Source organism: Ceratosolen solmsi, unplaced genomic scaffold (assembly GCF_000503995.2).
Source record: "Ceratosolen solmsi marchali unplaced genomic scaffold, CerSol_1.0 scaffold10, whole genome shotgun sequence".
NCBI lineage: Eukaryota > Metazoa > Arthropoda > Insecta > Hymenoptera > Agaonidae > Ceratosolen > Ceratosolen solmsi.
The window spans coordinates 24,978,598-25,050,686 of record NW_011948412.1 but is presented as its reverse complement, the minus strand read 5'-3'; the positions used below and the strand labels follow the sequence as shown (position 1 = coordinate 25,050,686).

Sequence of the window (72,089 nt, the reverse complement as noted above, 5' to 3'; positions counted from 1 at the left end):
CTCTCATCCACCCCACTCTCTCTCTCTCTCTCTCTCTTTCACTTAAAATCTCAATTATCGATTGGAACAAGTGACACTAGACTCCTATCATCCTGGTCCGGGGTTAGTGGCACTTACGGACGCAATGTTCATCTATATCATACACCGATACAATTTCTCACATGCACAAAATTAGTTCAGTCGAATTTTGTACAAATATCACGACGCCCGAGCAATTCCATTGCCGATGACACTTACGAGGCTCAAAATTCCCGGCTTGGTCTAAAGTCTTGTTCAGGGTCTCAGTCCAACATTACATAGTTCCGCACTGGCCTCTTTTGAAATATAAAAATAATAAAAATAGAATAGTCCAAAAATATTATATATTTATCATTTTTATATACATATAACAGATACTTATATAAATGTGGGTAATACTTATAGATCTAACCAAATCAATTAAAATTTTTTAAATTGCGAAATTATAATAAATTAATAAATAACTAATAAATAATGATTATAGACATTATAAATATAAATATACACATAAATAATTCTTATCAACATTGTAACTAATATTTATTATGTTCAAATATGCGCTGCCTTTTATTCTAAGTACAATCACTATTAACTGAAAGTAAGATGATAAATTTATAGATATTGTTTTATGAAAATAAAAAATGAAATTTTAATTTCTATTGTTAGAATAAGCATTCCATGTTATATTGTATAAAGAGAAAAATGATATATCGCTTTTATCTCCAACATAGTTGCAAATTCTGAGATAAAAATATTAAATTAACTTGTATTATAATTTCTTAAATTGTATCGTAATTTTTATACTGCAATTATGTACTATAGTTCTCACTATCAGTCTGTACCACTTATTCTCTGATACATGAAAGAACTCTATTCTGCTTTTCTGATGCAAATTTGAGTATTTGTCGATTGCTTTGTTTTCATTTTATTATTATTCTTATCGTATTATCATTTTAGCATATCATCATTTTGTATTTGTTTGAGATTCTTCATGGAATATACAAATTTATTATTTATTCGGATTTTAGATTTTTTGATAGTGTTATGTACTATAACAATTATTACATTATTATATAATATTGAACGTTATTTTGAATATTTTATAGAAATTTTTTCATGATTATACTCTTTTAAATAATGATAGAAGAAAATGAAATGCGTATATTTTGTTTATAGTAGGATACTAATAACAGTTTACAATCCAAAAATAATTAAAATAATTATCATAAATGATTAAATATTTGAGTATTTTCTTTATTACGACGTTCTTCTCTAGACTTCTGAGGAATTTCTATAATGATTATAAGAAAAGGTCAACCTAGGATACGAAAAAAAATTCAAAATATTGTAAATGTATAATATTATTTATTAAATGATAAATATATATTTATTGCTAATCAATGTATAAGAAAATTGTGCGATTAAAGAATAAAAAATAAGTAATATAACTTTTATAATTATAATGTTCTAAGTAAAATTAAATAAGAAATCTTGTTCAACAATTAATAAATAAAAGCTATTGAAATACCATTCTTATTTCTAATATAAAACTAAGTATTAGAAATGAATAGAATGTTTTTATATAATGAAATACAACAATGAAAAAATTTTAAAACTTGTGAACGAATACTTTATAAGACATAAGATTTCATTATACTTTATTTTATATTGACAACAGTCGGTTGACACGATATAAACTAATTAGGAACACTTTGAAAAAGATAAGTAATAGGTTACCTATTAATATGATCAATTCCAAGAATGTGTGACGTCAAAAACTTAACCAAATCAATCGACAGCGTTAATTTTCACTTTGAAGTACATAAATTTTGTATTTGCCTTTCCCCTCTCCTTTTAACCCCTTCTCCAGATCCCTACCTCTTTCTCACTTTATGCTCTTTTTCAATCCTTCCGTTTCAGTTGGCAAAAACTATACTGTTCGCAAATCGTTAGTTCACGTTAGTAATACCGGCAAGTCAGTTTGTACTACAGAAAAAACAAAATCATTAGTTTTATTCAATCGTATCTATCGTTCAAGTATCTATCGTTCTTGTAGTTTTAAAGAAAGTTTAAAAAGTTAGTGACACGTTTTTTACTATTAAAGAATAGAATTATTAAAATATTGTTTTGAATTTAATATTACCTTTTTAAATAAAAATTATTTATATATTATTTTTAAATAGCTGATAGCAAGAATATAATGTTATTTCACTGAAAAGTATATAATATAAAGCTTAAAAGAAATAATTTATATATGTTTGAAAATAAATTCATTAATATTTTTTAACTTAATAAGATAAATTAATATTAATAATAAATTATACTAGTTAAAATTAAAGTTTCTAAAAAAAATTGTATATATTTTAAATAAAAATGTAATGTTACAAAAATCTTTAAATTACTTATAATATTTTTAACGTATATTTATCTTAAAAATATATATCGATTCTGTTTATATTTGTAAATATAGTATACAACTTTTATAAAATTAATGTTTATAATATAGCATCAGTATAGCTATAAAATATATAATGGATGTATATGAATAGAGTAGGCTTGTTCTGAAGTTTTATTATAAGTGTGATAATAATTATTACTATTTATTACTATTTATTAATACAATTTATAATAAACTATACGTGAAATAATAGATATTAAAATTATTCAGAATTTTTTTAAATAACACGGTGCTCTTATTTTAAAACAAATAAATGCAATATTACTAATTAAAAATTATATATTAGCTGTTGTTAATTTTAAATGTTATTCATAATCATTGTACATATTTCATACGTAATTTGCTATTCAAAATATTGTTCAAAGTACTTTACTAATAATTATTGTTTCAATAAAATAATAGGAATAATCAATGTACTTATATGATATTACATATAAATTTTGTTTATTAAATCCCGAATTTTTTTCTAATAACGTGCTTCAGTTATGAATTTTTTAAAAATATCAATTATTAATTTTAAAGTTACACAACTAACATTGGGTCTATTAAAAATAGAAATTTAATTAAAAATTAAAAATAAAATATTCTATTTAAATAAAATTAATTTATGATGCTATTCAATTGCATTGCCATTTGCAATAAAATATAAGAGAACAAAAAAGAATTTTTTAGCAAGCGTATTAAGAAAGCATAGAAAAAGAGATTTCAGGTAAAATTCAAAATCACTACAGTACATATAAAATTTTGTCTAATTTTTCTCAAAAATTTATCATCGAATTTTTGTAGCTAACAGAGGATGCGAACGTGTTAAAGTTGAAGAATTTCAAGTGCTTGAAAAAAGTGAAAATAAACAAAAACGATCACTACCCGCTAGTAAAGTTTTAAAAATTGCACGAACTTTGCAACTGACTTCTCGATTTTCCAGTCATTTGAAATGCTAAACACACCTATTGCGTCGTAAGCCTACTAAATGTATAAATTTTCTACACTCATTACTAAAGTAATTGATAAAATAATTTAGTATTCTTTTAAATTGAATTTGTATTTATACACTGAATTTAGACTATATAAAAGAAAAAACATAGCCGTTAAAAACCAACGAGTGGATATACAATATTAACCATTAATTGGCATATAATACAAATTTAATACTGAGGTTTTTAAGTCTATTATACTTTCTTTAATCGATGTGTTCACTTAATGTATGAGTGGAATTATTTATTAGAAACTGATACAGAACTTGTTCTATAATAATATTTTATTAGATTAATTCAATCTATAAAATTATTTAAATGAAGAAGTTTTTGCATTGTATGTATCAATTTAAGACTCTTATAATATACATGAATTATTTTTATATCATTTTTATTCTTAATATATTATTATAATTCTAATTTTATGTCAGTTATAAATTATATAAATTGTTATAACTAAAATAATTTTTTTAATCTTTTTAATGCAACTTTTAAAAATTATTACCCTTGAATTATTGATAATCATTTAAATTATTTACTATTAAATTTTCTTATCTTTATTTTTAATATATTTTAAATTACTTGCTCAAATTAATTTACAAAATTTAATGAATTTTCTTTTTATTAATTATTTTTATCATCTAATATTTAATCTGACTTTTCAACATTACGAAAATTACAAAACTATACGAAATAACTAAAAACCGTCAACAGTTTACTATTAGTGTTGATATCGATTAATATATAATTCTTTTTGAATCCTGTAAAAAGAAAATATTGTTTTTAAATAAAATATATTTCGCTCTATTTTGTTACCATTATAGAACTCTATCGATAAAAGTAAAAGACACTCATATTAATACACAGAGTATTTAATAATGTTCAATAAAAAAATTTTTTAAAATATTATAATAAGAGATTCTTATATTACTCAAACGCTTTCTGCAATATTCATTATTTCATTATTTATTAAAAAAAAAAAAGAATCATGTTAATATCATTCAAATATTAACAAAAGGTTTTATTTTTTATAAAGAAATGGTGCATCTGCGAGAATGCAGCAAACAACATCTGGAAATACACATCTGAGTGTCCAAGCGACGCAAGTCGTACCAGTTGATTCAGAAATGAACGAGGGTGTTTCTTTTCAACGTGGCCGGTCACAAAGTTTCCGACGACAAAGTATCTCTTTGAATACTGTCATTAATCATAGAAGAGCGCTTTTTGGGTAAATATCGTCACTATTCTTACAATCAAACATAAATTTTATATATCTAAAGAGCTTAACATTAATACAAAAAATAAATAATTTATTAATAGACTTTAATACTGTTAAAACGTCAATTGAATGAATCATATTATGAATAAATAACAAAGTAACTATGTTTATTCAAAGCTTTATTTGTTGTCTATTTCTATAGTATGATCTTATACTATATTTGAAATCTAATTGATGAATAAAATTAACTATATGGTTGCCCAACTATTAATTGACACTGGTTTTGGGGTATTGCTAATTAAATCACACTATGCACTTTTTATCCTCGTTTCAAAGGATATAAGTTGACACTTGTTTGCAAAATTAAGGGGACAACTTTTTAATTACAAACTGCCTCTATTTTGTTAAATTAATACCCTCAGATAATGTTTTAAAAACTATCAAATAACAAGTCCTTTCGTAATTCTAGTCAATTATATAGTCTATCCTCATCATAGATCTGAAATTCATTTTATTTACCATCATTCGTCCATAAACAAAGTAATTACGAATTTTCGTAAATAATTAATGAAATGCAATTATTAATTAATATTTTATAGGGCTCTCCTTACGGGCCTCGGCAGTAATATGTCACTACCATCTTGTGTGACACACGACCAAGAGCACCCAGGTCAAGCCAGAGAATCTGAGATAACAACTACAACACCGATTTCATCGACATTTTGTCCTACAAACCACCAGAAAACTAAGCATGACGGTGAATCCACCCATTGTAAACCTATGCTTCTACAACTAACACCAATTGATACCACTACCACTCCATTAAGCAGCCTAGATATTCAAAAAGGTATTTTCTTATACTTTTCTTTTTAGTTGTTTAATATTCAGATATCAATTTTCATTATTTTAATTTATAAAAATACATTAAATGTATGAATATTAATTATCTGGGTAAGATTGACTTTCATGTAATAACAATAATAATTGGTATTTACGTTTATATCTAAAATAAATAATTTTGTATAAAAATATAATTAGACTTAATGTTACGATTCTCGATATATGAAATTTATTATTATTATGAATTTATTATTATTATTATTATTATTATTATTAATTTATTATTATTATTATTATGAAATTTATTTAGTTATTAGTACTAAACTTATTATCTCTTATAAATACACTCATTGTCACATATATACTTATACGATATATACAATCAATTATGCACTCAAGCTTGGCATTGTTCTGTCCTCATTAAAAATTGCTGCTTTCACTAGGTTCCTTTAGAGGAATTTTTATCGAAGCGTTTCAAAATTACAATCTTAATATACCTTTAAACTTTACTTAATCTATATACTACGTATATCTTTCTATATCGTTTATTTCGGTTTATAGCAAGGACAATATTAAAATACAGACACTTCTATATAAAAGTACAATAAATTTGGATTATGAAAAAATTTTTGACAATAATATAGATATATAATTTTCTGTTTAACAATTTTTTCTCTTAATCATCTTCTTAATAATAAAAAATCTCTTTGATACCTATAATTATAACCAAATATACTTATAATTAAAAAATATAGATTTAAAAATTTTTTTTTCTCATTATAAAATGATTCCTTGTCGTATGAAGTTCATCGATGGATCGTAAGAACTACATATTATTTATGATATATTTAAATATTTGTTTTAATTAGTAAAAGATGAATTGCGTTAAATAGAAAAATTATAAAAGAAAAGAACATTCAGTTTTCTTCAATATATTCATTATCTCTCTATATCAAATATCTCCCTTTAGTCTTTTGAAACAGAGGGAAAAGAGCGTTAAGTTTAATGATTCAGTCCATGTAGTAACACAAAAAACTCCGTAGATAATGCTGTCTAGAAAGGAAACTTTTCTACCCAGAAAGAATCTACCGCTAAATTAAATCTTTATTAATTTTGGAATTTATATTTATATTTAAAGTAAATTTTTTTAGTTCCCTAAGTTATTAGTGAATAGAATATAAAAATCGGCTGAATAAAAAATAAATTTATTTAAGATAATATGCAGATTTCATTTTTTATTTCTCTTTTATACTTTGCACTGGATAAAAGATTTTACACTTTCTTTCATGTTTAATAGCCTCATCATTGTATACTTGCAATATACTTTTTAACTTCTTCCAGCGCTTTATTGTAGGATTCTTAACCCCTCGATTAAAGGTGTTGATCACAAGAAAATACTTTGCAACCAACCTCAAGCATCACTAGGGTTCGACTGCGATGTCGACATGCAAAGTCAAAATTTGAATGAAATCACGTAACGTTGTATAAGAGAGGCAAATTTCAGCACGATTCTGTAAAAGAAATAATATCAAAGTTCCATAAAAATTAATATGAATCTAAATTTATTTTAAAGTACATAATTTGTATATTAAAATACTATATATTAAAATACTATACTATGGAGCTGCACTTGCTAATTTGAAGCTTACTTAAATTTACTTAATGTAAACATTTTTCATGCTCATTTTAATCAGATAATATATTTGAATTTAGTTCAATACTTCAACTATTATATAAACTTATTTTTCATTTTCAATTATTAATTAAAAAAAGTTCTATTTAGGTAGAAATTAAATTAAATTCGTGTATTAATGGAAAAATATTCAACTTATTTTTAACTAATATAAATATTACGAATTGTGGATAAAGTCCAAATTTCAATTATATATATCAATGTAGATATCTTATTGTTATTTACTATTCTTATTTTTAAAATACAAATCATATTTTTTTTTCATACGTTGTACATATTACATAGTATAAGCATTTTTTAAAAGAAATTATTTAATAAATACTTCTGTTGTATTTTTATAATTAGTTATTGTTTTCACTTTAAAAATTGTTCATAAACTTTTATCAAGGGCTTAATTCAACATTAAGTACTAAATTTATATTATATATATTACAAAAACCAACAACATAATTGTAAATGGTAAGCATTTTTAATGTTATGGTATCATATTGTTTCGCTCATATTTCTTAATTTACTAAATATGCAATAACATGTCTCACATTATTACGATTATTAGATCATCGATAATATTTACTGCAGTTAAATCGGTTCATCTTCTCACTCTTCAATAGTAATAGTAAGCTTGAATCATTCCCAACTCAATAATATTGATAACAATGTATAATTTACACATACTGGTTCTCGACACATTGCTAGAAATGGAAAAGTGAAAGACAGTTGATCAATAAACCTAAAATTTCGACTTGACCAGGTGAGATGGCATAACCCTTGGTAAAATTCACGTTTCAGAGAAACTGCCAGTTGAGCCAATAACCAGGCTAACGTCCCGACACCAGCGGCAGCAGCATGCGGAACTAATGTCAAGTATTAGTACTCTGTACGCGAAACTTCTCGTCGTCGTAGGCGTGGCCGTCCCGGTCACCGCTAGTGTAAGTCAGCAGGTGCCTGCAGCCTTGAATCAGGTAAGCACCTGATGCCAGTCTGCAATTAATGCTGTACTCGACTTAAAGCGGCTATGATTACCTTAAGGAAATCTAGACAAAATTATCTTATGACAGTATTTAACGTAAAATTAATATTTTATCTTCAATTAACTAAAAAGTTAAATATTTCTGTCATTTTTATATATTTTACTTATGTATATTTTTATATTTTTTATATAGAAATATATTACAAATATTATAGTAGCAATATTTAAAACTGAAACAATTTTAAAATAAATACTATTCACAATAAAAATTCTATTAAACTTAATTTAACTTAATTTAATATATTTGGAAAGAGATCCATTAAAATATAAAAGAAATTCAAAAAATAGTATTTAAAATTACTTTATATGCAATATACATAGATGAAATATTACTTGTGTTATTATTTTCTTTAGAAAAGAGTAAAAAAAGTGTAAAAGTATTTATTTTTTATGAATTTAAAGGTAATAGTCGTTTTTGTGTAATTTAATATCAATAATCATGTTACATTCCAAAAAGCTGTAAACTGACTATAGTTATTACTGCTAATAAAATAAAGTATTTTTCAAACACATTAAATTATAAAATATGACAATATTTTTATCGATATTATTACTATGTTTATAATATTATCCAGTTGGAATATATGCATTATTAATAATTGGCTAAATTACTTTTCGTTTTTATTTTCATGAACTATATATTATTTTTGAAAAATATTTTCTTGCTCTAAAAAACTTTTTTTCTTAATTTTGTATGAAAATTGACATAAATAATTAATTAAAAATCCAATGAAATTGTAATTTACATGTAAGTTTCTTTTCATGCTCAAAATGTTAAAAAACTTTGATTTATGATAAAATCAATTTGTATTTTTCTAATTCATATTTTGTTCTAATCAAATTATATTTTTGATTTGAAATAATTATTCATTATTATTTAGTTTTTAATCATGATTTCGTCTTCTTTTGTTTATCGAATAAGACGACTTGTAAATAGCTGTAAATTCAGATTGTATAGTACACTACTTTGTTATGTATATAGAAAAATCTCATAAATTTCTTCCATAACGTTTATCATATTTTGTTTAAATAATATTATCACATCAAAGGAAAATCATATAATTAAACGCGATAAATTACATTCTTCTATAACCACAATTACACTTTAATCACTTTATTTAATTAATTGTTTGTAAATAATTATAATACGATTTTAAATAATGATACGAAATTATAATGTCGTGAACTATCATAAAATGATTTTGAATTCTATGGTATGGAAAATAAATAATGAACTTGTACACCAAAACTAAAAAGTATTAACTTCCTATTGGTAATATAATATTCAAAGTATATAATTGTTCGAGCTGTAAACTTAGGAATCATATCATTTATAATGACATTGAAATAAAATTAATAATTGTAATGAAAATGTCATTAATTGTACAAAATGTGAATTAATGAAGAAGGATGAAATATTTGTTCATCAATTTTCTAAAATTATGAAGATTTTTTTTGTGTATACATACAATTGTATAATAAAATCTTTTGTTTTTAAACGACAATAATTGAAAAGAAAATTAGTTTAGGATATAATTGAACAACTTGTGCCTTCTAAATCCTTCAATTACTTATTGAATACTTATTAAGAATATTACTAATTATGCAAAAGTTATTTATTTATTTGTTAATATATTGCTTAATTATAAATAATATTATGGGTTCAATAATAAAACTTCTTTATATGTTTAGATAGAGAGCATATGACTAATATTATTATTTATTATACTTTATACAATTTTAACATTAACTTTAAGTTTAGAATGTGCATAATTAAGACAACAGCTGTTAAGGTATTAAATTTTATATCGTATATTATATAATTATGAAGTATTAAAATTTAGAATCATAATTCGGCACTGAAAAATAGATAATCGGTAAATTACACATATCAATTTTAAAATATTAGAATATTAAAGATGTATTTATAAATACTACCAATTTTAATAGTACTCCAAAATAATATATAATTATTACACTTAGGCTACTACTAACAGACAGAATTTCTACTAACCATTATAATATTCCATATTATATAACTTTAAAAAACACATGTTAGTAAGTGTTGATATTTTGAAAATGTTAGATTGAATACAGAAGGATTGTAAATGCATAAAATAATAAAATAATTTGAAATAAATTTGAATAAACATTTCTATAAGCCTTCGTATACATATTGATTATATTTATTAGAAAAATAAGTGAAATTAAAACAATCTAATATTTTGTCGAACGATATTATCATGGCGCATCAATTGGATATCGTTATCAAATTTGATTATTTATCTATGTAGAATTATTCCTGAAAATAAAAAAGTGGAATTACAATAACAAATAATTAATTTTGATATAATTAGTTTAGAATATTGAATATTCAACAAAATAGTTGAATATTTCAGTAAATATTTTTAAAACATAAGTTAGAGATAAATCTATATAAGCTCTGTATATAAGATAAAAGCCAATGAACCTCAGTGATAAAAACTGTGTACGAGAGCTATAGGCAATGCGCCTATAATATTTTCCTATCAAATTTAATTATTGAAAATATCTAGTACCATCGCAGAAGTAAGATCGTATGTCGCAAATTTAAATAAACTTAAAATTCAATTACTATTTTTTTACAGTATTTATTTCGTAGCTTTAAATTTGCTATTAAAAAATATTAAATAAAACATTGTTAAAGAAAGTTTTGTTATAGAAGGCTTTGAAAAATTTAATTTAATTTGATAAAATATTTTAAACTAAAACTCCTCAATCTTTATAATCATTTATATAAAGCCAATTTAATAAGAAAGATTATAAACAACTCCATTATAAGTAATGAAACTCAAAATATTAAAAATTTGATGCAATAATAATTTGTTGAAAAAAAAGAATGATCGCATCTACAAATACACAAATTTTTCTTATAGAAAACAGTTTCCACATACATGTGTGTATGTTTTTGTATACATAATTTTATACTTCTTTAGTTTTATATTGCAAATTATATTATACTATTTATATTACATTAAATATTAGATTTTTTCAAATCATTAAATGTTTGAATATTAAGCTTAGATATTTATGCATATAGAATGATTGAATATTCTCCTTTTTTATTATGCCTAAAACGCATAGAATTGTTTATCACATATTAACATTAATATTAATATAATTAACATTAATACCTAAGTGTGAAGTAAATTTAGAAATTGTATGAAATTTAAAAAATTGTAATTTCTATAAATTTTTAAGTATTTATAACCGGACTCAACTACAAAGGTTGTTATGATTTAGCTTTATAAAGCGTTTGACATAATTAATTTTTTACAGAATTTTATTCATGTTGTGATAAATGAATACAAATGGTTTTGACGAAGATTTCTTTTTAGGGATTTTATCTCTATCTATATTTGGCGAGTGTCTCGTTTGTCGTAACCATGTATACTACACTAATACGTGACAAAGCACTAAAAAAAATGATTGTAAAACACGTCAAACAGCAGAATACATATACTTTCGGAGAAAATGGGACAAGTATACATACATTCCAGGTAAGATATTCAAATAAATTTTTAAATAAATTGAAAACCACAAAGATTATTTTATTTATTTTGAATTATTTTTAAGATCGCTTAAATAGAAGATATCATAAAGATGTCATAAATAAATTCAATGTTCTTACAATAAATGTTAAAATGATTCTTTATTGATAAAACATGTTTAGAATATAGAAATAAATAAATACTCAACAATATTTTGTATTTATTGTACTTAATAATTGAATTTAATTAATTACATTGATTATTTAATTAGATTAATAAATACATTTGAAAAAACTATTACAAATTTAAACCAAACCTTTAGCAGTATATTATGTAAATGAAGCCTCAAAATAGCGTATAATTGTAGAAATACATAATTAAAGTAAATTAAAACTTTAAAATACTACAGTGCAATATACTATCACAATAATTAAAAAAAGAAAATGAAAATATAAAATTTTAATTAATAGAAGAAAGAAAAAATATACAAGTACCCTTACTTAATTATTACATATATATGAATTGAAGCACGCAAAAGTAAAAACTTTTATATACCAATGAAAATGAAAATTAGTTGGTATATTATTATTTGCTATAAGATGTACTATAATGAGTATTTTTCAACAAGTTTCTTTTTTTAATAATGATTCGTTTACAGATTTTTTAAAAAATTTGATCTGATCTGAAAAACAATGTTTTTTTATAAAATTAAATCTATAATCTTGTATCATAATATATGTATTTATAATATTAAAAGAAATATTAAAAATTATTTAATTAATTTATTATTTATTTATGACATTCTTGATACCTAATAAGCAATATAAAAGAAATATAGATCAACGTATAATTAAAAAGTCTTACGGCTTTCTATTGTGATAAGTTTTAAATGTGTTATTAAGAAACTTCTCCGTTCTTTGCAAATCTATGTTTTCTATTTTACTCTCCATTACTTTAGAAAAAAAAATAATAATAATACTGAGCTATATTACAGATATTTTATTCTATTATTTATTATATTAAATTATTTTATATCTGTATAAATATGTTAAAAAATTTTTTGTAAATAATTTTTCAAAAGTTTAATTTCCAATTTTAATATTTTACTATTTATGTACTCTAAAGATAGTTTTTTAAAAATATTATTTTGCAAAAATATTTACAATAGAAATTATGATATATTAGTAAATATATACACTTTATAAGTAATGGTAAATACTTTTCTTCAAGCAATTTATTATTGGTAAAATATAAAAAAATTAGTTTTATTAATGTTTAGTCATCTTCTTTTTCTAAGGTTCAAATGTACTACCTTTTAACATCATCTCACCATCTCAAAATTATTGGTTTAAAAATATAAACAAAAACATATTATTTATACTCTAAACTATATTATTATATATTTTAATTATAATTTTCATTATACTATTAATTTATTATTCATAATATTTATATTAAATCCTTATAAAATATACCGCGAATACTTTTTTTATTCTTCTGTACCAATTCACTTCAATTCAATTCTTTTACCCCATTGAAAACTAGATTTTTCATTTTTTAATAGATTTTAAAAATATTATCATTTATATAAATTGTGCTGTATTATTAAGATCGGCGAAATTTTAATTATTGCTACATAACAAGATTAATATCCAGTTCTCGACTACACTTGTGAAGCTGAACGCTGATTAATGATATCATACATAATAGTATAAGCGGTTGGCTTTGATTTCTAAAACTTCTCGATCAACAATTACGAAAATTATTCTTTTCATTATCATTAATAATTAAGATCGGAGTCAAGAAAGCGGGTAAAGAAAACAAAAAGAAAATACCAGTCAATACAAACCTTCCAACTTATCTCAGTAGCAACAACACATTAACGCAGGCCCGTGCAAATGTTCTAAGCTCCAAAAGCATCAAAAACAGCCACTGAGATCCCGTCACACCCAACAATACGGAAGCTTCTGCTTGCGCCTCGGCACCGTCGGCTTCGGTGCCGGCGGCCTCGTATTCACAGGCCTCCAGATCGGTGCTGAAATCGCCTCGGGACCGATAAGGGCTATCATACCAGCTGCACGCTTCCTCCTCGTCACGGCCCAGATGCATTTCATATTTCTCAACAGTAAAGACCTCGTGTTGACGCGTCATGAGGCGCTCGCTAAGCTCGGTCTCATGCATCTCATCGCCACCAACATTTGCGAGTGGTTACAGGTATTTCGTTGGTTCTTTAAGTGGTTTTCCCGGAGCCACGTATAGGGGCATGTTAAGTTGTTTTACTCCCCGAACATATTTCTTTTATATTTTTAATAATTAGTAGAGTAGAATATTTTTTTCTAAATCCGCAAAGTAAATTGGTGAGAGGGAGGAATAATAAAAATTGGAGAATATGCTATACTTGGATGCAATTATTGAAACAACTTGTATAATATAAATTCTATTCAGTCATTAATTTACTTAAAAAAAAATATTAATTTTAAACTTAATTTTTATTGTTTCATATGTCATATATGTAGGAAAGGAATAAAGATAGTATGATCAACACATGAAAGTAAACTTTTATGCAGTAAAATTTATCTAAGATTATAATAAATAATACAATTTATATTACCCACTATTAGAAATACATGACATTTAAGATCAAGAGTTGCTTATAAGAAAAAAAATCTGCAATTAAATTATCTTTATAAAACGTTAGCTCTCATTATGACTTCCTTCAATAGTAAAAATTGATGCCGCAACTGCCGTTCGAAAATATTAAGTCGACTTATAGAAAAGATCTTATAACGCACCTACGCTCAATTTGCGTTGAAAGCATCAAAAGTTGCACGTCTCCCTATAATTGGCTAAGAGAAGCGGCTTTTGCCAGGCTCTGGTAGAGGAGACGCAGTACGAAATCGACCAACTAGAACACGCGCACGAGGGCGACGATGGCATCCTCCGTAAACTGCTTCGAGTTCAGCCTTATATGCGCCGTCATACTCTTTGAAATGTGGAAGCGGGTGGACGAGCGACACCGAGTCGAAGCAGCCTGCACTTACACTGCCAGGTCTATGCACCAACTGAGCATCGATTGCGGTAGTGCCCATAGGTAAATTGTGCACTCAGATCTTTTTCTATTGAGCCCTTTATCATTACGTCGACTACGAAATTATGGGATAGATCCATTCACGACAATACCTGATACTAAGATATGCTTCGAATATTTTGAACTTTGAGCTTGTTTTCTATTGATCAAACATTATTTTGCTGCTACTTGGCATTGGTTCGCTTGCGACTCGCCCTAAGCGAGGTATACTTGGGAATATACTTGGTTCTTGAAAAACGATCGTGTTAAAACTCACTTTATAATAACCAAATTTAATAAATTACGTAATTTTTCAAATATTTATATTAATGTATACTTGAAATGATTTATTGCCCATTTATATATTAAAATAAAAGCTTCAGAAAATTTCATTCGCCATCATTTATATTGTGTCGTTGTAAAATTTAGGTAAAAATAATGTAAAAATGCAGACATATTCTATAAAAAAAAATAGACATTTAATTATTAATGACATTGAATCTTTGTAGATTATTCAAACTCTGAATGTCTATATTTTCGTATATGAAAAACTTATTTAATTTAAATAAAAATTCGGATGAAAAGAATCTGACCTATTTATTAATAATATTTTCTACAAATGAATTTGTATAAAATTATTAAGATTTGAAATCTATTATATAGAGATACTATATTATCTTAATTAAATTGTTTTCTAACAGCTAATGCTAATATCCTTCAAAAAATACAATAAAACACTTTATTTTACACTGGAAAATCTAATTTATAAATAGCAAAGCATTAAATTAAAAATTTGCTCAAAAGTTCAAGACCAATTTAGTGTCTCATATATAAAGAAAATTAATTTAAAAAATACCTTCAAAGAAAAGAATTTTAATAAAAAAAATTTAAAAATTTTCTCTATTCATATATTACCGTAATTGTTTATAATTATATTTTCTTTAACAATTTAATTATTACCACATTCCTTAAATTGTAATTTATTTCAAACCCTTACTTTTCAAAGAATTTAAAAAACTATATTTAATTCTTTTCTAAGATTCATATTGTAATAAAAAAATGTTCCCATTATTTTATATGCATATTTTGATTTTATTGCTCATCTGTCAAACAAATAGTAGAAAGTCGTTACATTTCTCGAAACAAACTATAATATTTTATGATTATAAATAAAATAGACAACTCTTATTTTATTTTACAAAATTATTATTATAAAAACTTCGATTCATTTTTCATTTTCTTTTTCAAAAATATCCTTGAAAGAACACTATTTATAACTTTTTCGACTGTGCGATCATTTCAATTTAACAAATTAATTCACCTTAACAATTAAATTCATACCAATAGCTATTAATTTTCTAATTATTAAAATAATATCAAAATAATGACGAGGCAATCAATGATATATAAGTATAATGATAAATTAATGTCTATCTCTATTTATAAATAGATAGCCTTTCTTTCTTACATTTGAAGTTTAATAAATTGTTATACACTATATTTTTAATTTTTACTGTATATTATATCAACTTTCTATTTAATTAAATAAAACCTGTAATTGTTACAGGGGACTTTTTGGAGGTATTTTGGTCGTCGCTGCAACGGTTCTTAGTCTAATTATGTTTTTCGTATTAAAAGAAGCGCAGCCTAAAATGGCTATTCAACAAGTTACATCACTTGAAGTTGCAATACAAATGTCAGGTTAGACTATGTACCTATTTTTCAATATCAGTAGATGCTTCTGACCCTATTCAATTGTGATTAGATTTTGAAAAGGATATATTATAATATTAATATTATATATGACAATATTAAAATTGAACATTAATACAAATTATATTAAAATACATTAAATATTAAAATTAGCTTTAATATTGAGAAACAATCTATTTCAGAATATAATATTTAATTTAAAATATATAAGTAGATTAAAATTTTGATATTGTTACATTGATTATATAAATTTACCGATGCATGTAAAATACCTATGTATGTATATATAAATACACATATATATTTTCCACGATCCTCAAATAATGAATCATAAAAAATAAAATGATTATTATATTAATATTAAATTTGACTATCAATATATATGGAACTTTGTAAAGTACGTAAGTTTCAAATACAAACATAAATGAAAATATATGCTAGATATATTAGTAATATAGGAGTAACTCAAAATACCATAATGTTGCACACTAATTTAAATTGTGAACAAATAGTTGAATTTAAATCGAATAAATCAGGGTTCTCTTATAATTATTATAATATAAAGAGAAAAAATAGTATTTTAATTAAGTAAAGTATTTTTTTATATCGGATAATTTTATTTACAAATGCTTACCGCCGAACTTACTTTAGCAAATAAATAGTTTAGTCTCAATTACTGTTAACTGCTCTTATATAATTTTTCAAGGTTTTACTTTCTTCTATCAACATTTTTTAGTGGCTTCTCCTACTTCATCGATGCACCTCTTATACAATATACAATACAAATTCTGGAGCAGTTTAGGGTTGCATTGAATGGTTTTAAATTTATGCGTACGTTTGATTAGTATGAGTTTTTTCCAAATAACAAATCTTACGTGTCTGTTGTAAAAAAGTCGTATATTATTAATTATTATATTTCATTACTAGTAAATTTTATTAAAGGAATTAATGTATAATAATTACATAATTTCGATACGTAACAAAAACTATTTCTACAATTTTAATTAATGTACGAGCCTAATATGTACCATACTTAATATTAAGTAAGACTTTCAAATATTAATATAATTAAATTTAATATAATTCAAATATAGAATATTAAGTATTACTTTGGAAACATTATTACGCCACAAGAAGATTTTCTTCCTTACATTCATTATTTAATATACTTTTATAAAAATTTACAACAAATTTTATCCAAAATTTTGATTATTTTTATCTTTAGATATTACTTCATTATAATTACATACATTATTTTCATTTATTATCGCATTGGCTTTGTTTATAAATCAACTTAATCTAATATTATTATTAATTTTATACAGTAATGAATAAATGAATAGCTTATTTACATTATATGAAATATTTAAAATAGAAGTAGAGATTTTAATGTTTCTCAATAAATATATAACAAAAACTTTTTATCAATTTCTAAGCATAAAATTTATTTTAACATATAATGTTATAAGCATCAAATTTTATACGTATATATAAATATTTTTTAACATTTGATTCATTGTAAATTGTATGTATATACTGAAAAATGGTCAAAAGTTTTTACAAAAAAATATCTTTAAAATTACACTAAAAAAATTAATCGATCTATAAATGAATTTAATGACTATATAGATGTAAAAATTCAATATATATATAATAAAATAATCAAAATAATTTATATATAAAGTTTAAAAGCAAGACCACAAAATTGTTTTAGTCAACAAGATACGATATAAGATTATATGGGTATATGGTAAGATATATTAATCTCGAAAAAAAATAATAATTATTATAAGAAAAAAATAAATAATAATAATGATTTTAGCAAAACAAATAATTTCATAAAACAATTATGGGATTATGGGAAACTCAAATATGTTAAAAAGTAAATACTAAAACTATTGCAAAAATAAATGTATCAGGAAAAAAATAAAAATTATATCAGATATAAATACATGAAAAAATTATATAAAATAGAAAAAAGCTTGAATTAATAAATGAAAAATTTGTTGGTTGAATATTTTTTATTTCTATTCTAAATATAAATTAAATAAGTATGTATATAGCATAGAGCAGTTAAAGAAATAACAAAATATATGTATTTGAATCTGACAAGCATTATGCGATCCGTTGAAAAGGAAAAAATGTTCAAATCCATGAAACTTGATGTTCGCAACTTATAAAATAAACTTTTTATCAACGATGTTTATGTACAAACCCAGCGTTCATGTGCAATCGAAGTTGCTTACAAAAAATAAAAAACAGATACTTTTCAATTATTGAATCCCTATTCACACAAAAAGCGAGTAAAATATATTATATTCGCTGGAAATCGTTGATTGTCATTTTTTCCTCACTTAGTAAATACTTCACTTGTAAATAATAAATCAATTCCTCTTTGTCTCGAATTGCAACTTTGTGTATATAGATCAATATAGATAGTCTATCTTTTATAGAAAGTTTCATTTTTTAATAATTGTCACAAAAACATACTTTTTATATCAGCAATGTTTTCCAGAGATAACTTATGTACGTTAACTTAATAGTATTCCATTTAAACGCTATTTTACTTATGTATATAAACAGAAACAAACATTCAAATTGTTTATACAATGCAAAACATTTATTATTAAGGCTGTTTATATTGGCATATGCAGAGGAACACTTTTAAAAAATCTGCATACCTACTTACGTGTTTCTACTATTTTCTTAAGGCCTTAAATTTTACAAATCTCATTAGAAAGTAAACTAACCATATCGTACAAAACGAACGAAACAAGGACATATAGTGTTAAATCAGTAAATTAATTAAAGATTAGAAAAGCTTCGAGTAGACGCGGACTTAAAACTAAAAAACTTATATAAACCGGTTGATTAGATGCTTCTAAACATTGATAACCTGCAGGCACAATCGCAGCTATCGTCGGAGCACTGAAGCTTCGTGCTTTAAATTACAAGGAAACGAAGCCACCTCACCTCGATTCCACCCTACTGGCGGCGGCTCAGGCCGGGGTGTATTTGCACTGTCTCTTCGGCACCGTCGGCAGTGTACTAACGCGCGGACCAACCTGGATTCTTTGTCTCGCAGCTGATTTTCTGGCCCTGCTCCAGAGCACCACGCAAACGATACTCATCAAGGTCAGAAAAAGACGGTCTCTGTGGCCATACTAAGGTTGAGCCAGGCTTGCTTTATTTATTATTTTTAGCCGCTTTAACAGTTAAGAATAGATGAAAGTAGAAGAAACGCGCGTATGAAATTCCATATAAATAAAAATTATGTAATTGAAATGGATGTTGGAGAAAAATATAAAAATATTGCCGTAATAGCATTGTACAAATTAGAGACAAAAAACTTTGAGAAATCGAAAACTAACTACATTCAAAGTTAATTTTCTCTCTTCCCGAATAAAGGCTTAGACTCCATTATTCAAATATAAATTGATGAAATGTATGATTAAATAGCTTTTAATTGATAACAGGTATAGAGTTTACAATTTATAGAAACTATAAAATATCTCGTGTTTTGTTCTTATTTAATTCCTTCTAATTGAATATCGTTTAAATGGTACAATAAACGCTCGCTTCTGTACATTGCATAATGCATTTGACAATAATTATCAACAACTTCTACGTACTTATATATAATAATATTAAATATAGCATAGGATTATTTAGAAAATATTAAATGGGTTGGTTAGGATGAAAATTAATGTTGAGAAAAGAAATAAAGTTCTTCCATGATCAATATAATCGATTTTCTAATTAGAATTTTTATAACTACATTGTTACATAATATATTAATTAATAAATCAATCAACTACGAAAGATAAAAAATTAATTTACTTGTTTTAATATATTAATAATTTTTTATATTAATGAGAAAACGAAATTAAATAAAAATATATTTAATTAAAAAATCGATTCAATATAATTAATTAAATGAGTTTTCATTCACTTGATATTCTAACTGCTATTATTTTAATGTTCAAAACTATATATAAAAATTCCTTTAATTTATTTAATTTATATCTATTAATAATACGTATAAAACACATTTTAATAATGGCGTTAATTGAATTTTATAACTTACAGTTTTATTATATGTATCCGTTGTATACATAATAATAAATTAACAACAATTTTGAATATGTTTTTTTCAAGTATAAATTATGATAAGTATAAGTAAGTATTATAATAAGTATTTTTGAAAAAAGCTAATAAGTATTTTTAAAAAGAGCTATGTATTATTATATCAGTAAAACTTTTCGACTATTTCAAACTTTCAATAAAAGCAATCAGTTTCTTTAATCATTATCAAATTTCGCAACTTATAGTAAAATTGTTTTTGTTCTATTATTAAGTCCAGACTAACAGTAGCACAGTTTCATTACACATTAAATATTTAATTAGTCGCTGCAACCGACTCGTCAAACTAAGAAATATATATACAGCAACTCGTCTTCGGAAACTTTGCCCTCTATCTTTACGAAAAATGAAATTTAGTAATCGTTAAATACAGTCGTCTTGAGTAAAAACTAGAAGTTATTAATGTACTCAGTACGAAGTAACGATACTGCAAAAATAAAAAATATCATCCTTAAGATAGAGTCAAAGCGATCGATTTTGTTTGTCATAGTATAGGCCTGGGAAAAAAGAAAGCTTTATGTGTATTACAGATCGCTTGGAGAAGGCGCTCGAACTCGCAAGAGAAGCCTGGCAAGGAGTTGATTACATTCCTCATCGTCGTCAATATCGCGATGTGGACGGTAAACACATTGGAGAAGTCGCGTGCCGTTGTCCGTCCTGACCACCTCGAATTCTTCGGTATTTGGGCCTGGACCATCATCACACATGTATCGATGCCTCTCGTCATATTCTATAGATTCCATTCGGCAATCTGCCTGTTTGAGGTGTGGAAGAGTTGCTTCAAATATAAGCCACCTATCGGCGTCGTCGATCCGATCTATTGAAGTGAATTAAATTACTTTTGTGAATTAAGCCAGCGACAACTGACTTTTCATTTATCAAATACAATAACACGCGTCAAACACATATTTGGATTTATAAGATTTCGAGTAACTAGTTTAACGTTTGCTTTGATACTTCTTGGAAAACGTTATTTACAACATACCCGTGGAAATTTCTCGGTACAATTTCTAAAGGTACCGTTGAAGGCTTTACTATAAATAAGATGATATTAAGTTTTACCACAATTTTTTACGAGAAATCGCATTACTCCTCCACCTCCAATACCAATCAACTTATGATTATTCAAATAAATTCTTTATAAACTTTAAAAAGTATTTTATTCTGTAATACTATAACGATAAAAACACATTACTTTTTTTACATTATGTAGCAAAATATATAATTTCGAAACATATTTGTAAATTTTATACAATTCTATAAATTTTCATAATAGAATGAGATTTTTTATATTATAATAATATTTCTATTTAAATTTTGTAATTAAAAAAAATTGATTTTCAATCATTTTAATGAGCAGGCACCATGGATAAATAAAGAAAATAAAATAAATTACATTACACTTTAAACTTATGGGACTCTAAAAACTATGAGATGTTTTATTGTTATTAAAATCATTATTGATTATTTTATGTCATTACCATTAAAAGAGCAATTTTTAATTTTTATAAAATCTTCCAATATACTGATGACATATTATATTTAGTAGAATAAAATAGGTTATTGATGGAAATACTCATATTTAAAGAACAATATTTTTATTATTACAAATTTAGAACAAATATTACTATTATTCACTTTATAATAAAAATGATTAACAACTTTTAAAACTTTAAAACTTTTAAAAAAAACTTTTACTTTTCAAAAGTAAAAAATTTAATGTAGAGCATTCTTTGAAAATCTATACTTTATTACAAATAGATGAGTAATATATTTATATATAAATTAAAAATTAAAAATATATACATCTTAAAAAATTATTAATACAAACGAATACAATTATTATATTATATATAATTCATATTCGTAAAATTATAATAAATTTAAATATTTAACATATTACATGAATTTTATGTTTTCATGTTCGATTTAAGGAAATGATAATAAAAAAAATTTAATATTCAAGTGTATTGTAATATATATTTTATGTTTTAATTTCAATTCACCAAAGATAGAATATTCTTATATTATACATATTAGGTAATATAAGAAAAACACAATATAAAACCAATATTTATAAGCAAATTACAAATAGTGTATAACACTAGAAAGGAAATATTTTTTATTCGAAGTATGGATATCAATGTAAGTTGCATTATGGAAAGTTCCAGTGTCTTGTTTTTATTGATAAATTTAAGTTTATTAAAATGCGTTTCATTAAACAACGCATTTTTAATCAATTTATTGATTCAACCATACAAAGGAATGCTGTAGATATCTTATTGACCCGTACCAATTAATTTAGATCGACAAGTTATAAAATTTGCAAGTTTTGCAATATTTTTCACTTAATATTGTGGTGTAACCAATGATTAAGTTATTAATAAGGCCATAACTATTAAAAAGCCATAGAAGAGATTCGTTGGTAGAGTGAACGGAGTAATCTATCGCCGACAGGTAAGTGAGAGTTAGACAACAGTTTTGTTGCGCAAAAGCTCTAAAATTATAGATTTTTAAAGGAAAAGCAGGATAAAGCAGTTCGCTACGCAAAAGTGCATTTCAGGATGGACAGAAAGAGCTCTGGCAAATTTTTTGTGACTCGACCCCAGATTCCCTAGCGGACAAAGTTGCCTCTCTTATTTTCTGAAAGCTTCTACTAAATGAGACGATTTCAAACATTACAAACACAATGACGTAATAAAATAGCAATTATTTGATAATAATGAATTGTATAAAAAAAAGAATATAATTTTGTACCACATGTAATTGAATATACCTAAACAATTATCTATAATTAAAGAAGATAAAACAAAAACTCTATCTGTGATACACCTACAATATAAGAACTAAGTGTTTCGGTTGCATTTTCGCCGTTTCAATAGTTTCAATATATCATATATTCAATATATTTAATTCATAGATCTAAACAAGCCAAACAAAAAGTTAACTAATCGATGACCTTGACAAATTTGGGGTAAACCAACAACAGAGTCTTCGGTACTTGATCACTCACCATACAAAATAATAATTCGATACAAGCTGAGCACCCCTTTCCATAATCAAAGTAAGCAATGTCGATGCGAAAATACGGGTATGTAGTTTGTACAAACTGTAAATACATTTTCATTGAAAGCGCCAGTAGGTCGGCGAAAGAGCTCTTAGCCTTTGTTGCCCAGACGCGCCTCTGATTTACTTAAGTCTCCCGAGTGCCTCTTAGGCCAGTCAGGCCTTTCGCTTCGTGCATGCGCGTTTGGAAAGCTCGCCGCAAAATTTGTGAAAGATGGGGGTGTAAGTGGCTTGTTGGCATTGCTCTTTACTTCCCGCAAGTTGCCTATGCCCTCGAGAAGCGAGTAAAAAGCACGTTAGCGTCTCTGGCATTTTATTTTTGATGAGAAGACGCAGAAGTGGTTAAAAAGTGGTAGTTTGCCAACATCGCCATTTGGTGACCACCGAGCATCGACCCCTTAATTACGAATTTTCACCTAGGAAAAATACAGTATTAACACTCAATGAAACGGACCGGTGAAAACTAAGTCGTGAATGGCATCGATGCGATCATCGCGTCTTTCTATCAACATAAAATATATTTTTATTTGAGGATAAATATACGCTCTGCAAAACCATAAGCTGCTAAACTAAAATGAACATGAGACATCTAATGAATACTTTCCACATCTTGGATAATCTACATTCACATACAAAAGATTCTGCGTCACTGCAGTTGTGCATTGTTTGTCCATTCGCTTAAATTTTAGTCTGAACTTTAAAAAAATCTAATTATAATATATTTATTTCTAATACAATATTGTTAAAAGATCAGTATTAAATGAAAAAAATTAAATTTCAATAAAATCTTAATAGCAAAATTAAAAATTATATTTACTCACTTCCATGAATCTAATAAATGGTTTTATATATTCAAAAACACTTGCGGATTATAAAAAATTTAATTTGTAAATTATTGTAATATTTAAGCTTTTAAATAGAATTCAATATATTTATTTAGTAAAAGATATAAATTAAAATTATTATTTCATATCAAGTTTCCAAAATAAACATTTATCAATTGTGAAATATCATAGGAAATGAAATACAATCTATAGAAATATAGAAGAAATCTGTTTAATATCATTATTAATGTATTATAACATATTTACGAAGAACATTATAGAAGAAAGGAATATAAACTCAAAATACTCAAAAATTTTGCAACCTAATAAAACTTGAACATCAGCATAAAGGAGATTTCAGTTTATAAGATTTCCTAGAGCTTATAAATTTTATATAATTTAAGAAAAATGGAATAATATTATAATAATAATTTCGAATGAAAGTATCAGGTTGATCATAGCCATCATTGAGTATTATAGCCATTTTTGTAGCGATTAATAAAGCTAATACAAGAAAAGTTCCATATAGCATTCGTTTATAATTAATTTATACTCTTAATAAATTTACAAATAGAAGATTCTTGATATATTATTTTGTATGCTTCCATAACCAAATAAATTTATAACTAAGTTTTATGTACTAGAATACTAAATAATTATATATATATATATATATATAAATAGATATATTATTAATAAATTTCGAACTCTCCTATACAATATTACAAAAAAAAATAAATGTAAAGTATTATAGAATTAATAAAAAAAAAAAATTCAAAATAGCATAATATAATATTGAACATTGCTAGTCAACAATTTCTCTTTTTTCAAACTTGTATTATAATATGAAAATCAAGAATTACATTTATATTCCTTTTTAATTAATACTAAGATCAGACAATATTTTGTGGGCTTCTTTCTTACGAATAAAGTGGATTCGCTACAACAGTATATTGATACTTTTGTATCATTTCACCGCACGGAACGATTCATTCAAATTCTACTTGAAACTATTAAAAAGTTGTATTTACACAGCTTCAGCGGACCATTGTTTCTATTTTAATACAAATGAAGTTTAGTAGAAATTGCTTTAGTTCTTAAGAGAAAACGTATATACAATAAAGCTGTACTGATATAAAATTTTCTCAATTATCACACAAGCTTGTGTTAAAACAATATCTATCTTTTACAAAAGCATGAAATCAGTTTAAATAACGCAGGGTCATTTTCAGATTTTTAAGCCTTTAATTAAATTTTAAACTTAATTTTATAATATAATTATTATTATAAAATAATTCTATTTATAAAACATATTTACATGCAAATTGAAATATATAATACAATAAACGTTGAAATAGCTAATTAAACAAATATTCCTTTTCATGTATGAAAAGTATATAAAATTAATAATTAATTTAGATTGAAATTCAGGCTTGTTTAAAAAATTTTAATTATTTTTCATTGTTACATAAATGATTATATTATCCACAAAGTTTATTAGTATTAAAAAAATTATTTTATTATTAAAATATTTGTCTTCCACAATGAATAATCTACATATAAAATATAATAAATATAAGATATTATTTTAATAGAAATGAAATATTTAAGTAATTAAATTTTGAATAATTAAATACAAATATATATAATTTTTTAAGAGTGTTTATTAAATATTTTATTTTGAAAATTTAATAGTACTCCAACATATATTATGAAATATATAAATGCTTGCTTTAGATAATTATCAAATTTACGTTTTTATCAATGGAAAATATTACTTTTAAAATTAAGTTTTTCTACGTCTAATAGCAATGTACATTTGAATGTAGATAATAATCTTCAATTTCATGAAGTATAAATAACTATCCTACTATTTATGAAATTAAAATAAAACATACTAATTTCCTAATTTTGAGAATGAATATTTTAATCAATATATGAAATATTATGTAGCTTAAAATAAAAATGAAATTTATATTTATGTTCACAACGTTTGCTTATTTTTTAATTTTAAATTGTGTACAATTGAAGCAACTATCGCAATAAATATGCATAATTTCAATATAACATAATAAGTAGAAAAAACTTTCAATTAAATTTTTTATTAAACTTATTAAATTTTTGTTTCTCTTAATTTATATAAAAATTTTATTTATTATGTTTATTATTAATAATTCTGTCGGTACATTATTCGTTATTATACAATCTACACTTTAATCAAATTGATTGAAGCAAATGGATACTTTTTTAACATACTAAAAATTTTATAATAGTGGAGTACAAAATTACTATTATTAAAAAATTATAAACGCATTAATTTCTCAAAAATCCCTTTCGTAACATTTTTTAATGTTATATTATTAATGTTATATTTTTACAAAGTTTTTTATAGCGTTGCAATGAATTATGTGTAACATAAGCAATTAAATATATTTCTGAAATCCATAGTAATAGCAATAAATTGACAGCTGATATATCTATATAGAAGACGTAACTTTACTTATGAATTTTTAAATTGCAGTCATCCTTTCAAATTCCCTATTCACACAAATAATAGCTTCATGCACTACGCAATTATAGATATTCGGTAAGTGTTTCATAGCATACGTAACAGACTTGACGCAAGGCCAGAAACTCGATCATATATACCTCTCTATTTCAAATCAAAACATTGTACCATGTACAATATTAAAAACAAACGCCGAATACTAAGATGTATATCATAAATTATTCTGTGATATATTTAGAATTACAATATTATAATTTAGTGCATTTTCACTTTTTTCAGTGTGATATAAAAACATTATTCAATATGCATTTGAAAAGAAATTAAATTTTACGTTTGATTAAGTAATTATCTTTAATCATGTTTTATGCATATTTAATAACGTTTAAATAATAGTGTTGCAAATAATGTTACCTCATTTTAAGAAATTGTAATGAAGTTCGTGGTTTGACGGTTTGTCGAATGAATGACAGTAACGTAGCGAGGCATGAAATAAAATAATTAATAAATTATCACCAAAAATATTATTAGGCGATAAATATAATAATTTTAAAGCAACAAATACCCAGCTAAGCTAAGCCATTTTTTAATGATAATTTAAAGACCTGTAAATCTACACTTTGTGGAGACAAGGTATTTCGTAATTGATACTCATCCGTCAAGAACATTGCTTATTTAAATATTTTCCTTCCTCGTATCTTCCTATCCTCTTCCCACCCATCTTCCCACAATTTCTCAAGACCACTAGATAGCTATTCAGAACAATCCAATTAATCGTACCTATACTCGGAAAGATCGATTTTCAAGCAGAACTAAAAGTAAAAGAAAAGTATGATAGATGCACCTTCGGCAATGTAAAATAAGCTGATATCTGCAGACGACTTATCCACGGCTAAATGCATTGAATGTCATCGCACCTGGTATGTCGCGAATGGCGGTGGGGGGTTGTCATTGGGTTGGCGAGGCGACAAGACGAATGAAGAATTGTGAGAGAAATGTCTGTTGTGGAAGTCGCGCGCCATCCATTGTGCGTTGTAAATATGAAGCCAGGGGCCGAAGAGTAACAGGCCTGTCGACCTGTGTTTGGCGAACGTATTAACGACTTGCGTTTCGCGACATATCAGCAACACATGTGCCTCGCTTTATTTTTAAGTGCCACCGACTCCGCATCCTCCCTCCTCTCCCCCATACTGTTAAACAGCCGAATCAGCGGCCCTCTATTCATTTGTGACTTTTTCTTAATGGTAATTGACAACTGACCTTAATCGGCGCTTTAAAGCTGTATCGACTACTTTCGCCATCGGTCGTTTTCTTCGAAATTTAAAAAGCTATAGCACTCCTAAGCCGGGACTTGTGATTGCACTGTTCCTAGCTGCTTCGGTTTATTTAAGATGTCATTTATTGACATTTATTGAGAGGGCTAATTTTGAAACACTCTGGAATAAGCTTATGGACATGAAATATGTTGATAATACGAATTGAAAAATAATTTTATTTTTTTGTTGGCAAAATTGATATGGATTTTTGTTAATGAATGCGTCGATATAAATAAAGAAATTCTTCTATTTACGAAATACGGACAGAAAAATCCAAATATAATAATAAAATAATAAATTCTAGAATATTCATCGTATCATAAACAAAATAATGATACGAAGGAATAATTGAATTAATTCAATAAATGTAATTAGATATTAATTATCAATTATACAAGAATTTTTAAGCATTACGGAATAAATATTGGCAAATAATAAGTTACATGACCTACTACATATTAAAATAAGAAATTTATCAAAATATTATTATTAAAAAAATCCCGTTAATCAAAAACATTTATTATGAATTTTAAATATATTAAGATTTTATTATATCGATTATGTAAAATTATTGACATCTTTTTGTATTTTATAACGAATGTCTACTTTTCAACATATATTCATTTGCGCATAAATCTTTAAATGACACTTTAATGCACAAAGATATTTAGATAACAAATATTGCCAGAGCATCTGAAAATGGACATCATTATGCGAATTTTAAATCGTTTACATATATTTCATATTTTTATATTCTTTTATAACATTTTGATTGATGTTTATTTTAGTGCAACAATATAAATAAAAGGTAAAATAATACAGTGAAAAATTTGATGAAAAGAATAAGGCATAAATCAGACCAATTTCAAAGTAATCAATAAATAAATATTATATATCTTACTATTGATTCTATATCAATAATTTTAATGTATGAACCTATTTTTGTGTATATCTATAAATTCCATAAAAATATATAAACCAAATTAAAATTAATTAAAAATAGAGTATAAAAGTATTAAGTTGCGAGTATTTGATTAGGTATGCCTATTTTTCATTTTGCCTATCTCCATTGCCAATGGATTTACTTCAATTTTGAATTGATGATAGAAAATTAAATTGCTTTCATGCGTCAATGAACTTCAATTTCATCTTGCTCACGTATCTGTTTCTGATTCAAGAGAGCGCGAACAACTCTTTACAATTTTTGATTGACCGATTAACGTTTGAATATACATTGTCAAATAAATAACAAAAAAATTAATCCGGTTCTTAGTTATAAATATTATAAGATACAAAAATCAAAACAAAAGAAGGATACTTAAAAAGAATATGTACTACATATATTTGCCATAAAAAGTACAGATTAATATATTTACATATGAATATTAAATATACTATCTTTCTAAACACTATTTAGACTCGAATGGATATATATTTTCATATTTGATTAAATAATATTTTAACTACAAAATTTACTTTGATATTACACAGAACTCTTCTATAACAAATTTTATTTAAAGACCAAGAATTGATATTCATTTTTTATTTTATTTAATTTATATAATTAACGTTGAAATTTTTAGTTTTTTTTTTATTTTATATCCAACGCAGAATAGAACAAAATAACAATAAATTAGTTGTTTAATTTCCCTCAATAATATTTTATAAAATTATAAGTTTATAATATATTTAAATTTATATAATTATATATATTTATATATAATATACTTATATATAAACTTAATATTTGAATAAAATATCTTATTAATCAAATATTTATATTATACATCGTCAATCTTAATCAAATAAAAATAAACAGAGCAAATAATTAACTTTTAACAGCGAATTTTTCAATGTGAAGTAATCTATTTTATCTATTTTATAATTATATAACAAAATTCAAGCTGATGTATTAAATCTCATATATAATATGAGATGGAATTCTACGGAATCAAATAGTACATTAAAAGAGTCATTAGTTTTATATATGTAGATGGTACATGTCTCTAGGGTTCAAGCTATGTATGGACTATTAATTTTATTCAGCGAATTATGCGATTCACTTTAGAATATTAGGTTTCCAATTATCTACGGATTGAATAGTGATTAATTTATTGTCTTCCCTTAATTTTGCACATACTTCATTAGAATATAAGTAGTTATAATATATAAATATCTTCATTGCCAATCAAAGAAATACTACTTTTTGAATATAACGATTCAATGTTGATTTTTGCAAATACCTTCATTTTTCTATTAATTTCACAGTTCTTTGTTACAATTTTCTACCCCCCCCTCTCACTCTCTCTCGCTCTTTCTTTCTCTCTCTCTCTCTCTCTCTCTCTCTCTCTCTCTCTCTCTCTCTCATTGAATATTCTCGATTCAAATTAAAAATAATATTTCTGTTACAAAAATTATATCATTTATAATTTTAACTAAATAGTTCTAATTATTTTAAGAGTCCTTTAAATTTCATTGGGAAGCGCAACTTCTCAATATCATTTGCACTTCAGCTTCTATGTACAGCAAAGTAACTGACTCCCGATCAGTGAAGGATATTTTATATCTGTAAATATTTCACCATTGTATCACCTTGAAATACTCTTCGTAGCGTTTCCATTAATACTCGGAAGGATGGTTCCTCCTTCTTTTATTACTCTTGGTTTGTCGATAACTCACCCTTCAAAGTCAAAGGGTTAATGGCTTGTTTCCAATTACCCTAAGAAAAACCATTTATATACATAAAGAAAAAGAAAAAACGATCTGTTATAATGCGATTGGAAAATGACGTAGTGATTTTCTCACTTTCCATTATGTGCATGTGTAAAGAGAAAGAAAAAAGAGATAAAAACTAAAAAAGGTGAATTAGTGATTCCAATAGCGCTTGACGAAGGACTGCAAGTACCCCACCATATCGTGATAACCCCATTGCATCGTGATAACGCTAGTATTCTGGAATAGTATTTCTCGTTTATTGCCTGCTGTAGGAATGAATGGTACAGAAAACTTCTTGCTTGAGCTTTTATATTCATTATAGAAGCCAGATTATATCGAGAGAAGATAGTGATCTTCTCCTCGCACCTGCAATAAAGTCCTTCAATGGTGGATCATTCACTCTAATTATAGCTCTCTAATTTCACCATTCTCCTTCCTTTCTTTCGATACATAGTATGCATCTGTGCAAACACTTTCTCTTATAAGACATATCATCCCGGAATTGATCAGCTTTCTATTATATATTCATCAACTACTTCTTGAAATAAATCATCTTCTAGTGGTTAAAGAACATATACAATAAAATGTAAGAAAATAAATGGACACAATGTAAAAGCATTAAGAATAAAGAGAAAATATGGATGTCAAAATATGGGAAATCTTGAGTGTGGGTAAATACCCGCGTTTTTCTAACAAGAAAAAAATCTTAGTTCAATTATTAAACAAAAAGTAGATCTAAAATAATATTACATAGATGTAACGAAGAAAAGGAGACGGAAAAAATTTTAGTTTCATCAGTGGGTGTCACGGGCAGGTATTTTGCGCTTCAAAAGACTTTGACAGATAAACCTCGTGCACGTACATAAAAACAAGCAGAGATCAACATAAAAAATTATCTACTTTTTCTTTGTAACCTGAAACTTTACGTCTCAAGTCTTTTTCTTCGAATAACAGACCGATTTAACAAAAAAAAACATAGAAATCGCTTGAGCTTCACATGTTGTATTTATCATTTATCAATACCTGATGGAAATGAGTTCTAGAATGTATACACTAAAGACCATAAAACCGTGTATTGTTTAATATGACATAATATTATCAACGAATTTTATTATCTTTATTAACTAAGACAAAAATAGAGTTCAATGAGAATCTGAGTACAAGATAGTAAAAGTACTGTCATTGTGTGGATAGCGATCCACAGATCTACATTGCGTGATATGGTAAATCCTTAAACTCGACCACTACGATATCTTTAACAACTTAAAAAATATGGATAGGATGGTAAGCTCATCCAAGTAATAAAAAGGATACCAAATCATCGAAGAAGTGGGTAGAATGTAATAAAGGTCCCGATCAATCTAATTGGACCTACTAAAAGGTCAGTCACTAAAAGCTGTAGAAACATACGACGATTGTCCATATATTATAATAGTCCTAGCATTACTCAAAAGATTAACACCATAGACTAAGGCTTAATTTTATAGAAAAATGTAAACGTGAACGAAAATCGTCGCACTATACTATGACCTCAACCGCAAGATATTTTCGCTGAATATCGTCTAACCGCAATATTATCTGTTCCCCCCTCTTAACCTACGGAACTATTACAATAACAAAAATAGACGTTTAAAAGCACCTAAAAACAATTTATAACTTCAATTTTACGCCAACAAATAGATGAGAATATATGAAGAATTCTAACATTGATGAGGCTAACCACAGATAATTATGAAAAATAGACGATAAAGTTATTTACGAACTGCGTAATTATAAAATAATATATTGAATTATTGACATTCCATTATATAATAAATGCCATTTTAAAATATTTACTAGTCATTAATCGGATGTAGTTTTTAAACAATTACGGCAATTGTTGAAAAAACGTTTTTTATATAGTTATAGCCATGTACACAATAAATACAATATATATACAATACAATTTATTTCTTCTCTTTGTTTTTCATTAAATTACGATTTATTTCAGAAACCTTAGAATGATATTAAATCTTAAAAACTACCAAATAATTATTTCATTTTAACTTCATGTCCCGATCTGATACAAAAATCTCTGCAGGAGATTGCAAACATATGATCTGCAGACATTCTATGCCAGTTTACTGATAAGACATAAAAGGAGGAATCAAAGCTGAATTTACAAGATGAAAGACTTTCGACGCCTCAAAGATATCTCAGGAAAAAATTTTAATCTTTACGTTGTTAAAGGTGAGTAGTAAATCAAAGATGAACTTGCACTATATCTATTGACGATAATAGAAAACTAACTGAAAGACTAGAATTACAAAAATAGTTTTATGTCCATCTAAAATAAGATTACAGAGAAAAAAGAGATATAATTCAATGAATTATATTCAATACAATATTAGTACAGGGTTAAATTACCTTTTCTATTCATGTAAAGGAAATATATGTATTAATCAATTTTACACAAAAATTTTTATTTTTTTGCTTAGTCTGTTCCCGAAATTCGATTTCGATAACCAATTTATTTATTATAAATGAAAAAAAGAAGGAAAATCGAGTAAATATGAAGACTGTCAGAAATCGTGAAAAAATATAGGGTTTACGAAGCTTGGAAAAAGGAAAATAGAACTAAAGAAGTTCAATCGTATAGATGGTGGTGTAATTTTGACAAGATTAGAAGTCTCTTCGCACTGTAATTTCAGAAAAATCGTCAAATCACAAACATACGGATAAATAAAAACTACTTCCTTCATAACGTCTATCTTCAATTATGAGTGAGTTACTTGATAAAAAGTTATTATAAAAATGAAAATTCACTTCAACTATTATTTTACTATGCATAATTAATTAAATAAAAATAATTTATAAAAATCTAAATTAAAAAAATTTAATTTTTCAGTCTTTACAATAGTATTAAAAGCTATTTATAACAATATTAAACAAATAATATAAAATGAAATATGTAATATAATTGCATATCAATTAATGTATTAATTATATGAAATTCACAAAATACTATACATTACAAGTTTAATTAGCAAAATAACCATTTACACAAAAATTATAATATAATAATATAAATATGGAATTTTTAATTCAAAGGATGCATGTATAAATTATTAACAATACAAAACGTCATATTAATTATAACTAAAACAAATCGTATTTAAAAATAAATTAGATTCCAAAAATTTTATTCTTCAATAATTTTAGAAAATAAAAAATCTGTAAATACTGTTTCAATTAAAAGTGTTTATTTTTGTTTTTAATAAAAGACTTTTAATATCCAATCAAAATGAAGATTTCTGAAATTTCGATCGGAGTATTCAAAAAATTGATAATGCTACAGTTTTGCACACTGTTTTGTGAACATCCTCACGCTTAAATTCTTTTTAGTCAAACTAGACGAAATTTTCAAAAATTTCAAATTCAAAATATAGGACCGTTCAGAAAAAGACCATTATATTTTTCCCGGATGCTCTACGCAAAAAAATGTTGTGAGCCTTCCCAAAAAAAAGTTGTTGGATGCTACTCGAACAGGGACAAAACTTTTTCGACTGGGAAGCCCTTGTAAGACCGGATAATCTGATTATATGGGGCCCCGCTAAAAAGAAGAAAAGAAGAAAAGAACTGTCGTCACATGAAGATATAAAAGATTTAATGCACGCGTATGCAAAACTCATATTTTCCCGTATTGCAAAAATTCGAAAGATTCTTATTTTTTTGCGTCAGTGATTATCACACGACGGAATAAGTTATAAAAACTAATTAAGACAATATAAAAAATAATATAACTGATCTAATATACCTAATCATACAAATATATACAATATATATAGATACAAAAAATATATACAAATATAACTGATCTGATTGAATTCTATAAAAAAAAAAAACAGAAGTAGATAAAATAATCTGAAAAATCTAAAGGTGAAAATTCAAAATTTTATCAATTTCTAGAAAAAGGAATTCTAAGGAATCCCGTTTCAGAAATCTGCTTTTAATATTTTTTTTTTTTTTTTTGACAACTTTTTGTAGAAGTTTCAATTTTTTATAGAATATTTTTAGAATGAAAAAATATAACATTATCATAGTTGAGGACGTAAAGAAACTTACTGTCTTATGTCAAATAAGTTATAGAATCTCTAATAAAAATATACATTTATTCTCCCTAAAAATAATTATATATATTACGTTTTCTTACGGATTTTCGAAACTTATAAACTAATATTTTTACAATATTCAAATATACTCTCACACTGCTCAATATTACTTTAAAATATATTTCTGATATCTATGACTTAGTAAAAATTTTTTTCCATTAATTTGTACGTTTTGACTGACTTCACTTTCACTGCAAAAACGATTTATATCTTAGATCACAAGTAGGCCATACGTTATTTATATGAGGAATGCTCTTGTGTTTGGCTGTATGAATCAATTTTCTATTTCTCGAAGTCTAGAAGTTACCAATTATTGATGAGAACATCGTAATGGATCAAGAAAACACTCCAACGAATGAGTATCTATCATACATTAGAGCACTTTAGATACCACTTTACTAACAACAATATATTTATATTAAATAAATGTTGTTAATTCAACAAGGATTAATTGACTAATTGTCAATTACATTATAATTAATGATTATTACAAAGGTAATTCACAAACGTAATAAAAATTTTGCAATAAAATCTTGCAGTACATTACAAATTCTACTCCTATCCTCAGTAATGTGCATTAGCAATCGCTTCAAGTTATACACCTATCCGTATTAAAATTTTAAAGAGGTATTTTCATATTAAATATGTTTCTTATTGTATTAAGTATCTCAGTTAAATTGAATCTAAAAATAAACTAATAAAAAATACACAAATTTTGTTAATTCTTAACTTTCAAGAAATTTAGTTATTACACTTATTGAAAATATATTTATGAAATCTTATTTAATTAATAAATTGAATAACCAATTTATTCAAATCAATTTTCAATAGTCAATTTTTGTTTTCAATTTGGATGGTACTTATAAATTAGTACGTAGTGTATTATTTCTTGCATGTAACCTTATCAATCATAATCATTGATTTATTTTTACTGATGTGACATTACACTTAAATGTGTATTATTTAAATAATTATTCTGTACATTCTGTATAGTTATTTTATTATTATATAATTATATCATAGATTGATTAGATCAATATACAAAATATATATCATTTAATTGATTTAATATATTGATAAATAAAAATTGAAATAATTTAAATCATCAACTTTTAATATATATCTAAATACTGAATATGATAAATAACCATTAAATAAATAACAAATAATCTTTAATTTAAAAATAACTTTCTAATTATGTCTCTCACATAATGAATATGAAAAAATATGAAAAAAGTAATTATCTTTAAAATATAATAAATTTTTACTTATATATGATATAATTTATATATCCCATACGAAATTATATGATTTATTATATTTCAAACCATAAAAAATTGTATAAAATTTTGATATATTAATATATATTTAATTGATATAAACGTTATAACTTCATAGAATTTTCAATGAAACAAAATTAATTTAAAAACAGTATATTCTGTATCTCTATCCCTCATATATTTGAATATATTTAAAATTTGTATTTTAGTATGATAATGATTAATATAATACTGGATTTTAATTATAATAATTCATACCGACAGACCCACACATATACATACCTATTTAATATTTATATCAAATTACTTTATATATTATTAGCATTACTATGAACATATATGTGTAAAATTTTTCAATTTAGTATTTTATTAATTTATAGTTAACATAAAATTAATCTAATATAGAATTGATAAAAAATAGATATCAACTAATCGAATATTCTATGATTAATCAATCGATCTTCTATGTATCACCAATTCTTACGATTTAAAAATATATAGAGCACCATTAACATTTCTATACCTTCATTATAATTTTCTATATTACATAGAAAAATTAACTGATATTAAGAACTTGATATATATTATATTTCCTTAATTCTATTCCCTCTATTACTGTACAATTATATAATTTAATAATATTCGATATTTGCAACGTTAAATAAAGAAAGAAAGAAATGGGAAGAACAAAATTTAAAAAAATTAGAAAACGGTTTTAACGTATTCTATTCGTTACTTTAATGCAAAACATACAACTATAAAGTAGAAACGCATTAATAAATATTACAGTCAATCGTAAGCGTATAAACAGCAAAGGTATGCAAAGACAATGCAATTTACCTGTTATATAGTTTCAGCAAGATGCAACTTATGAATACAATAAACTATGCCTGGTTGATAAATGTGACTTCCTTAAACACCTAATTATGAATATATTGTAATTTTTTTATCATATATATGATAAAGAAACTGCTGCTAATAATTAAATCTTATCAAAAGCAAATTATTATTACTTATGTAACATATAGCAACAACATAGTTCTTTGTTTACAATAATCAAAAAATTTTATTTTTTATTCGATTATGAACTCTTTTCTTTATTATTTACCATAATGCAGTTTAAATTACTTTTAAATATTTTCTTCAAAACATTCCTAACCACTACAATTTTTAAATGATTAGAATAAAACTTATTTGAAAGTTCCAATATTTATATTCATTTAATTTCATATAATAAACACGGCTGGATTTTAATTTTGAAATATAAATTTTAAAAGATACATCACTGTAAATAACTTAATTTCATTAATTTGCAAAACTAATTTTAAATTAAATTAAAACTGATAATATAAAATAGACAATTTGTCTACGTATATATAAAATAATATATAGTAGCACCACTGAAACACTATTGTTATTTTTATTAAGATTCATTATACTTTATTTAAAATTTGTCTTTTCACAAATTTAAATTTAAATTGAAATATTTGAAACAGTCATTCACAATGCTCCACAGAAATGTATGTTTTATGAATACCAAATTGTTTTACTATTATTATTGAGCAAAATTTATTTTCCTATTTTCATGCAATTACCCAAAATTTTCGGTATTACTAAACCGACTAGAAAAATTCCAAATTTCTATGAATTTTATAATACAGAGATTTTTATTTTATCATCTGTTTTTAGATATTAAAGTTGTACAAATACAATTTCAAATAATAATAGTTATTTTTAAATGACTATTAACAATTAATTCATTTTTTAAAACTATTAATATCTTGTTCCTTCAATCAATATTATCATAACACCTAAAATAATTTATGCGATCCACGAAATTTTCTGATAATAAATGTTAAAATATTTAAAGTAATATATTTTAAGCAATTTTTAAAGGAAATACATCTATCATCTAGGATTTTTATTACTTATCCAATATTAAAGAACTAAATATTTAAATAATTCTTTTTGTAAATTATTGAACAAATATAGATTATTATATGCGTGTGATCTATGGAAGGAATATTATTTCTGCCTTTATCTAAGACTTTATCCTTCAAACCGTAACACAATTTGGTATCTCTTTAAATAATCTAAAAACTGCTGCTTCATTAAGGAAGAGACACTACTATTATTAAGTCACAATTATATTCTATATATTCTGAGGTAGGAAAGTACCACTGCGCTGCGCCGGAGGCTGGTAAATCTGTTGGGCACTACGCTGCTGACCTCGCCTTCTATAATTTTTTCCACTTGCTCCTGAACTACCGCCCCGGCGGTACTCAGTGGCTGTCAATAAATTCGTTTTTTATAATATTTATTTGCTGATTTTATTCACATGTATTATACAAAATGTATTGTCGTGAATAACGTTAAGTAATAAAGAGCGTCTTGAAATATTTGAACAATTATTTCTTTATGAACACATTTTAACTGATATTACATTAAACATTATTCAATTTTCCAGTATACAACTAATACAAGTATTCTATTTAATTTAATTTTATAAATATATTTATAAACAAAATTTTCAAAAAATCTGTTGGGTATTATTATTTCAAGTATCATACTTCACAAAAAAATATTACAATTGATAATTTAAGTTTTATTATAAAATAAATTTATTTACATTTAATTAATTATAAAAGATATTCGTAGAAATATAGAAAAAAATATAACTGTATAAAAATTGCAAATTAATTAAATAATTCTTTTATTTTTAATTACCATTTGAATTAGTTTGGCTATGTTCAAATCGAGGAGGTCGAGTTTTTGAACGATGATCAATCCGGCGATTATTATCTTGGCCAAAATTTTGGATTTGTGGATCCTAAATAAAACGATTACTTAAATTCATGTAAAAATTTATATAGTGCTAAAAGAAAATTGAAACTTACTTCTTCTGTTACTGGTATGCAATCTACTTGAAGAACTTCTTCATAATTATGAAAATCTTTAAATAGTACAACACATGTCGTTTTAGAAACTGCCGTTACTTCCGCGTTATAATACTGAAATATTTAATTTATAGGTATTAAAAAAAACATCAATAGATAACGTCAATTCTTCAAACGATTAAAATGTTTTACATTCAATTATATATGTTGTATATACAAATTCATACACAATTAATTAATACAACTTATTAAATAATATGTATATTCAAAATAATATAAATATTTGTTGAAAAATTGTATTATTTACTTTTGAAAATTTTATTAACTCAAAATATTTTTTACCATATTATCTTCCCAATATTTTGCCATACATCTATCGCCTACTCGCCATATCCATGTACCATCTAGTGGTTCGTTATTTTTGTTATTACTATTATAATAACTATTATATTTTTGATTATCTACATCAACAAATCCTTGAAATTCTAAATTTTCATTAGGCGTATTATAATAATTATTCAATTGAGTTCCCTTATAACTTTGATCTAGAGCATTAGGCTGATATAATCGTTGATCCATTTCCTGTACATAACCATGTTGAAAATGATTCGTATCATAATTCTGATTTCTACTATTACTAATTACTTTTGTTTGATAATCATTGTGATTCAATTTGAAAGAATTATAATTTCAAGAATATTAAATTTTAAACATATTTGTCACATGTTACAGAAGACATTAAGATCAAGCTTGAAAAAAGAAACTATATTATTTTTAAATATTAAGACAAAATCAGTTCATAATTTAACAAATTAGTTTTAAGAAAATCGAAAAAATATTTGAAAATATTTAAAACGTAAGATTGCAATTTAAATACAGATTTTAGATAATTATTGAAATATATTTCAAATTATTAAAATTAGGAAGTTTTGCAGTCGGTTATACGTTTACAAAATAATATCATTAATTGTAAATATTTTTTTCATTTCATCATCAATGACAGAGACGAACAATATAATTAACGTTTATTAATTTATAAAAATTATAATACGCAGTTTATAGTAATAATAATTCCTATGGAATAGAAGTTCCTGTTCTCTTTTACATTAATTACAAAAACAATAAGCATTGTTTACTCTTAAAGACTGCAAAATAAATTTAAAAATTATACATTACTTTAGTAACATAATCTGGATGATCTTGCTTAAAAGTATTTGCAGAAAAATCGCGGGGTGCAGTATTTTGTCGAGATTGAGAAAATGGTACTATAGTTGTCATCGTGTTTTTAAATTCGTTCACTTGGGGAAACTGGTTATAATTGCCAATTGGCTCCTGTTGATAGTTTGAGTATTGTTGATTTAAATTTTGATTTTCTTGATTACGTTGAAACCTTGGAGGTTTAGTTTTTTGAGAATTTGTGCCTCCATATGACCCATACTGTTGATTACCTGTCATGTTACTTGAATATTTACTTAGTCGATTTTCTTCTAAATGTCTTGGTGGAACTTGATAACCTCGATTACCTCTTGAATTTCTTTAAAATCAATCAAAAATATTAGTAAAGATAGAATCATTAAATACATTTGAATAAATATATATAGTTATTAAAATGAATTTTTATAACATTAAAATTATTTTTCAAGTTTAAAAATCATTAATAATTTTATATATAATTATATACCGTTTGTTTACAACAATTAAAATTGTAATACATAAATTTTTTAAATTAATAAACCTATTTTTTCTTTTAACACATTGAAGTTATAATAAAATTAATAAAAAATGTATTTGTGTAAGAATTTATTGCGATATATATTTAGTATTTGTTAAATTATCATAGTAAATATAATAGTAAAATATATGATTCAAATAAATTGTAAATAAATTTCAAAATCAATTTAATAAATATATTTAAATCACTATGTCACTTTTTAATCACTTATTGTAATCACTATTTTAGTCACTATTTTATTTTATATATAATTTTGATTTTGACATAAAAATCATGAAATTGCTTAAAAATAAATTAAATAGCTAGAAAAAATAAAATTAATAATGAAAGTATTAACTAATTTAATAATAAAAAATAATTTAAAAACGGCATATTTTATTTTACCTTCCACCTCTTCCAGAATGTGAATATTCATTATTTTTAGAATGACGATCAGAATAATTTTCTAATTTATCTTTTCCATAAAAATCAGTTAATTGTGCATTAGTTGTATTCGCAGTTTCAATCTGTGCAGGCAATTTATCTTCAAGGAAGTCAAACAATGATATTCTTCCACTACTTGGTTTACTAACGTCATCCATCTTTTTCTCTCCTCTTTTCCCTTTTGGTTCACGCGCCTCACGTGGCTCTCCCCGCGTATTACTATAAATATAAAAGAATTTAAAAATAATAATAATTATTTAAGTACATAAAAATGAGTCAATTTATCCATATTGATTAATTTATATATTTAATATATAATTGAAATGTACTAATATATCTAAATTGACACAAGTATTAAAGGAATTTGTTAAAATTAAAAATAAAATAAAATATTTCCTTACCTATTGTTTTTATTATCATTTCTCTGTAAGGTTTTAAGAGCACGGTCAACATTATTTCGATTTATCCTTAAGGCATAATCAGCCTGTTCTATAGAGAAACCTTGATCAACAATTCTTTGAACACTATGATCTAATAGCTATAAAAAAATTAATGCACTATTCAATTTCATCAAAAAATATTAAGCGTTAAGATATTTAAATATAAAAATAATACCTGTTTCGTACCACCTCCAAATACTTTTTTATTTCCTTGTTTGGCAGCTTCTGCAATAGCATTTTTGCGCTGAGCTTCAAATTCTGCATTCTCTTCAGTAAACTTTTCCTTTTCAGCAAGTGCTTTAAAATTTTTTCCATGCTCTATAATTTTTACAATTTTTTTACCGAAAGGAATCCATGGTGGTGGTCCACCTTCTTCAACAGTTCTCACTCGGCTATGTAAAGCCAATTTCTAAAATTATAAAAACTATTTAATATAAGCTTATTAAAATCACAAAATAAGATATTCTTGAAAAAAAAATACCTTATTCAATTCCCACTTTTCTATAAGACTTGCAACTTTACCTCCAAGAACTTGAACAATATTAAAAGGTTTTAAAAGAAAAATTCCATGTGACATAGGCAAAGATCCACCTCTAACTAATAATTTTGTACCTGGAGGTGTATTTATACTAAAATATGAAGTATTTAATAAAAAATGAAAAAAACTACATAAAAATGAACATTAAATAATATTATTCTGATTATTTATATTGCGTTAAATAGGTTATACATCATTAAAAACACTTACCTAATGGAAGATATACTTTCTATTTCAATTGCTTGATAGTTATTTTTTCCATCTGTTAAGGACAGTTTAAGCATTCTAGGAGCGCCACGGGACTCTTCATTATGTTTTGGAGCAGCTATATTACGTAGCTTCTGAATTTGTAATACAACATCTCTCTGATTTAAATTTCCATCTCCACTACCAATCTCTTTTAAATCATGCTGTAATATTTAAATTCAAATTTATATCCTCCTATTTTATGTTTTAGTTGCATTAAAGATAAAAATATAAATTTAATATCAAATTTCACAATATTTATCATAATAATGATATATATATGCTCAAATATCTTACTTCATTAGCACGTTTTATAATCTTCTGTACATCAGTGATATTACCATAATCACTAACAACTTCAAAACCTGGATCTGTTAAATACCTAAAGTGTAATAATCAATTATTTAACTATTTTAAGGGTAATCATAAAATATTTTTAAGTATACAGTAGTTATAAAACTTTAGTTTTTTTTCAACACAGTTCAGGTAAAATTATGTGTAATGTAAAGACATTATAATTTATAGTATTAAATATAAAACAATTTAAAATTTTGTACTAATAAAAATAATAACTACTTCCTTTGTTATATTATATATATATTGATTTCATAACACTGTATGTAACAAAAATAAATAAATAAACAGAACAAAGTCTTGTAAAAATTCGAATATAATAAGAATATTAAAAATAGTTTTTCAGTAAAATCATAAGAATAATCTCTATATATGGAGCATACGCAAACTTACCAACCACACTCCCGAAGCTTATCCTTTAAAGCGATCGTCATGATCAATAAAAAACTATCCAATTAACTCTAGATTTTTAAAAAAAGTGAAGGCCTACATTATCCACTTGTTTCAACTTAAAAAACCAAACAATTTCGGTAAATTCTTTTTGGTAAACATTCGGTCAGCTGAACAATTTTTTTTTGGTTAAGGGCACTGAAGCTGAGACTTTCTGTTTTTTCCAGAAATTCTAATGAAATCCAGAAAATTAATTGTTAATAATTGAACTTGAAAAAATAATAGATTTTTATATGAATTGAATAAACTATTAGAACACACAGATATTTTATCGAACCGGAAGAATTAGATACACCTTTATTCGATTCGTCTTCATGAGGGCAGCCATTTTGATTTATTCTACAATACCTGTAGCGGTTAAGTTTACTATTCCACTGGATAAATATAATAGGATTGTACAATCTTATTACGTATAGATTTTATTTAGTTTTATTTAATTTAAAGTAAATTTCCGTCCATATGAAATTATATTATTACTATCCGCACGATTCCAATATCGAAAAATCTATTTGGTGTTCATAATATCACCGAATTTTAAACAATAAGTTAATACAATATAAAGAATTTTTAGAAAATTCAAATCTCTAAAATTATTCATGGGATGATGCATATTACTAAAAAATAAGATTTTTTAAAAAGAAAATTTTTTTAAATTGTTTTAAATACAAACAGAATTTACTTGATAATTATTACAATATAACTCAGGAAAATTAAACCCATTAATTAATTTTATTATAAAATGCTTATTGAAATATATAGTGATAATGTGTTTTATATTATGAAAATAATATAAATTATTTGAAAATTTTTATTTATATTATAAAATATTATTTATATTTCTGTACTATTGTTTTATATTGCATAAATTTATTTAATAAATTTTTAAACATTATATTTAGTAAAAGTAAATAATATGCAATTCTTAAAATATACTTGTCAATGTAGTTAAGAAACTTAGTTTATAATCTCACATTGTTAATATAGCATTTTGTTAAACAATAAATCAGATAATATTTCTTAAATTATAACAATATTAATTAGTTCAAAAATTTTATTTAATAAATTATTTTATAATGATTTTAGTAGAGCTCTAAAAATAAATTAATTTTTCTAATTTGCGGGAAATAGGTTACTTCATTATAAGAGATGAGTCAAGTATTTCTTGATTCCAATTTGAAAATTTAACCTGTTCATATTATTCTTCGAATTTAATAGAAAATTTTTTCAACAAATATATTTTAACATAATATAATGCAGTATTCGTTTTATTGTATCTGTAATTTTAAAAATATATAAGAGAATATTACTTCAAATTAAATATAATAAATAAATATAAAACATTCAGTTTAATAAATTAATTCTTAAAATTACGAAAGTAATTAATATTAAAACAATTAGTATAATATTTTAGTTATAATATAACATAGAATATAATAATTTAAAATATTTATCATATGATAATATATAATACATCGATACTTTTTATAGATTTTTAAGAAAATTAATTATACCTAAACATGTTTAAATTTAACATAACTTTTTAATATAACTTCTCTTCGTATTAATTTGAAAATTCTTTTATAAATTTATTAATAAAAAATATCTGTATTTATACCATCAATATTTATAAATAATAAAAAATTGAACAAAAATTAAATTAAATAAAAATATCAATCCCAATGTGCTATAAATTTTTTTTTTATTATTAAAATCTATATTTACATTTTTTTTAATGTTCTTGACAACAAAAATATAGTAAAATATTTTTTATTATTTAATCAATAATAAAAGACTCAATTGTATTTTATGAAATTTTTATTAAAAGAAATAGTACTATTTTAAAAATTCTGATACAATTTAAGTATTCTATTACGAACGATAATTCGATCGATCATGAATCATATATTTTGCAATATTCAATTTTAATTGTTTAAAATATAATACATATTCATTTTTTTATTTTATATAAAGTAATATTTAATACTAAAATATATATCTAAAATTATATATATCTAAATATATATATATGTTTACGTAAAAAAAATAAATACGTATTGCATTTTAAACAATTAAATGTAAATTAATTAAACACATTATTTCGAAAACAACGTAAAAATATTTATTCTAAGAATAAAATGAACTAAAACGTTATGATTTCAAAAGTTGCATGAAAAAAGTCTACATTTCTCAAAACTGATTTTTAATTGTATTTTTAAGGGATTTTTAGCATTTAAAAATATAATGTAAAAATATTAATTAATCAATAATTTATTCTAAAAGTTCTTGATGTTAAAAATTGAAAAAATTAAACTTTTTGTTTTAAAGTTAGAAATAATTATATGAATTTTTTAAATATAATTATAACATCAAAATAAAAATTAAAATAATTAATGAATTTTAATAGACATCTACTAAGAGTCACTTTTTCAATATTATTCAATAAATTATATTTACTTAAAGCTTATGAAAATTATTAAATTTATATCGTTTACGAAATTTTATTTACAAATTTAACACCTAATTTTTATCTTTTACAGAATAACTTATAGATCTTTCATTTTTCCTATGCAGCTCTAATAATTGATAAATAAACATTTAAAAATGTATGATCTCAAATAATTTTAATTTTAATTTGAGCAGTCTATGCAAATAAGATTAAATTAAATAGTAATAGATTAAATGATGAATTAATTATATTAAATTTACATTACAATAAAACAGATTAGTGAAATACTTAAAAAATTTTGTAAATTTAAAACTTCAAATTTCCTTAGGTTTCCTTACGTATACAAAGTTTATTAAAAAAAATATTTTATATTACAATGATTGAAAATCCAAACAATGAATTATTTGTTTATAAATGTACAGTTATTTATATGAAATATTTGAATTACAATATATACATCTTGTAAAGAGGTAATAAGATTTTCAAAATAATATTTTTTTAATTCCTTTATTTAGTATTTAAAATATTTTTTAGCAATAATTTCAAACAATTTAAAATAGTTAAAAGAAATTTGCCAGAAATAAATATTTTTACAGAAACACAGAACGGAACACAGAAAATATTAAGATTTGAATTAAATCGTAAATCTCCTTTTACACCTGTAATAGGGAATTCTTTTATATATTTCTAATAAAGTATCTGAAAAGAATGTAAATAGATTTTTTCTTTTGTTTCTATAAAAATATATATTGCTTTATACATACACACACGCTTACATTTGCATATATGTGTATATGCACTATGCATATATATAGGCGTACTGTATGATAAATATTTTGCTATAAAAAATAAAAATATTATTATAAAAATAAAAATTCTCATTATTTAATAATTAATATTTAAATCGATGCTATTGATAAATAATTAACTTTAAAGTAAAATATTTATTTCTCAAAACATAGTAAAATAAATTAATGTAAATAAATTCAGTAAAAAATATTTTTAAATTTATAATAAAAAAATATAATTGTTAAAGAAACTATTTCTAAATTTATAATAAAGAATGTCAAAATGCATCATTTAAATATTAACTAGTGCTTTGTATTAATATTTATTAATATTTATAAACGATTTTTTTTCTATTATAAATATTTGATTCGTTATCTCCTAATATAGTAAAATCAATTTTGAACCTTTCGTAAGATATTAAATATGTTAAATTTTAGTTCTGTCCATAGTTACTATAAATAAATATTGTTACGGTCATATGAATAGGATTTTATTTGAAAATTAGGCAAACAATAAACAATAAATAAAGATAAACAATAGATGCGTGAAAATAGCTATAGTAACATCAAATAATGATATATTAATAGTTTCATATTTTATCAAAAATTCTATAAATTATAATAAATCCACATCTATTTTTTCAAATTATTTTATTTTGTAATATAAACAATAATTTTTATTCAAACTACATCATTATAAAAGAAAATTATGGTAATTAAGATACAATTGTTTAATTTTTCTTTTTTTTGTTTTTAATTTTTTACTTTTGATTAATTATAATTAATTTTGATATGAAATTACAAATAAATAGTCAATGGAATATTGTAATAATTAAATAGAATTTAATCTTTATATAATACAAATTCAATTTTTTTTTAATTTTAATACTTTCTTCTAATTACGCTCTTGTCAGTCAGAGATTTTTAAAATGTATTTGTAGTTGTGCATTATATATTATTAAACAATTTAAAGCACACTTTACTAAATTTATTTAATAGATAAAGAAATAAGTTTACTAATAATTTTCTTTTAACTTTTTATGAAAATTTCACGAGTCATACATTATATAATTCATTTCCTCATGTGGGATAAAAATTTTCTCACGTTAATATTTTCTTGAGTTTTTCAATACATACTTTTATAGAAGTTATTGAATTTAAAAAAAAGAAATCAACAAAAATTGATGCTTTTTCCATCCTTTTTTCATCAGTTAAAAACAACAGATAAAATTTATTTCTTTTATATAATTTTTAATAACGCAAAATCAAGTGAGATTTAAAAAATGTTTGTTCAACAATGGATGAAAATGAAAAATATTTATACTTATTTAAAATTATATACTATTTTATTATTTTTCTATCAAGTCCTACAATGGATCTTATTTTTAATATTATAATAATTGTAATATAAAAAAGAACCTGGAAGGTGTGAATTTACTAAATAAAATTCTAAACTCCCCTTAATAGTACTGTTCAAATATTTATGTAAGAAAAATCTTTTTCTTTATTGGTAAATTAAGCAAAGACAAAAAAAAATTTCAGTAACTATTTTAATATAAATATATAGATAAAATCAATTCCAATTTTTAGAAAATCTTCGAGTCTCTCTTTCATCTCTTTCAATAATAGCTGCAACTTGTTCCTAAGAAATATTTACCGACCCAAAAATAACAGATTACCGAGTCGAAACAGCAACCGACGCTTGAAATCCCAGCATAGAATAAGAAATATCATAAACCGACAATCGCCATGGCGATAGTCGTCAGGGCCTTCGTTTCTAAGCAATTATCCATGGTAAACATAAACACAAGGCCGCGATAGGCATCGCTCGCATATCTAAGCGAGATCTCACCCCGAACCCTAGCTGCTAATGAGATTACAAAAAGCCGCGAATGCGTGAGGTGCGCACAAGGAGTGCTGATGAGAGCGACTTGACGGAGAGGGGGGAGCGACGAAGGAGAGGGAAAGGCGTCGTCGGCGAAATATAGCTTACCTGCCACTGCCTCGGTTTACCTCCGGCAGTCCACCTCGAGCACCAGTTCGGTATAGAACAAATCGCGCGCGCGACTACCATAGACTTCTTCGAGTGGACACGCGACTATATCTCGTCCCTCTGTGTCCAGTCTATGTGGCGCCAATACCGCGCTTCTCAACTCGTTAACGACTTCTCCGGTGTGTATTATCGATCTCTTTCTCGTCTTCAAGCCTTCTCCATAGTCGCGCGCTTTTATATTAATGTCTTTTCATTAGCAATGGCGGGAGGCCGATTTTAAATTCTTTGTTGATTTTAAATTTAACCACGAAACACCGAATTTGTAGCATTTTTCATTTATTTGTAATCAAGTATTTCAACACGGGGCCTCGCGTTTTATCGCAGTATCTCGCTAAGTACGATCGGCCTAGAATCACCAAGGGCGTCACGTAATTTACGGAACTCTCTTCGCCTGGACATCCTCATGAAGAGGATCATCCTAATTACATGCATATTTCGCTGTCAGAAGTTCCATAAAGTAAACTGCGCTGGCAACTTGGGGAAACTCGGGTCGAAGTAATTGAAAACATGGTGGTGTATCGCTAATCGGGCACGTGGGTTGGGGGGAAATAATAAAACCGACGTGGGGCACGTGTGCGAGAACGCAGTATAGAAACGATTTCTTGACGGATCCTGTGGTATTTATTACAGATCGGCCAACGGTGAAACAGGATTGGAAGGTCGTCTTCGCGAGCCCGCCACGCCAATTTCAAAAGTAAGTACTAATATGCGCGCGCGCATCGCGGTTCTCCTTCAAGTTAATAAGTAGGTTAGAACGAGAGACCGGCGAGGACGATTTTCTATTTGAATGCCGGACGCGACGATTGCGCCGAAACGAAAGTGAGCACTGTCGGCGGAGTCCTTCGTTGTCCCCTGGCCGCTTACTGAACGAGACATTCCAAGCACACCTGCATGAGATAGAGCTCATCTCTCTTGAAGACTCATTGGGGTACCTGATGCCATCAACAACGATCAATTCTTGTTTTTAAGAGTGTCGTGTGTTGAAAGTGTCCGTGGAATTCGTGATGACGGTTCCGGGCACGGCCTTTGAATCTTTTTTAAATTTTGTTAGTAATGATACAAGCGGGATGCTTGAAACTCATGTTTTAAATTCTCAACCGCACCTACACGGTTGCCTGGCATATGATAATGCAAAGTCAACTTTACTAAGCAGTGTATTTCACATTACACTTCGAGTCCTTTATGTGTTTGCGACTTTGCAAATATCACACGTTTTTTGTTATTATGGTATTATTATAGACACTTTTTTAATAATAGGATTAGTTTAACTTTTACGGTTTAATCATTTGATCGTGTCATTAATAATGAAATGATGTGGGTATGTGGGCGCGTGAGCCTGAGCGCGTGCATGTGCATGGAGGAACAATATATAAAAGTGACAAAAGCATGTTTATTGAAACAAATTTATTCAGTTACGTAAAACATTTCTTATATATCTTTAAATCAATACTTCTTTTTCTATTTTTTCTTCTTAATATTAAAACAATTTAATGTAAGTATCCGTTATTTGGCATTTACAACAAAATGTATAACATATTCATCACACAATTATTTTATATTTTAAATACGCATACAAGAATGTAAAAATGTTAACACAAAAAAAATTGGATAACCTTCTCTAAATTAAATGTGATAAAAATAAAAACTACAGCATTCATGATAGCAGAAAAATTGATAGCTTTATAAACGTAGCTTATTAAGAAAATTGTTTGCATAAATAACACGCAAACATTTCTTCGATTAAACGGCAATAGAGCTAAATAATAATATAATAATAAATATTGTTATTGTTTCTGTTGTTGCTGTTGCTGCTATTCATTATTCACTTATATAAATACACGTTTATATAAACTGATCTTATTGTACTTCGAAGAAAATGTTCAATGAAATATAATATAAAACATATATAAATATATTGAAACATGTTATTAAAAATTTTATTTTACTTGACGTTCAACTTATAATAATATACAAAATTTTAAATATTCTTAAATATTTTAATTAAACAATTATTTTTATTTTCATTTTAATTAAATAATAATTAAACCAATTATTATTACAATTCAAAAATATTGTTTTTAATAAACTAAAATTTATATTATTCGGTCAAAATAAAATTAGAATCTATAATTTTAAGCGCACCATATGAACACACATTAATGTACATGCATAATTATCTAATTGTATCAACTCCATCTCCATTATACTTTTGAAAATTACGAAATTAAAACTTTAACACGTAAAATTCTTCTATTTAATTAAAATTATTATGAATTATTATTGAGTACTTTTTAAAATATCGATAATAGTTGAAGTATTTAAAGATATAATTGAATTGGGGATTGCAAAACAAATGATTTTCAAAAATGCACAAAAATTTAATGATAAATCAAACAAAAATTTTAAATTCAGTCTGAATAAATTAAAATATCTTTTAATATAGTACGAGAAATAAGTACAACAATCCAGGAGAAACATTATTATAAAATATTAAATATCTTTCAATTTATACCATTTTTTATATTTAAAGATTACTCCATACTCCCTTTCAACACACAAATCATATTAGACTAATTTTCAATTTTTCATTCTCAGTTTTGAATTTTCATTTTTGGTACTCTATTTATTAAGAAAATGTTTAAAACTGGCAAATTTATTAGGTTTGTATTAAATAATTATTCTATTCATTGAAGTTAACTTTAGATTTGTTTTAATTTATATAAATTATCTTAATTATAATTACCATATTGATTTTCAAATAGTTCAGATAATTTGGTTCATTTATCCTGTCTATAGAATTATAATACATATAAAACTAAGCAATTCTTTTATAAAAACTTTTATAAAGTAGTATTTGCATAAATTTTTAATTAAACTTCAAAATTCGTTTAAAATTAATAATTTTATAAATTAAATATTTGTGCATCTTAGATAAAAATTTGACATTAATACAATCATTTATTCTTTTTCAAATTCGACCCAAAATATCTCATATAATAAATAAAGCTTTGCTCAAATATTAATTTATCATTTTTCTTCAAAAGAAATTTAAACAATAACTTAAATTTTCTTTTCTAATAAAAAATAAAAAGAAATTAGTATTAACATTTATTCCGCGTCTGTAATATTTTCCATAAATGATTAAATAACTATTTATTTAAGAATTTGAAAATTCAATCTTAATTTACTCGTAAAATACCGTGATGATTATTAATGATTTAAAAATGCATTTGAAATATAGGCGTGTAATATAGCGAGTCATCGGTAAGGCGTCGTACAGGTAACTGTTGATAACTAAGTAGAAAATCTACATTATTGTCGATGATTCACTTCGTGGTTGGATGAATTATAGATAGTTCACACTGTTCATGGACATAGCTTGAGTCGACGAGAAAATTCGTGTTGTTGATTCGATAATATACACTTGAATTTCCACGTGCCGATTCCCGTGGGAAAGTATAAAGTAGAGTGATTATACATATAATTAATATCTTAGCACGGAATCAAAATGAAACAAATATTCATAATGCATTCCGCCATCAGGGACAATGATTAGTTCATCAATTAGTTCAAATTAATTTCCATGCATTGAATTTCAGATTTACTTCAACAGCTGGAATGAATTCTGAACTATCGCTTTCAGATAAAACAGTTTTATAAAGAGATAAAAGAGAGACGAATGAAAATCGACGAGTGTATTTATTAAAAATCATATTTAGCAGTACCAATTTTTTGGATAAACTGCTACTTATATTTGTTTATGATGCAATCCACGTGTATAAATCATAATTTATTAACCACTTAGCTTTACAAATAAATTAAAGTCAACCAAAGCGATTAAAATGAATTTTCAAATGGAATAATTGATTTGAATGCTGTAATGAGTGATTAATTCCAAAATATTTCTTCTTAAATTTTACCAAAGCGATTGATAAATCAGACATTTCATTCTTTCAGTTTACATTTCTTTATTATCAAACATAACATTGTAAATTTTTTCTTATAAGCAAGAATTACTTATAAGTCATGTATCAATTTACTATTAAAAATAATCAATTAATTTATGTTGTCCTTGTCATCATAATTATTTACATAATTGTTTCATAATAAATAAACACTCGTTGAATATTGATCAATAAAAAACAGAAATAGTTAATAAGCATGTGCCTTTGTCAACTAAAGTAACAGAAATAAAAAAATACGAAACTTTATTTCCTCATCACTCAAACCGTAATTGTGCTATATTTACTTCGCTTCGTCATATGCATGATTGTGACGCAGCAATACCCAACGTCGCGTGTCATAGAGCCCTTTTATTTTATCCTCCAACCCTCGAGTTCTTATGTCATACTCATTTTGTTCATGCGACACGAACTTATTAATAATTCTATGAGCATTACTTACAAATACTAATTCAAATACAAATACAAATTCTAATAAATAATTCTTAGAATTTTTGCAAACACTCAATCTAAGTGTACTACTTATAATAGTCGTTCAAAAAATTCAAAAATTTAATAAATGTTCAACTTATTTTTATACGATATAGATAATATTTATACATGTAAAAATTGATTTAGTAATGTAAATATAATTGTAAATATAATTCTATGAATGGAAAAATATTGAATATCGTTTAAATTTTAGAAACGCTTCCGTAAAATATAAAATTATTTCTGTTTAATATAGTAGATGCAAAGACAAAGAGTACAAATCAATAGAAAGTGGACACTTCAATCAATATCTGAGTATTTGACAAATTCTAATTGACTAAATTAACTGAGGAATCAATATTATTTGTTATATCATTATATAAATATTTGAATTTTTTAATGCACATCTTTGAACTATTATACAATACTACACCGTGGAATATTATAAAATCATATAAATTAATTTTTTTTCATTATAGAACATATTTTATAAAAACAAATATATAAATCTATTTAATACTCTTTATATTTATATAGCCAACTTTGACTTAATATTATACAATATATTATATATAATTTTTATGATAATCAAAATATGTGGTCAGATATTAGAAAAATATTTGACAAAACAAGAATCAGTTTAATAAATTATTTCAATACTTTGTTTTATTTAACACATATATATATATATATATATATATATATATATATATATACACATTCATTAGTATTTATATATTCATTAGTAATTTATACATAATTTAAAAATTACATTTATATATATAAATAATAATATGAAATAATACATATTAAATTATATATATGTATATATATTATAAAAATTTAAATAATCATAGAAGGTAAAAAATTTTAGAGAGTGAATTATAGAGTAAAAAGATTTGGCGGGAAATAATATTTTAATTGATTAATAAAATATTATACATTATTACAATAGTAATAATAAAAACTGAAATAAGCTAATTTAATATTTAGCAGAAGCTTTATTAAATTTATTTACAATCTTTAACTGAGCTGTCTTTAATTATATTCAATGGATTCTCGTTCTAGGTCAAATTACCAAACTAGTTCCTCCTATATTCCATAAATATATTTCTTTATTTCGCTTGAAATCTCTATTTCTATCCTCTATGCTTTCATTTTTCGTAACAATCAATTTTTGTTTATTCACTCGTAAACATTTCAATTTTTATTATTTTTCAATTTTTATTTTATTGTAATTATTTTAAAAACAAAAATATGAAACGTTTATGAGAAATATCTGGTATAAATTATTATTAAATTATATAATATAAACAAAATCATCGGCTTCTAAAAATAGTATTGATAATTTTTAATATTTATAAAAGGTATTATATATATATATATATATATATATATATATATTTATAAACGGGTAGATTCTTTATATTTATAAGTTTATTTATTATTTACTAATTGTATACATAATCAAATTTAATTTCATGGTTACAATTAAGCACTCAAGCATTAGAACATAAAACATATGGTTTTAATTTCAAATGAAAATAACTAATCAATATTATAGTAGAATTAAAATAATATCAATTTGCACCACTGTAGTATGATATTTTCATATGTAATCCATGCGACGACGAACCAGCTACTATAACTTAAATCAGTAAATAGTAAAAATGTCACGCATATGGACAACGTAATCAAAGTATGCAGCGTACTTGAATATTACGTAATTGCTATTGAAAATTGTCGGTGTACGGAAAATAGAACTCGGCATTTTTCATTTTTTATTATTACATATAAATGAGAAGGAATTTTAAACACAATTACAATTATCGTTTTGTGAAAAGCATATTTTTGCGCTTTAGAATAGATTTTATTTTATAAGTAATTTACAAATAGAGCGTCAAACATGTAAATTCCGACACGTTTTTCTTTTTTATATCTTTAAAAAATATTTTCATTTATATAAAATGAACATTTAGATTTTTTAGTTATATATTTCGTTAAATTGGACTATTTATTTTATAATTCATATTGTTCAACAAGATTTTGAATCATGGCCTTCACATTCATCACTCATATTAATAATAACGATACATAATTTTATTCTCGAATGTTTATTTTTAAAGAAAAAAATGTAGAAAGGGATTTAATCCTAATAGTAGTAAGTTCTTTATGTTCTAATTTTATTCTTAAAAAAAAATGTAAATTTATACGGAAAAATACATTTTTTCAAATATAATATTGATTTTCTTAATCTCTGTTATCTATTGAACTTCGAATATCTGCAAATAAAAATTTTGTTGTCATTACAGTCGATGTTTACTATCTTAATAGCTTCAATGATTTATTTAAATGATCCAGATAATAATTATATAAAATTTTTATTAAGAACATTTTACATATCATATTTGTTTAAGAACTTATAGCATAGAACTTTTATAAATAACGTTTACACAGAAACGATTTTTCTATTTTTGTACTAAACACATAACTGTACATTAAAATATGACTAATTTACGGTAATAGATCTTTGTATAGTATTTCATCAAATTATTATAAATATTATTACAAATTTTATCTTTCATCTTTAATTAATAAAATCCGTACATTCTTTATAATGCATATCCATTATATATATATTCATTCAATTATTACCATTTTGTACAAATTATAATTAACATATATTATTTATATTGAAGAAATTGATATTCAAATAACTCCATGATTAAAAATACGTTGTTATCGTATCGAATATACTAATAGATTTGGAAAAAGAACAAAAAAGTTACATGTAACTTGTAGAGAAAGAAATGGTCGTTTTTTCTCAAAAAATATTGATTTAACTCAGTTTATTTTGTATAAATATTCTTGTAATAACTTCTTTCATTTTAAAGTTCTATTATAATAATGAAATAAAAATATTTTAATAAGAACAATAAAGCATTTAATGTATATTTTAATTTCTCGTTAATTCTACTAAAAATAAAAGATTAAGCAAATCTTTATATATACTTAATATATACTTAACTGGTATTATATTCAGAATAATTTGGCTTTCAAATGGTGAATATAAAATTTTATTTTAAGATTATAAATTGCATTTAATACTTGAATAATTTCTATAATTTCTTTATGTTGAAAATTTTACATTGTGAAGACACCGCAGCGTCTACTTAGAGTATTACATAATACCTGAAGTAGTAGATTGTATAATTTTTATCATTAATTAAAATTACAGTTTCATTCTCACTAAGCATTCAAACCTACAACTTAAAAACTTGCAAATTTTGAATATATAAAATAACAATTTCAATAGCTCACAAAGCGCTAGAACAAAATTTTGTCTTTTCACTTCATGAGGAATGGATATATGCTGGCAATACCTAAACTCTATCATTGTAGTATCATCCGTCGTAGTATTTATTTTAAAACACCGTTATGATCTCAACTTCATCTCAACCAAATTCAATCTCGTTATCGCGCTTACACAACGGTGCTCCGCTTCTTTACCTTATGTGTATGCACCATTGTTTTCTCTTTTCCCTCGCAACTCGGCACTTTCGTAGCCACTCATTGGAGTACTTTCGTTTTTGGGAGAGTGGCGAACTCAATGTACATGAAGAAAAGGTTTTTTTTTTTTTAAATCGAAGTCTCCTCGCCATCAAACTTCTAGTAGTAAATAGTTCATTAACATGCACTAATGTTTAAATATGCTGTGCGTAAATATAACCCTTAAGACTCTAAAATCCCTAATTAATATTCCGCGTCATTCAAACTATAAAATCATGAAGAATCCTCAATATTCTAGCCAATATATAAGAAAAACTAAAAAATACGATGATCTAATTTGAAAAAAAGTCAACTGAATTAAACTAAAGTAATTAATTCCTCGTATAGAGACTTGCATGATATCACCTTTAATGACATTAAGTAAATCTCTCGTTATAAATGATGTGAACGTATAATGCAAACTCGGACGTTCTCTATTATCATAAAAAATAGTTCAATTCGCCATCTAATTTACTTAATTTGCAACTGTTTTATACATTTATCTTGGTACATCATTTTGACTTAGTAAGAATACTAATAACTTGATCAATAACATCCATATCAATGTTAAAATAATAAGAATAATAGTAATTAAATTCTACTTATAAAAATGATGCCAATGCTATTAATAATATGCATATAAATGGTATAACGTTAGATGTTAAAACATATGTTTATGGATTAGTTACATAAGTGAATAAAAATATATTTTATTTGACTTAAAAAATATTCATAATAAATAATATCAAGACTTATATCAGAACATTCCGTTAAATATTTGTCATTCCATAAAATTAAAATTGATAATATAGTATATGTAATATTTAATATATAATATTTACTTATACCTATATTCGACTACAATTTACACCAAAATTTAAAAAACTAAGAATAATTGAATTGATTTAATTTTCATTTTATTATTTTTTATAATTATTTTTATCACAGTTTAAATTAAAAATAATCCCATTGATCACGTGCAACTAAAAAAAATGCTTTCTAAATTATATTAATAATATTTCATTTAAATATTGTGTTCGTTAAGTTTGTTAGATCATTATTATTTATTATAATTATGTTATATATTATTAAATACATAAAAATAATTACTTTTAATACTTACATTATTGTGATTAATAGTACAAGCAATTGAAGTAAAATAATAATACAAAAAAAAATAAATTTGTTGACGATTCTGTTGCCCTATTTTAAAATCATCAAATATTATTCAAAGTGGAAAAGCAAAAGATGAAGTAATATAATAAAATTCATTATTTTACGTTTCATTGAAGCATTTTTACTAATTTTACTACTAAATCGTATCCCATTTTTTTAATAAAAGGAAACATAATTATATATGGAATTATTTTACTAATCATAATAACGAAATTAACGAGAGTGTTGAAGTTTATCTCACTTAATTATATATTATTCTGACAACTACAAGAAAACATAAAAATTTAAAAAATTTAAAGTAAAGTTTATCCAACAATTTAAGCTATTTTCTAAAATATGCTAATGTAAATTTAAATAAACATTACTATAGTCAGTAATGATTATCTTTATGATTCATCTAATTAAATATTCGAAAAATACTATTATAGTAATTTCTCAGAAGTTTTTTATTGCTTTATTACAGTGTTCAATTATTCAGTCTTGATTACAAATTACAATATTTAATTATCTAGCGTAAAATATCTGTTTTTTTTTAATGTAATTTTAATTTACTTCGAATTTTTGTTATTTTATATTTTAATCGATAATTGTAAACAAAGTTTCAGATTTTATAATTTTATACTTAAACTAATTTTGCACTTACGAAATAAAAGTGTTAAAAAATAACTAAAAATTATTGGAATTAAAAAATCCATTCAATCAAATTATAGTCACATTCTTGTACTTTACTCAAGACAAAGGTACTTTACTCGAGAAGAATTCATTTACATTAAAAAATACATTTAGTATTATGAACAGATAGTTTCATTATCAACTTAATAAATTGATATATAATGAATCAAAAATATAAAATAAAAAACAAGTTACTTATTAAAAGAAATTAATAAAAAATGTAATAAATCATTTTGATGCAAGATTAAGTTGTCACATTGAATTCAATGGTGCATCATCAAAACTGAAATTATTGATTTAAATTAACTTGTCTTGACATTTTTTATAATGACCAAATGGAATAAATGGTTCTTTAATAAAGTAAATTTATAAAGGAATTTGTCTCTTGATTTGAGTAATTTCTTGTAAATCATAAGTAATATATTGAATTTAAAAAGTCTTACAAATTTTTTATAATATTAATGCCGGTTTTTAATCATGGCATACAAATATATATGTCATTTAACAGATTAATAACAATGCTAAAATATGTAGTAATAGTTACTTTATTTGCTAGAGTACAGTAATATTTATCCTTAATTTCTAATAAATTTTATATCACGTATCGAAATAGCGGTAATTCGTTAAGACTCACTTTCAAAGTATGAAAACTCTGTCGTAGATATTAGAGTCAGAGAGTGCACACCATGACTACTCAAACATCGGATCTGAGCTCCTCTGCAACCTTAGCGTGAATTCTTTCGCGTTCCAGCTGTAACATTATCCAAGAATCACAAGCTCGTTGGAACTATGTCGAAAAGTGTGGACCACCAATGTCAATCCACTTCATATTGACAGTATTAGAGCCTTACATTATTGTTTACATAAAAAAAAAAACAGAAAAAAATAGTAAAATAACAAAAGCAAGTTTCGAGGCAACGATATCTTTGTAGAGAAATTGTCGTCAATGGAAAAATGGCAATTGATGTTTTACAATTTTTCAGAGTGCCGAATTTATGATCGATTTTCATAAATCTTAAAAAAGCTAAAAACTATAGAAAAAATTTATTTGTTTGCTCGTATGAAGTTGGTTTTATATACTAGATTAAATTGACTTTAAATAGTGCTGTCATGAAGACATATGATTTTTTAATATAAACTTCATTGACGTCTCAATTATTTTTCTATTTAGAAAATTTTAAATATAAATTATATTATTAAAAAATCTATAAATCTACTTATAGAAATCTGTAGCGCCTAACGATATGACATTATAAGTATGTTATACATTCTTTGCTAGGATGATAAATAAATACTTGAACACAAAATTATATTGTTTTATAAAGCAAAGATAGATTGACAATTTTATTTATTAAACATTTTTAATAGGATATTAAATTATGGGAAAAAATTTATATTAAAACCTGTATATTTAATTATATCTTATATGATTTATTTTGTAACGAAAGAAGGCTCCGATCTCATTAATAAAATTTATAACATTTTAGTGCCCCACTAAAGTATTATGTATTTTTTTTTAATTCATCTATCATTTACATACAATATATTTTTTATCCTGCTGTATTTTAACATTAGATTTGGGTTAAATAAAACTATTTTTATTACACAGAGAGATCATTTATTAATAACATATTGCATTCATATTAACATATATAGAAATCTGAGTTGACTAACATTCACAATTCTCTTAATTTATTTTATTTTTTATTGGACATTCCTCCATTATTAGATTTAGAATGTCGTTATGAAATTACAGTTGTAATAAATTGCATTTAAAGCAGTGGTTTTTAAGGCATTAATGGACAAAGATTTTCTACTTATAAAATTCTTTGATTAACTTATATTATAATTCTTTGATTTTATCATAATTGTGTATAAGCTAATATTGAATTATAAAGAAAAGTCTTTTACCAGATTGAAATGTTTGTCAATGGATAGCTAATGAATCTCATTAATTATCTCTGCGTATTTTTATTAAGGATCATAATATTCAATTACCTAATTTTTTAATTTTAATACGGCTTAACGTAATGCTAATAGCAAGAATTATTTTGACATACTTCACTTTTGAAATTATATCCATGTGCATATGACTATCTTGTGTATAAGTAGAAAGTCATTCGAGTAAATACGCAAATAGAAGTCATCAGCAAAAATAAATAAACTCGACTTTTCTGAATAAATCACATTGAGCTACTCGTCGTTGAATAAAACACATTTGCTCGACTATTTTACTTAATTATCAACAAGAATCGAAATACTAACAATATTATTGCAATATTACAATTTGTATAATCATTCTTATTAAAATTAATATCAGTCATATTTGCAGATGTGTTTGATTTATTTTAAAAATAATTCAGATAATTAAATTTGTAGCCCTTTATTTTTCAACTAACTCAAATCTAACATATTTGAAAAATAATAATCTATTTTATATTAACAGTAATTTCTTAAATAGAAAACATAGATAAATATAAACTTAATTAAAAAATTTTTTAGAAAGATTTTTATCTAATCACTACAGTTTGTTTTTATCACAAATATGTTCTGATTAACAGTTTAATTATTACTAATTAAATGAAAACTATACAATAGTTAAAATAACATAGGATTATATAAATAAATAAATAAATAATTAAACAAGAAGAATTACTTATTAATTTTTAATGTTTATTTAATAACTAAACATAAAGAACAACTAAACAATAAATATAGAATTCATTATCTATCAATGCAAAGTATCGGCTTCTTTCTCTATCAGTTTCCATTTAAGTTCATTTATGAGAAAACTACAATTCATAGGTTACATTATCATTTGTTTAAGAAAAATAAAAAAATTTAATCAATTTTAAAGCCGTTTTTAGATATATTTATTTTTATCTGTCTTGCATTTTAATTTATATATTATTGGTCATAAAAAATAATATATGCTAAACGTATAAATAGTTAAGCAAAATGTGTACAAAATGTTAATTATGAGCTTACGTGTGACTGCCTAATGCTCTTACAAACCAGCTATAGTAATTACTGTTAATAATATAGACTGATATAAAAAATTATTTAAATCATTACAAATGTAAAAATAACTATTAATTTGAAACATTTACTTTGAAAATCATTATAAAATAAAAGGCATTATATATTTTAAGAAACATATATATATTATTAACTTAAATTGGCATAATAGTATATTGTATTATATAAAAATTATGAAAATATATTTAACCATAAAAGCCGAAAAAATATATTAAAGTTACAATTATTGTAATTTTAGAAACATAATTTAAATATCAATGTTTTTGGATATATGAATTACAATATTTTTCTTATCTTCTTTGAACATATATTATAAATTTTATTGTATTTAAAAAAATAAGCGTAGAGAACAATTTTAGTGTGTAAGGCCTTCAGTGTATTATTAGTGTACGTGTCACTGTTTGAGTCATGGGTAGGCTAAAAATATAAAAGTATTCAAACAAATTTTTTATGTATCAAATATAGTAATGTAAATAATATATGTGAAAAATTAAAAAGAAATTATCCTGAAAATAAATTACGCTATTATATCATTAATTATTTATCAAGTTTTACAATTTTTGTGAATTTTGTCTTTTATAAAATTTTAATGAACCATTAAATTAACTCAATCTTAATTCTTTGCAATGAACAACGTACTAACATAAACTAACCAAAAAAAAAAATTGTATGAATAATATAATGTGTTAATGCTTACTTTTGTAATGAACAATTAATATTGCCTAGAGTGAAACAGTGTAAGTTTTTACTCGTGATAATATAATAGTCAATTTACAAGATACAGAACATTTTTAATTTTTTAAATAATGAAGAAGATTTTTTACGATTGAAAAACGTATGATTCGTAAATTGCCAACTCCAAATCAAAATTTTATGAAAAAAAAAATTATATGAAGACCTTGACAAAGCTATAACCCAATTTAATAAAACACGCGAAGAAAAATTTATATACGTTAAATATGCTTCAATTATATTTAAAGTGAATCACATACCTACAATGTATTGCATAGAATATATAATACATCAAATATATATACATAGAAAATACATTATAATGCGATTGGACTACCTTACTTAATATTTCTTTACGTACTGCCAAACAATGGTTACTTGCATTTTTTTAATAATTCAGTAATGATATATAACGTGAAAATTTTATAAGAGCCAAGCATACTCAATTTTCGTAACGAAAAATTATAAAAATGTAAAATTATATGATAATTAGACGAACGTCTGATAAACTTAAAAATTAAAAATATGAGCGACGACTCTTTGAAGGCTACAAAAAAGTAATTACACATAGTTTCTATGAGTTTAAAAGCTATTCTAAAAGTGAAGAGATATAAAATGATGAAGTGTAATAAAACCACGCAAACTTAGGAAATAAAAACGGAAGTGATAAATTGAGATGATTGGTCTGAGATGATGGGAATATTTACAAGTAAACGGGGAGGTAAATAAAGTCGGTCACTAATCGTAATAGACTTTGGTTACGTCAGCTACAAACACAAGGGATTCACGGTAAAACGTTTTTCCCATAATCTTAGCTACATATGCAATCTCAATTGATCTTATCACTGCAGTTGTATTTTTCACGTAATACATAATTCATTCTCGTGAACTTGAATTTATATTACTTGTCAACGTTTCTTTTTTTTTCTATTCAATTCTACAAATCAGACACTTTATCGCAAGTACTGTTTCTAGACTAGATGATTCTAGCAATTTTTAAATACATTAACTTTAATCATAGTCTTATTACAATTATTTTAAATATACATATGCATGCAAACACACACACACATATATATACAAATATATTCCCGATGCATGTAAGACTAAATTGATAATGTACATATGTGATTCACTATACTATTTTTATAAACTATATTCGCATCTTTTATTATATTAATTCGATTACTACTGACATTTTTTACGTTTCTATATAAATTCTTTATAAAAATTAAAAAATCTTACATTCTGTAAGTATATAAAAAATGTGATATAGTGTTTGATCGAACTCCTTCAAAAGTTCCTTTTCAAATTTTAAATTGTAAATAATATTTTTCATGCGTGGATCAATTATAAATAGTCTTTATCGGTATATCTATTGCAAATACTTAACATAATCAGTGTCCTATTATGCTATATCAAGTAAAAATATTCATTGAATTAGGAATATTCCCATTGTGTAGATTAATTATGAATCGCAGAAAAGAATTATAGAAACTCGCTGAAGCAAACTTATTAACTTTATAGACTTTTACGCATAGACTCCGTATTAATTTATACAGCTGATATATTATATATGTTAACCGACTCATCTTACCTGCTTACAATTGTTTCAGATAGCAACCAAGGATGGGCTACGATACAGAAATGGACAGCTGCGGCCGCTGTATGAAGTACACACTCTTCGTCATAAATTTCATCATTTTCGTAAGTATCACTCAATGATCCCTCTCAAAAGACGAAATCTATCCAGTATTTTCGTGTACTTATATGTGGGCGTGTCTCTGCATTCACTATTGGGTCAATTTTGTAATGGCTTTATTTATCAACGGTGTTGTTAGCGCGTGGGATATTTTAACGGCTTAATTTAGCGCTTTTTGGCTAGGCATTTTTTGCTCTATTTTCCCGACTTTAATGCGCGTGTTTTATGTAATGTGCGCTGTTAAATTGAACTCGTCAATTTAATTGGAACCAGTGAATTAAATAATGAGAGCGAACAAATGCGCGCTTAAAAATGTACTTGCAATTAATATTAGTAATGTACGCCATCATTTATTAATAAATAAATCAAAATCAATGACCGAGTACTATCACTATCTATCTCGTCTTCGTTTCTTTTTTTTTTTAAATTACGTAATATGGAAAATACAGGCATTGACGACTTTATATTCGTTAAATAAGAACATAACCTTGGCGCCAATTCTATTGTTATTTAATATATTACATATACAATAAATACATGACCTTCGAATTATTTATTTTTAGTCAAAAATCCTTTACAAAAAAAAACTACACTTTGGTAGCTGTTACTGTAATTTCCGTTGTCATATCAGTTAACCAAAAGCTGCCACTCCAAAAACAAAAGTAATGACTTTCATATTTTCCAATGAATAAATTTTTACATTACGGATGTTAACTACAAAGTAATATTAAAATATAAATTATATATATATATATTATATGCTATTATATCTATGAATTTTATAAATGAAAAAATATATAATTTAGATAAATATTTATTAAAAACGTTATAAACATAGTACCACGTCATTAATTATCAATAGCAACTATTGAATTAAGTAATACGCATTTGTGTGAAGTGCATTTAAAAGACAAAAAGAGAAACTGAGTCAGATGGTGTCACTCTCTCTTTTACATATCAGCTTCGATCGTTTGCATTTGATACGCAGTTTACTATGCAAGTCTTCTTACCGCGTTTAGTAATTCTAGCATTATTTTGCATATCAACCACTATATTAATTGAGTATAAACATTTATGAAGTCAAAACATTATTCATCCTCATTATTATTAAAAATATTTTTTATTAAATTACTGCTTCAGTTCAGTAGAGTGCAAATATTCAAATTATAGTTATTGTTTTAACAACTAAATTTTTCTTTTACTAGCCAATGAAAGAAATTGATTTTCTACATACGTTCAACATAAAAATTTTTGTCATTATTTATAAGCTGCTAAGAACAGACGTTTGAATATCCACTTTTAACATGGAGACTATATGTAATACTGATTTTTTATCACATATGATTCTATTTTCTGTATGACTATCCCATCCATTACTTTACACAAAATAAGTGACGTTCACTGTAATGGAACATATGCCTGCAATTTTTTAAACTTCAAGGGCGTCATATTTATTATCACTACAATATTTATATTACTAAAATTGAAAATATAGTATTTTAAATGTAATTTTTGAAAATTAATTTAAATACGCAATGAGTTTTTCAAAGCGAAATTGCATTGTTTAAAATTATTTACAATTGATTTTTTAGGTTATCCTAAAGACATAAGTTCAGTAATTGATACATACATGGAAAAGTAATAATTAATGATTTGTTCATTCCGTTCCAAATTAAAATAAAATCGCGACTACTGAAAACTTTAGCGCAATTTCACACTGTTAATAGAAAAGAAGTGTTTATTTATTGATTATTTTATTAAAGTAATGTTACACAAAGTGTTGAATTTTACTTAATTTTTCAATATAGATCAAAAGAATGAATTATAAATCCTTAATTATTTAAAGATTTTGTTAAAATTCGTTATATAGCTACAAGGTAAATAACTTATATCTTATATATTCATATTAGTATTATTATTACTTATTATTGTAATAAACGTATGACGTAAGGAATGTCCGATTTCTCTACCGATTAAATTTAATTTACAATAGAGAATTTACATAGCTTATTATAATTGAAACATTAAATATTTTAAATATACTTAATTTGTTTGCCAAATAGATTAACTAATGAATACTTCCGTTTAATGAACACTTTATATATTGCATATAAATATAATTTTAATTTTAAATTCATTGACATTGTCGTTAACATTTTTTCACTACTTGAAAGCATATTGAATAAAAAAGAACTGTGAAAAATATTCACTTTCGCCCATCGATAAAGTGCATAAAAATTCACCAAAATTGTACAACTTTACTAGATTATATATCTCATACAATACAAGTGTCAGCTAAAGGATAATTGAAATTTGATTTATAGATTGGCGGAATATGCATCACGGGCCTGGCGATTTGGGCACTGGTTGACAAAGTGAATTATGTGAGCGAACTGACCGGCAATAATCTACTTACCGGCACCGTCTACGTACTCCTCGTCGGCGGTATCATCGTCTCCATAATTGCGTTCTTCGGCTGCATTGGTGCATCGCGAGAAATTAAATGCATGCTCCTTATGGTGGGTAACGCAGTTGAACACTAATACTTTTCATTATTAAATACTACATATTCTCTATTGTAAAAAAAGAACTTGAGCCTAGAGTAATCCGATTTTTGTGCAATTTATAGGTGATCACATTGTCATATTAAGTCTAATTTTAAATAGAGATAATTTCAAAAAAGACTGATCGTAGCGAATAATGCAATAGGAAAATTAAAATTTATGTCAGATGAGGAAGAGACCTTAATAGTTAAATTAAAAGTGCGTCTGGAAATTTGTCAATTTTTTATTATGTGGTTACTCGGAATACTTATAAATAATGAAAGCGTAACTAGCGCTTTTAATAATATTTATCTATTTTCGTTGTTGTGCCCTACTCCAGTTGGACGTATTTTTAATCGCCTATTTGGCCGCTACACTATGGTTATCCCAAATTTTCAAGTTTAGCTAAATTCAAAGTAAACTAATATTAAAATTTAATTTAATTAATAGTATATTAATAATTCAACAATATATTTTTTAAATACAATTTGTTTCAATGTATGAAATTGTAATTTGCAAAGACTTATCTAGAAAATACATGATAAATTATGTCGAAATTTATTTTTGTATATGTACATATGTACATATATATATATATATATATATATGTAAAGATAAATAGAAAACATATAATGAGGAATGAATTAATACTGACTAAAATACTATAATCTTTAAATAGAACTTGTGTTTATATATCTATATATCTTCGTACTTTGTACTATATTTTTATCTCTTGTTATCAACGCATTCTAACAAAAAACGATAAATAGAAGTCTTGACTTCAACTATAATTCAGATTACTATAATATTCCAGGAATTTGAATGAATTATGAATTTTGATTTATCATTGTTCGTATGTTTTTAATACCATTGTCTATTTTACGAATATGATGACTTGAATAAAAATAGAAATGCCATTTAATTGCTAAAAATAACAAAATAAGTACGTAAACTTTAGAATGAAAAATAGTTCATACGTAAGGATTTGTTTAGATAATGATTAAATTTTGTAAATATAATTTTATACTTTTCCATTAAAAATATTTGCAAATTTTATATATTTATATATTTTATATAATTTTACATATTTTAGAAAAATATAATGTAAGTTATAACAAATCAAAATAAAGTTCATAAAGACATCAAATATAAAGAAGAAGAAAAAAATGATATTGCCTCATTTTCTAAACCAATGTAAAAAGACTCAGTGCCAAATACTTATTGCTAATATCATACTATAAACTATCTTTGGCATATATATCAGTTGCTGATCATGCATGTCTTTTGACACTGTCAAAGTAAAAAAATTATCAAAAAAGTTATTCTTTAATACAACTCTTTGACTTTTAATTTTGATTTTTAATTAATCACTATTATGAAAGCTGATGTAACGCATTAAGTAAAAGCTTCTTTTTGGAAAGTAGTGAAAATTTAATTGGATATAATTTGTGTATAAAAAAAAGAGTTACTTTTAATTTACTATTTATAGAAAAAAAATTAATTTAATTAATAGACATTTTAATCATAAATTAGGAACAACATTAGGAATAAATTTTAATTATCAATAGTAATTAGTTACCTAAATAGTAGTTATAAGTTATAAGTTAGTAGTTATAAGTTATATATTAATCAACTTCAAATATAAATTAAATTAATAGAATTTAAAGCAAGTGATCACAGTTTTGTTAAAAATATGAAGAAAAAAAAGATTTTTTGTCCTTAAAAGTAATATAGCGGTAAAATCTTTGTTTCCGAAAGAATATTGTACATAAAAATAAATATCCATTCATACATGAATGTTAACTGTTATATATTGATAACATTTTAACTTACCACAACCAATATACTTTATTTTCTTTTTTGTTTTGTAAATGAACTGACACTGAATTTGCTTTGTTGTTTATACGATATCATTATCTAAGATATTGTCATAAAAAATGTATTAATGTTCGTTAAAATTTATAGATGAATTTGTTTTCAGTATTTCATAATTGTATTATTGCTGTTCGTTATTATTTTGATTGGTGGTGTATTGGGCTACGTTTTCCGTGAAAAATTTATTGAAACTCTGCAGCAGCAAATGCAAAACTCGATGCATCTTTACAGAGAGAAGAAAGAAATTACAGAAGCTTGGGATTTCGTTCAATCCAAGGTTAGAATTTATTCTATATTTTATTCCTATCGAATTTATATTATTTTTTATACTTTTTCATTCATTTATGATATGTAATCAATATTCATAAAATCAATAAATTTACAAAAATAAAATATTTAATTTAATACTTAATAAATTGTTTTGCAAACTTTTATTTTCCTTTATATCAAATAAAAATTTATTGAATATTTTAGTTTTTGTATTTGTATTTATTTTATTTTTTTTTTCATATAATTAATTCAAATAAAAAATGTCAAAAATCAAAGTACAATACTATACAAAATTATTCATATATGCAATTTAAAACTTTGAATTAGTAATACATCACTAAATCTGGAATTTAAATCGGTAAATGATTCTGATTTATTTTTCAACACTGAAACTTGATTAAATTATAGAATTGTCATAATGTATCAAATTTTTAAGAACTATTTTAGCATATATAATGGATTTAAATCATAGGAAGTCAATTTTGTAGATAAGATAAATATTTTTCTCTATGTTTATTTGACTATACGGATTTCCGTGAATAAGCGAAATTTCATATGTATAGAGATTGGCAATACCTAATACTCTTATTAAAATTATAACAATTCCGTATTAATTAATTCGTTCTTTGTAGCTTCATTGTTGTGGTGTTCGAAGTTGGCAAGATTGGTCTAGATATTTCAATGAAGTACCAATCAGCTGCTGCCGTGAAATGACGGATGGAAGGGTAAGATTGATTTTTGACGATAAGAATAATCTTTCTCGTAATATTATTCTGTGTTATGTGATATTTTACGATTAATTAAATTGACCATATTAATATATTATTCATTTGATTTATAAATAGTTCTGTAAATATTACTTTAACATTTTTTTTATTTAATAGGTCTAACAATAAAATTTGCAATAAAGAATTATAATTCATATCTAAGAGTAATGCCAAATAATATACTGTATTATAGTATCGATTTTGTGATGAATTAAGGCTATTATTTTGTAAACTCAATAATACTCGAATGTAAAAAGAGATATCTGAAGATTTATAGAGAACAATCACCAATCGGAAATTTAAACACGCGCCTAGAGTAACCTATACAATTAATATTTTTCATCTAGCGATCATTATCCTTATCTTATTTTGTCATACGCGTAAAATCACCCCGTACTCGAAGTATCCACGAGCATACTCAGAAATACCAGTCGTGGGCCTCGAGCGATCCACGTCCGCTTTCACCAAACTTTCTCACAAGCATATCTCATTGCATTTCGCGAGTTTTAACTCTGTATGCGCGTGTGTGTGGTTATACGCGTATATGCGCTCTATTATTGTGTGTGGAATATTTCAGCCAATAGCCTGCAATCGATATCCGGACTCGATCAACCAATACAACGCTTATCCCTGGGGCTGCGTCGAGGCCACACAGAACTTCATGCAGAAGCACGCGGCTGTCCTCGGTGGTGCAGGTTTCGCCGTCGCCTTTCTTATGGTAATTATAAAACACCGAAAACTACTCGAGGGACGAAGCTTTATTTTAAGAAACGAAACAAGACGCGAGCGAGCCTATCTCGGTGATTTAGTAGATGTGCTCTTTTGCGATCGGCGATTTTCTAGCACTTTACACCGGAATAGACGAGATGCAATGCTTTACCAGGAAACCAAAAGGCCAATGTTACAGTTTTGTAGTGTTAAAATATATCTTCGTGGAATTATATGTTTTAAGAGCAAGATTCGCATACAAACACATGTGCCATTGTATTGATATAAAAAAATCCTAAACCCGCTGTTAGATTATTGGAAGTATATTGATTATTTTTATAAATAAATTAATAACTATGAATTAATAATTAATCACTAGAAATAAATTTCGCCATTAAAATCCAAAAATTCATTAATAATTTAAGTATTAAGTAAATATTTATAAATAATTAAAAATATTATCTAATATTTAAAATTATTTTAATTAATTTGATATGTAGGCTCTCTCTCTAAGGCATATGATTGTCCTTAAAGTAAATTTATATTTGTTTTTACAATACATGTTAAAATATAAAATATACTTTCCAAATACAAAGAGTTTGATTTATATTGATATTATATTACGGTGAATGATATATTTACGAAATGTATCAAGTAAAAAAAATTCATTTGACAGTTGAAAATTATCTCCATTACATTGAGATGATTAATAATAATAATAAAACTATTATTTTTAAAATTTATTCAAATTTTTTTAATTTACAAACTATATAATAAAAATAATAATTCTTGTTACAGCTTCTTGGAATGATTTTCTCCTGTGCACTATTTAAAATGATACACTGAAGCAGCAATAAAGATATCTGAGATCAAATTTATCTAACGTCGAAAATTGAAATCAGGACTTACGATGTAATATAAAAGTGAAAGCTCGCCTCCGTCCTAAATAAGACAAATTTCAATAAAATGAAGGAATCCACAACTGATGTTCTTTAAGGGATATTTTCTAATATGAAAAACCACAATGACCAGCCATCCATAAATGTTTAATTTAGAGATCCAAAATAGATCTCGTTTTTTACTAATAATATTAATTTAATGCTAGATTTATGTATAATATAATAGTTTGCTATATTTTTATATTGCCGAGGCATAATTGTATTATCATTTTTTACGTATAATTGCTACGGTGAATTATTACTATCACATTTGTGCATGCGGCAAAATAAATAAAATTTGTCTTATCCCGGTTATTCTGATATATTGTATTTGATAGTACAATTACAAAACAATTGTTTCTTGAGTAAAACTAATGTTCTTAATACATAATGATAATCTTATTTATTACATAATTTCAAATAAAAATACATAATTATTAAATTCAATAAATAAGCAAAGAATAAAGTAGTTGAAGGTATATATACCAATTTATTTGTTATTCCATAGTATCAAAGTATGAAAACCGATGAGATTTAATCAATGTAAAAGTTATACGAACAAATAAATATTATCCAAACAAATATTTTTTACATATGCTCAATATTACACTACGGTCTTTATCAATTGTCTCATGATAGCCTTTGAAAATGTAGCGTTTCAAATTTTTACATTGATTAAGTAATAAATTTTTTACTTAATGAATCATAAATAAAAATTTTATTGTACATAAAATTTTTTTTTTAATAAACTGTAGTCAATTGTGAGAACAAAGTT

General features: G+C 24.5%; 3 protein-coding genes across 4 annotated transcripts; 2 read left to right on the top strand and 1 right to left on the bottom strand.

Annotated features, from left to right (window-relative positions):
* Positions 1 to 4,492: 4,492 nt before the first annotated feature.
* On the top strand, positions 4,493 to 21,622 carry LOC105366381 (otopetrin-3). Its single transcript, XM_011504806.1, is given in 10 exon segments — positions 4,493 to 4,678; positions 5,269 to 5,516; positions 7,959 to 8,164; positions 11,610 to 11,771; positions 13,632 to 13,976; positions 14,632 to 14,714; positions 14,716 to 14,853; positions 16,397 to 16,530; positions 19,445 to 19,677; positions 21,216 to 21,622. Coding segments are annotated over 10 exon segments (2,016 nt in total). The 5' UTR covers positions 4,493 to 4,505; the 3' UTR covers positions 21,510 to 21,622.
* Positions 21,623 to 38,620: 16,998 nt separating this feature from the next.
* Tdrd3 (Tudor domain containing 3) lies at positions 38,621 to 43,966 on the bottom strand. Of its 2 annotated transcripts, XM_011500773.1 has the most exons (13): positions 43,885 to 43,966; positions 43,567 to 43,795; positions 43,117 to 43,201; positions 42,784 to 42,983; positions 42,517 to 42,664; positions 42,211 to 42,444; positions 41,997 to 42,133; positions 41,557 to 41,814; positions 40,617 to 40,974; positions 39,783 to 40,022; positions 39,441 to 39,554; positions 39,271 to 39,373; positions 38,621 to 38,832 (listed from the first exon to the last, which is right to left on the bottom strand). In XM_011500773.1, the coding sequence occupies exons 2-13, from the start codon at positions 43,605 to 43,607 to the stop codon at positions 38,696 to 38,698; spliced, it is 2,055 nt and encodes a 684-aa protein (XP_011499075.1). In that variant the 5' UTR covers positions 43,608 to 43,795; positions 43,885 to 43,966; the 3' UTR covers positions 38,621 to 38,695. The 2 variants fall into 2 exon arrangements, with proteins under 2 accessions (XP_011499075.1, XP_011499067.1); XM_011500765.1 differs by having other exon boundaries at positions 43,567 to 43,946.
* Positions 43,967 to 49,219: 5,253 nt separating this feature from the next.
* Tsp74F (Tetraspanin 74F) lies at positions 49,220 to 71,714 on the top strand. The gene is made up of 7 exons (XM_011500752.1): positions 49,220 to 49,604; positions 64,128 to 64,218; positions 66,538 to 66,732; positions 68,738 to 68,908; positions 69,534 to 69,626; positions 70,246 to 70,386; positions 71,175 to 71,714. Exons 2-7 carry the CDS (start codon positions 64,141 to 64,143, stop codon positions 71,220 to 71,222), a joined length of 726 nt encoding a protein of 241 aa, XP_011499054.1. The 5' UTR covers positions 49,220 to 49,604; positions 64,128 to 64,140; the 3' UTR covers positions 71,223 to 71,714.
* The last annotated feature ends 375 nt before the right edge of the window (positions 71,715 to 72,089 follow it).

Excerpts from the sequence above, each read along its gene's own strand:
- Tsp74F (XM_011500752.1), top strand. The coding sequence starts at position 64,141 with ATGGGCTACGATACAGAAATGGACAGCTGCGGCCGCTGTATGAAGTAC. Across the intron at positions 64,219-66,537 it reads TCATAAATTTCATCATTTTC|ATTGGCGGAATATGCATCAC; the intron begins GTAAGTATCACT and ends TTTGATTTATAG. Across the intron at positions 70,387-71,174 it reads TCGCCGTCGCCTTTCTTATG|CTTCTTGGAATGATTTTCTC; the intron begins GTAATTATAAAA and ends TTCTTGTTACAG.
- Tdrd3 (XM_011500773.1), bottom strand. The coding sequence starts at position 43,607 with ATGACGATCGCTTTAAAGGATAAGCTTCGGGAGTGTGGTTG. Across the intron at positions 42,445-42,516 it reads AAAAGTGGGAATTGAATAAG|AAATTGGCTTTACATAGCCG; the intron begins GTATTTTTTTTT and ends TTATAATTTTAG. Across the intron at positions 42,134-42,210 it reads TTGGAGGTGGTACGAAACAG|CTATTAGATCATAGTGTTCA; the intron begins GTATTATTTTTA and ends ATTTTTTTATAG.